The 60,948-nt window shown below is 43.5% G+C and overlaps 1 protein-coding gene across 1 annotated transcript; it reads right to left on the bottom strand.

Annotated features, from left to right (window-relative positions):
• Window positions 1-21,768: 21,768 nt before the first annotated feature.
• On the bottom strand, window positions 21,769-57,745 carry tacr3a (tachykinin receptor 3a; the record flags this gene model as incomplete). Its single annotated transcript, XM_080760470.1, has 5 exons — window positions 21,769-22,072; window positions 27,391-27,587; window positions 47,641-47,791; window positions 51,136-51,324; window positions 57,360-57,745. 5 exons carry the CDS (start codon window positions 57,743-57,745, stop codon window positions 21,769-21,771), a joined length of 1,227 nt encoding a protein of 408 aa, XP_080616596.1.
• Window positions 57,746-60,948: the final 3,203 nt, after the last annotated feature.

Here is a 60,948-nt window from a genome sequence, read left to right as displayed (position 1 = left end):
TTTGAGAATAACAACCACGGAGGTTTCATGCGGGTAGGAAAGGAAAGCCACTGTCTTGTTCTGTTCCGACTGTCAACTTGTCTTACCGTGAGCGTAGGTTTTTAACCCATATACCCGAGGACAAGATTCTACAAAATATCTTCTAAAACAGCTTTCTGAAAACTATATGTTTCTACGTCAGTAGTTCTTAAAGTTGTGCATGTCGAGGACCCCCAGAATGATATGTATATTTGGCCACAGACCCCCATCTGAAAATGTGTTGTTCCAGGGATCCCCCGAGAAGCAAATATTTCAGTTAAAAACATTTGCTATGAAAGAGTAAATATTCAAAGATTTGCGACACATTTTCACGACTTTTCAAAAATAGCAGATCTACAAGCTCATAGCGCTGCACTAGGTGGTGAGCTTGTAGATCTGCTATTTTTCAACAGATACAGTTTAAATGATGGTTATAAACGTGGTTCAAATCATCTCTGATAAATTAATATATTTTATTTTATTTTATTTTATTTATTTAGCAGTAAAATCCTAAAAATTATGGTAATAATGTAGCATACTATTTGCATACAGTATGTAGGCTATACTGTATAGCTCAAGGTGCTTCACGAGAAATGTAATATAAGATGAAAAGCGTTGATAGTATCTCAAAAGACAGAATTCCACTATTTCCGCTGCCTTTGAAGATTCCCCCTGCAATTCCCCTCCTCTCAATTTCTATGTTGTTATTCGCTTTTTTCCTCGCTCAGAGGTGCACGCAGCCTCTCAAATTCATACATGGCATATCGAGATACATTGGCCGTCCGTCGCTCATTTAGATATACTATATTCTCAACCCTCAATTCCTATAAGCGATCAACTTCAAAGCAGGGATGCATCTATACAGCTCCATCCCAATGAATTTGAATCTGCTGTTGGTCCACTGACAGTGAAAACTTAACAATGGTTTCAACACAGCCATCTTTTTAGAGTACACTGTGCTTCAGTATGTTGACAAGCTTCATGGAGATGCTAATTGTCCTTTCCAGCTCAATTTGGCACCTGCCCACAGTGCCAAAACTACTAGTAACTGGTGTACTGACCATGGTATTACTGTGCTTAACTGACCAGCCAACTGGCCTGACCTAGGTTGTTCAAGAGGAAGGTGTGAGACATGAGCTTACGGCTGTTATCAAAGCAAACCTGGGCTTCCATAACACCTCAACAGTGCCACAGGCTAATCACCTCCATGCCACAATTATATTACAGAAGAAAATGAACTTTTACAAAATATTCTAATTCATTGAGATGGAGCTGCAATATTCGGCCACCGAAACTTATTTGGCCGAATAGTGGCAAAGAAAAATGCATATTTGGTATTCGGTTCGGTTGAATTTAGAGCCGAAACAGATACAGGGTACCTTTCATAACCTACTGTTTTGTTGTGATGACGTGATCAAAATGTAATAAAGTCTTTTATGTAAATGTCTTTACAAAGGTAAGGCCATAACAGCAATGGCACAAAAACAGGAGAAAAACAAATATATATATATATATATTATATATATAATATGAATCCTATTCGGCTATTCGGTTTTTCGCACTTTTCGGCCAACTGTCTCCTATATTCAGTATTCGGTTTCGGCCAAGAATTTCCCAAAGCACCAGTGCAAAGCAGTACTGCGACTGTAGCACAAAAGCACACTGTTTTTGTTTATTTTTTGTACAGCATGCTCCTGCAGACTATACTGCAAGCCTGCTACTGTACGCACTATACTGTACGTGTGACAAAGGTCGAGAAATCATGAATTATAGACCAAAGAAACCTGTAATTACCATAATATTGTATTATGTATGACGTGCTCCAAGAGCATAAAACAGGATGGTGTGTGTGTGTGTGCGTGTGTGTGTGTGTGTGTGCATGCGTGTGCGTGCGTGTGTGTGTGTGTGCGGCGTGCGCGAGTGTCAGGCAGCAATAGGCCTACATAAAAACAGGGTCCTCATTTGCTACACGAAAGCCTCTTATATACCGGTATATATACAGTATATATATGCATTGTCTGGGGACGTCACGAAGAAGGGGAAACCACACCGGAGGACAATCGAAAAATAAGTATTTTATTTAATACTTGTGGAAAGATAAATAGTTCAAGCAATTCAATTAGAGTTTCCAACTTAACTTGGCAGGGAAACATACTGCCCAAAACAAACAAATGAACAAAGGAACTCTCCTGCGGCCGCCCCTGCAGCCTGTGGAGAATAGCAGATCTGAAGTGCTTTGAGAGCAGGTGTCTTAAATAGTGTTTGGGGAGGACACTGGCCAGGTGTCTCCCCTTCCACTCATCATCTCTGGCTCCGCCCTCCAACACTGCAATGGAACTGTTAAAGGCACAGCCACACATACACACACAGAAACCCCACATAGTAGACTAAAGGCCCAGGGGGCCGTCACATCCCCCCCCCCCTCGAAAACAGGGTCCCAAAGGGAACCCTGGCCCGACATTTGTGCTACAAAAAAAAAACAATCAGAAAATGTGTACATACTTTACTTTACTTTACTTTACAAGCAACCCCACTGAAACTAACCCCCCCAGCTCACATCTGCATCACGCTTTAGCCCCACCCACTCTCAGCAACTGGTACCTTGAAGCCTTTAAGAGGAAGGTTAAGACATAATGCAAAACAGATTATGAACACAGGATTAATCCATGAGGCTCCAAATAAAGCATCCACATTAAGTTACTTCCATTTGCCATTCACTTTTGCCATGTTTTTCCTTCCTGTGTGCATTACAAATGCAAACAGGGTGAAAACATAATGGCATCATTTGGGCTGAACATTTTTCTCACAGAGCATCCCTTAATAGATTTGGGCTGAGCTATCTCCAAATTAGGGACCCAATCAGCCACTTTGATGGACTGATTTTGTTTTTCAGTTTCATGACAAGTCCGACAGGTTTTGATGTACATTGCCACGCTTCTTTTAACACGGGGCCAAAATAACTTTTTGAACACAGCATCATACGTTTTGCACACCCCCATATGCCCTGACTCATAGTGAGCAATGCGCAAAACGGACTCCTGAAATTTGGAAGGAATGACAATTTGGAAAATTGAGTTTCCAATTAACCCATTGCCATGTGGCACACATTTGCGCAGCAGCACCCCATTTTCAATGAAGTACCCCTGTGTGCGATTTTTCACCTCCTGTTTGGAGAGAACCAAACTGAACAGCTCTTTCAGTGTGGGATCGGCTTTCTGCTCCCTCACCAACTCAGCATGGGAAATGGACCTAGGAAGGTTAGACAGATATGCAGTTTCGTCCTGGCACTCCACGTCAACTGTAGGTTCTAGCAGCTGAACAAACTGATCTGCAAAAACCCGCTCCCCTGCCACATAATTTCCCAGTACAACAGTCACCCCATTAATAGGAAGAGCAGGTCTCACTCCCATCCTGACTTCACCTTTAAACAGAGATGAATAAAGCATGAAGTTGTGTACAGGGACATGGAAAACTGACATCTCCATGCCCAACACAGGAATGAACGACCCAGTGTTGGTCGTCTGAGAAAACGGCAGAACTGAGGAAAGGATAAATGACTTAAATGAGCCTGTGTCCCGCAAAATGGTTACTGGCACTTTCTCTGTGTTACCAATCAGCGACACATATCCTTTTGAAACAAATGGAGAAAAGGTACTTGACACGTCAGGTTGATCTATGCCACTCGAAAGTGACACTGCAAAAGCAGACGGACTCGGCCCAGGTGAGGCATTCTCATTACGTGACTTAAGCACAGGGCACTGGTGTTTCCAATGTCCTGGCTGATGGCACAAATGACAAACATCCGAGTCATGTAGAGCACGACAGGCCGTTCCACGAAATGTGTTGACAGGGCTCGGGCAAACTCAAGATAGGACTTATTATTGCCTCTCTGCTCCGAAAACGCTGTCTGGGAACTAGTTCATAAGTACGCAGCACGTCCTGAGCACGTCCACGTCCAGTGAGCACGCACTGTAACAGGACCGTCCGGTCCAAATCACCCCAGCCCCGAGCGTCTGCCACCCGCTCGAACAGAGTGAAGAACACTTCCACCTCTTTCTCATTGAACTTTGGGACCAACCGTAGACTGTTCAAAACGTTGCCATTGTCACCACCCGACTCCTCCCTCTTTACCTCACTCATCTTACCATCTCTCACCAAGTTGAGCCGAGTGCCCTCAATATCCAACTTAGCCATCTCTGCTGTGTGTTTTAACCTTTCCACAGCCAAATCTTTATCCTTCAGTTCAATATCCCTCTCTTTCAGTTGTACTTCCTTCTCCTTCAGTTCTACTTGCCTATCCTTCAACTGCAACTGTAAGGTCAACAACTCCTTCTGCTGTTCGAAGGTTAGCCCCGTGGCCCCCGCGGGCACTGAGACTGCGGCTACATCCTCCTCCTCCTCCACACACGCAGACTGCTGCGGGCTCAAAACGTGCTGCTCATACAGCATCTCCTTGATCATGACCTTGACCTTGTCTTTCCCCGCCCTTTTGTCCGGAATGTCAATGCAGTAATGCTCTGCAATTGACAACAATTGGTCCTTGTTAAAGGAACCCAAGCCCTCCTCTGATGGATCAGAAACAAAATCAGAAACCTCCATGGCAAAACCAAACCAAACCAAAAAAAAAAAAAAAAAAATACAACTCCAAGCCAACAGAAACAAAAGAACGTAGCGCATTCAATTGACAGAATGCCAAACAAGCCAAATTAAGTTGAGCCTCCCCTCTAACTGCCTAGCCAAAACTTCTCTAAATCTCAACCCTAGTCTTCAGGGGATAGTTGGGACAGGTAATTATGCACGTGAAACGTTGGCGAGGGAAAAAAGTCTCCAGCATATGGGGAGAAAGCCAAATGCGGCCCGGGGAAGAATTGTATGCGGCTCGCGGCTTCATACCTGAATTGTGTTATGAGCGGCTCGCCCAACAGTATATGGGACAAGTTTTTTTTATTCACCTGGGCATTTTCCAGAGTATAATTTGTCAGGATTCCTTGTTTCTTGTTGTCTCATTCTGAAGGGGTCAAAGAAAGGCTATTTTATTTCATTTTTTTTTACCTCGTCTGGTTATATTGGGTGTTTTAATATTTCCTAATATGGCCCCCCTTTGAAAACAGTTTGGACACCGCTGATATAGAGGGAAGGAGAGACGGGGAGGAATACGTAGAAATCCCACACAGACATAGTTACATGGAACGTAACAGCCCCCGAACTGGGCTCATGTTCCAACTGTGAAGTGGATAGTGGGTGCTATATTATGTTATAACTTTTTGGGTGAGATTCTCACAGCATTGCAGGTCAGCCTATCTCATTCCACAGAGGCAGCAACCATACATGCATCCTGCCTTAATCCATCCTGAACGGGAACCTCTTTTAGTGTTTTAAAGCTTTATGTTATACTTCTATTGAAAAATAGCAGATCTACAAGCTCGTAGCGCGGAACTCGGTGCCGCACTACGAGCTTGTAGGTCTGCTATTTTTGAAAAATCGTGAAAATGTGGCACAAATCTTTGAGTATATATTCTTTCAGAGCGAACGTTTTTAACTAAAATCTTTGCTTTTGAGGGGGTTCGGCGGCCAATTACATACATTGTGGGGGTCCTTACATGAACATATATTTGAGTACCTACCACTGCCATAAAAACATGAGGTTTTTCAGATAACTGTCAGCATTTAGAAGACATTTGTAGAATCGATGTCAGGTCGAAATGGGTTAATCACTTACAGTTCATCCTTCAGCTCAGGCCTGGTGGGCTTCTGCTCTGTGGAGGAATGATTGGATTGTATAAAGAACATGATTGCCTTCTGTTGAATCTTCAACAAGGAGTCTATCAAGTGTGTACGTGTGCGAGAGAGAGAGAGAGAGAGAGAGAGAGAAGGAGAGAGAGCTAGTGTGTGTGTGTGTGTGTGTGTGTGTGTGTGTGTGTGTGTGTGTGTGTGTGTGTGTGTGTGTGTGTGTGTGTGTGTGTGTGTGTGCGTGCGTGCGTGCGTTCGTACGTGTGTGCGGGCACTGGCATTCTGGTGGGAACATTTGTTTGTACCTGAACTTTGAAGAAACACAGTGATTATTAATCAGGAACTGACCAACTGGCTTTACCTCGGTGTCAGTTACAACGCGTGTAGAGGGTATGTATATCATCATGCATACAGTGGCAAATCGAGTGGCAAGAAGAAGTAGGTCCGGAGTGGCTTTTTGTCGGTATCAGCCATAGAGTATTAAAAGGATAGAGACTGATCTGGCGCGAAGCTCCGCCCCCTCCGATATTCATGTCAGTGGAAGTTGCTCAGTGGTGTTTTGAAGCACCCGGAAGGACCGTCTATTTCCAAAATTTGGAGGTAAAATGCGGAAGTGCAACCGAGCACTCAATGTTAAAGCTCAGCTGCACGGGGTTTCCTCTTCATGAATCCACGGGTCCTTCCTCTTACCACTAGGGCCCAGCGCTTCAACATTGGAGTGCCTAGCTGGCCCCTTGGTATCAGCCGGTAACACGGGGGAGTCTGTCCCCGTTACAATGCCCTATAGACCCCTGGGAGATGGAGTCTGTCCCCGTTACAATGCCCTATTGAACCCTGGGAGATGGAGTCTGTCCCTGTTACAATGCCCTATAGACCCTTGGGAGATGGAGTCTGTCCCCGTTACAATGCCCTATTGAACCCTGGGAGATGGAGTCTGTCCCTGTTACAATGTGATATGCGCTATACGCTGAGTTGGCGGTGCCGGGATCGAACCCATGTCCTTGTGGTCCAAAGGCTGAGAGCTCTACCGACTGAGCTACCCGGCAAAGTGAGTTTAACGTCGTTTAATGCAATCAGAAAGTAGGTTTCTGTGTGGATGTATGGGGCTGTCGAGGCCAGACAGTAGTTTCTGTGTGGATGTATGGGGCTGTCGAGGCCAGACAGTAGTTTCTGTGTGGATGTACAGTATGGGGCTGTCGAGGCCAGACAGTAGTTTCTGTGTGGATGTACAGTATGGGGCTGTCGAGGCCAGACAGTAGTTTCTGTGTGGATGTATGGGGCTGTCGAGGCCAGACAGTAGTTTCTGTGTGGATGTACAGTATGGGGCTGTCGAGGCCAGACAGTAGTTTCTGTGTGGATGTACAGTATGGGGCTGTCGAGGCCAGACAGTAGTTTCTGTGTGGATGTATGGGGCTGTCGAGGCCAGACAGTAGTTTCTGTGTGGGTGTACAGTATGAGGCTGTCGAGGCCAGACAGTAGTTTCTGTGTGGATGTACAGTATGGGGCTGTCGAGGCCAGACAGTAGTTTCTGTGTGGATGTACAGTACGGGGCTGTCGAGGCCAGACAGTAGTTTCTGTGTGGATGTACAGTACGGGGCTGTCGAGGCCAGACAGTAGTTTCTGTGTGGATGTACAGTATGGGGCTGTCGAGGCCAGACAGTAGTTTCTGTGTGGATGTACAGTACGGGGCTGTCGAGGCCAGACAGTAGTTTCTGTGTGGATGTACAGTATGGGGCTGTCGAGGCCAGACAGTAGTTTCTTGCCACTCAGTACTCAGTATAGGCGTTCCCGCATTACTTCCGAGTATGATCGATGATGATGTCACATGCATCGCCTCTATGGTTTATGAGAGTCATGAGATCGGGTGTTTATATACTTATACTGCTAAAGTTCACTTTGTCATCTGAATAACACAATTACACCCAAAGGCATTGCAAAGTGTGTGCGTGTGTGTGTGTGTGTGTGCGTGTGTGCGTGCATGTGTGCGTGCGTGCGCGTTTGTGCGCGCTTGTGCGCGCTTGTGCGTGCGCGCATGCGTGCGTTCGTGCGAGTGTGAGAGATCATTAATTTTGATGAGTTGATCTGGCGGAGGTCAATGCACACCACATTCCACTGCAGCGTCTGTACACTGATTGAATTCAGAGATGTGAATGGCAGCATTCCCTCATGTCTGCCATGAGACATTCTGTACACCTGCTGATTATAATTATAGGGTATAATGCTTATTATATCAATCTGGGTTCAGTGTTGATGTGGACCCACCATTGCACACACATAGTCTTGTCCATCTAGAAAGATGTGTCGGGGTAGTAATTACACGACACACATGGACAACAGCATGTATTTGGGAAGTACACTAAAAACTAGATAAAGTGCCCCTCGGGGCACAGGTCTCCACCAGACCAGGTCAGGTTGTGGCCTCCTGGTGGCGCTATAACAGGCCAATGTGAAAAGGGTGATCGGTTTATTTTTCAAATGCAGTTCTTATATGAAGAGATCTAAAATCCCCCTATGGGGATTATAATGCAAATAAAAAATACATTAACCATGGGGACTGACGCCCTCTACCGACAGTGACGTCAGGACTTCGGTGCTCTATAATCTAAATGTCATCCCCATGTGCACACAATTTCCACACGCAAACCACACGCGTACATACATTTGCACGTGTGTGGCACACACACATACACACGCGCACGCACGCAATTATGCTGCCCACTGCATTTTACAACGGCTCAACCATGTGACATAGCATTCTGTCACTATATTTGACGGCTCAATAACACAGCATTCTTCCAAGCCTTCAAATGTAATGGTGTGTTTGAGAAACGAGACAAACTTTTTGGTTGAAAGGTAATTAATCCATGTAAATGCCTCCATCGTGTGTGTGTGTGTGTGTGTGTGTGTGTGTGTGTGTGTGTGTGTGTGTGTGTGTGTGCGCGCGTGTGTGTGTGTGTGTGTGTGTGTGTGTGTGTGTGTGTGTGTGTGTGTGTGTGTGTGTGTGTGTGTGTGTGTGTGTGCGTGCGTGCGTGCGTGCGTGCATGCGTGCAAGATAATAGAGACTTCAGAAGAGGGTGCCATATTATAAAGAGCACAAACAATATATCAACAACTGATTTTATCTCATTTTCTTAATATAGATAAAAAGAAGTACACTAACTCAACAAGTAGTAAGCCATTTTCCAATGAAAGGAGTACAGTTTACTCCCAAAATTACCTTTTTATGAATCACTTAGCCTATACTCACCCAGTGATGGCTTAAACATAACTTTACAGTGAATGGCAAATCCCAAAACTGAGAAAATACTTCATTTTGGTACTTTAAGTATATATATATATATATATATATATATATAGTAATACTTTTGTACTTTTACTTAAGTACATTTTGTTTTTTACTAAATGGACTGAGCTGAGGAGTCCAAGTCACTTCTTTTCACCTGACAGGGCGAGTTTCCCCGGTAAGGCGTGGAAGGAACACGTTATTCCAACCATGGTTCCTTTCCCCTCCATCAGGTGCCCCGGCTGGCCAGGGGGAGGCAGTATAGAGACCAGGATTACTGCATGTTTTTTGTGAGGGTACCTACCCTAGGGGACACGGGGAGAACATGTGAGGGTATACCTACACTAGGGGACACGGGGAGAGCATGTGAGGGTAGTATACCCTAGGCATAGGGGACACAGAGAGAACATGTGAGGGTACCTACCCTAGGGGACACAGGGAGAACATTTGAGGGTACCTATAGGGACACTGGGAGAACATGTGAGGGTACCTACACTAGGGGACACGGGGAGAACATGTGAGGGTACCTACACTAGGGGACACTGGGAGAACATGTGAGGGTACCTACACTAGGGGACACGGGGAGAACATGTGAGGGTACCTACACTAGGGGACACGGGGAGAACATGTGAGGGTACCTACACTAGGGGACACGGGGAGAACATGTGAGGGTACCTACACTATAGGACACGGGGAGAACATGTGAGGGTACCTACACTAGGGGACACGGGGAGAACATGTGAGGGTACCTACACTATAGGACACGGGGAGAACATGTGAGGGTACCTACACTAGGGGACACGGGGAGAACATGTGAGGGTACCTACACTAGGGGACACGGGGAGAACATGTGAGGGTAACTATACTAGGGGACACGGGGAGAACATGTGAGGGTACCTACACTAGGGGACACGGGGAGAACATGTGAGGGTACCTACACTAGGGGACACGGGGAGAACATGTGAGGGTACCTACACTAGGGGACACGGGGAGAACATGTGAGGGTACCTACACTAGGGGACACGGGGAGAACATGTGAGGGTACCTACACTAGGGGACACGGGGAGAACATGTGAGGGTACCTACACTAGGGGACACGGGGAGAACATGTGAGGGTACCTACACTAGGGGACACGGGAAGAACATGTGAGGGTACCTACACTATAGGACACTGGGAGAACATGTGAGGGTACCTACACTAGGGGACACGGGGAGAACATGTGAGGGTACCTACACTAGGGGACACGGGGAGAACATGTGAGGGTACCTACACTATAGGACACTGGGAGAACATTTGAGGGTACCTACACTAGGGGACACGGGGAGAACATGTGAGGGTACCTACACTAGGGGACACGGGGAGAACATGTGAGGGTACCTAGAGCCAGACCTTATATTAAGCACTCTGCCTCCCTTCAGTGTGTCCGTGGCCTCCACCATGACCTGCTACTCAAAACCCTCTCAGCGTCCAACAGGGTGTAGTCAACAAGAGATCCCAGTGGGGGGGCTCTTATCTGGTGTACACACACACACACACACACACACACACACACACACACACACACACACACACACACACACACACACACACACACACACACACACACACACACACACACACAGCTGTAATACACAAACTGTATCTAAATGCAGTTAAAAGGCTCTCCTGTACTACCTGTAGCCACTTTTGCTGCCATGAAATCGTGTGCGTGCGTGCACTCGACACTAATTATACATTTTATATATAAGGAACTGAAAAGATATGGGATTACTTTAGATTGCAACAACACCATGGTTCAGAGCAACTTTGTTTTACTTCACCACAATGCATACATTGCAAGATATGCTGCAGAGAGCCATTTTTAAGATATACAAGTCACAGCAAACACAGAATAGATGCTCTTTTGCTGATGATCAAGGATGATCATTTGCAGCTTGAAATCAATTAAAACTAATCAATGTGTTGCTTGGTGACCAATGAGACATTATTAGTGCTCACGTTCTTATGATGCCTTCATATTGGCAGCTATTACAGAGATACAGGCTGATAGATATTTTCTTTTATAATGTTATTCTTCTTATTACTTTTCATTTTGGGATCACGTCTTAGAACGAATGTTAAAAATACTTTATGTCATCTGTATGCGCATACCCTCTATTCCACCCTATTGACATTAACTGTGGACTGACATTGTGATCTTTTCTTTGGTATAAATGCTTGTGCAATAATGATGTGATGTTATTCAGAGATTCATCTTGAACCATTGTACCCTTCGTTCTTCCATCTCAGTGCACCTGTAACTCTTTCTCTGAATCTGAACTTGAGATGAAGTTAACTTGAACGATATACTATGCCTCGTCGTGTCCAAATTATTTCAGGTTCGTTCAGCCTCTATTTCACCTCTTTTCATGGGGTTGAATCTTTTTTATCTCTTGGTTAAAAGGTTTTTTAATGGTTTTACAACTTTAAAGGTGAATTGACTATAAGGTTGGGTTACATTGGCTAACATTTCAAAGCCATCGTTTAATAGCCGTCACAGGCTGCCTTTCATTTTCAATGGGAATTAAGCCACTGCGACGTGAAGATGAAAAGATACATCTGACGTCTGTAGCTGCTACAAAGGCTACGACAGCAACAAAAAACTACAAAGAAGTTGAGCTGGTTTCAACTTCAGTAACAAAGGCAATACAAGGCTACAAATGTGCTTTGTTGCTGCCCGGTGTGAACGCAGCAGGAGGAATTATTTGAAAGACGCTATCATCTTTGTTATAGAAGTCATTGTGAAACCTTTTCATGTTCAGGTTACTTGACAGAAAAGGGATGCTTTCCAAAGGCATTTGACTGCTTCCATGAAAAATAAATGATGTGCACTGCAGCATTCAAGAGGCATTACAGAGGCAGCCACACATTAATCACATCCATCTGCACTCTGCACCTCGCAGTCAGTGCTTTCAAAGAAGAAACTCATTCTTAGTTATAGGCCTATTTGGCTGCGGACCCTGAGGAAGAATTTAGGCCTGATAGCTGTTGACCTTTATATGCACACCGTAACTAGGTGTAACTTCCCCATTGGCAGCCCAAACAGAATCCAAACAGAAAAGTCCTATCTGACTGAATTAAATATGTCAAACTCACTAACATTGCAGCTGTATGAAAAGCTTGAATTATCCTCTTTCAATCTGTAAAGTTTTTTGTTTCATAAGAATCCACCGTAGACATGCAAGGAAGGAATTCCTTGCAGGTGATTTTCTTCTGAAGTGTTAATTTGGAAGTGCTCGTTGAATATCACTCAACGGTCCGTGCGTACCACTTGAATTTGCGCAAAACGCAGGAGGACAGCAGGAGGTTGCTTTTCTGATAACGAGCGAGATAATGGGACCCCCTCAGAACCCCTTTATATTAACCCATTTAGGCCTCATTCACACCTAAGACACACTTGTGTATACGTGTCTTCTGTGTGTCATCAAACCATGTGACTCCCATTGGAAATGCATTGAAATGCATCCATGACAAGTGTGTCTTGCATGTGTCTTCTTAGGTGTGACTTGTGTGAGTGAGGCCTTAGACCAGGGTTCCCCAATAGGCGTCCCACGGAGCACCCCCTTGTGGCCCCTGGAAGAATTTCAAAGAAGACCATCCCTGCATTCCGGGACTCATTACATTGAAAATCACTGCATTGTTATGAATTTGTCCCACAATGATGATGAGTGTTTTTGTTTCTCAATAGCACGCATCAACCTCCTTCTCAATCCTTCCTGGGAGTGTAGGTAGCACTAGCAGATTAGGAGTGTCAGTAACACCTCAGTATTTGGACCCGTATGCAGAATAACCCAGGCAACAACGACTTGCACTCAAGCGCTATTATTTAAACTCAGAAAACCCTCCCAGGGCAATATATAACATAAACTCCCACTCTTGGGAAAACAGGGTTATAATCGAGCCACTTAACCAAAAACACAGAGTCCCTAATTATATACCTCCATGCTCATTAACCAAAGTCTCTTCAGCTTAGAAGCGCAGGTGGACACAGTCTCACAATCAGCCAGGGGAAGGGAGGCAACAGAGGGGCAAAGGTAGGGACGGCGGTCCAGGCGTGGTACGTCCTAGGACAGGACGTGACAAGGAGGGAAGTGTAGGAGACCAGGGGGGAAGGAAGGAGACCACTTGAGTAAGCAGTCCCCATGATTAAACTCTGACATAGCGCCATATAGTGCGACTGAATAGTGTTCACATAAAACATAATTACCAATGAATATGACATTCCTTCGAGGAGGGCAGGAGTAATAATGTTGTTTAACTACCTGACATGCTGTGTGTATTGTGCTGGCAACAGTGTCAGGGAAACGTAAACAGAACCACCACTGTGGTGCACGCGGGTAAGCGGCTAGCTCCAAAGTCCAAACATGAATAAACTGACAAGTGTTCTGACACAGACCAGCAGACCGCACTCCAAAAAACCATGCGTATAAGTACACATACCAATTGCCTTATTTAGTGGTGCGGGGCTTCCAATGCCTTCCACGCTTGACTGAAGAGTGAAAGAATATACTTCATTCTTAGCACGTAGCGCCTGTAGAGACTTACTGTTAAACCTTGTGCAGGGGGACGTAAGAGGGCCCTTTTAGATGAAAATAGCAGATCTAGATCTGCTATTTTCAGGCGGCGCAAAACACAGCAGTCTTTATGAGATGCTATATACGATATATTTGCATTTCTTTCACCACAGTAAATGCTGCATTCGTGGTCTGGAGCTAGGGCAGTTGTTTTACAGCCGGGGTAAAAGGGCAGGGCTGAAGCCCCACTTTGATGTCTATGTGTTCACTGCATGTGCACATGCCTGACCTTGTGTATATTCAGTATTATAGATATTCTAAGTTTAGGGATAAGGGGTTTAGCGGTTAAGAAAATGGAGCCCCTGGTCTTTTGCTCTGTGGCAGTGAGTCTTCTTTCTGCCACACCAACTGAGATGTGGGATGATGCCTTTAGTGGGATGGTCTCTCCATGAGAGGTTCTGGAGTCTGAGGAGTCTTGTGTACAGTATATGTTCCGTCAAGACGATCCTGAAACTCCTCATTCATTGTCCATGTTTCGGCACCATAAAGAAGGATATCCATCAAGAGGAACAATACCTCTCACATTTCCAGATGTTCTGAGTATATGGACACATGACTGACTGTGAATGAACTTGGTGTGGTGATGAGACAACAGAGACCAGTGGAAGCAGCTTGTGTCGCAGATCTCGAGGGCACTCGAAGGATGATATGATCCCTAAACTAAAATAGAGCCCCTAATCTCCGCTGGCCTGGTTCAATGCCAAACTGTGCACACTGCACAGTGCACACACACCGATGCCAACAACGAACCGGACCACCCCAATTTTTTCACAGCGGCCTGTTATAGCGCCACCATGAGGTGGCCGGGGGTCCATGTAAGGTCTGGGGGGTGATTTATGCTTAACTTTCAAAATTTGAAACCAACCTCAATGGTTTGAATGAATATTTGGAATTGAATTCCATTTTTGTATAGCTTTTTTTGTATAGAGGTGTTGATTTAGTGTTGTGTGCAGATATATCTTATAATCTAGTTTCAGGCGACTAAATATACGATTTTAGTCGACTAAATCTACAGTTGATTTAGTCGACTAAAATGCATTTTAGCGGGCCTTGATGCCATCGTAATGATTGTTTTTTACACTACAAGCTCACAACTTGTGAGCTTGTAGATCTGCTATTTTCAGCATGCAACTAAGTGTAAAATGACTTATACTGGTCCACAAGTTTTTATTTGTTGACGAAATTGTCAGTATATTTAGTCTTATAGTTTTAGTCATTAGCTTAGTTTTCATTTAGTTTCCATGTAGTTTTCGTCAGTGAAAAAAGATAGTCGACAAACATTTTTCGTCTTAGTTTTAGTCGACAAAATTAACACTGGTGTGTTTGTATAATACTCTCTCCTTCGCATGTTGAGAACTGTTCATCCGAAACACTTCATTTTGAGAACTGTTCATCCGAACCACTTCATTTTGAGAACTGTTCATCCGAACCACTTCATTTTGAGAACTGTTCATCCGAACCACTTCATTTTGAGAACTGTTCATCCGAACCACTTCATTTTGAGAACTGTTCATCCGAACCACTTCACACTTGGACCCACGAGAGTGTAAAGTCAATCAGAGATGAAGTGGTTCTTGAGAATGCTGCAAGCAGCATTTCGGGGCCAGACAGACAATTGGCTCACTTCGACAGGCCACAACCCCCCCACCCCGATTCGAATGAGCATTACACTTAGTATAATTTACAATGACTCATTTCAAACTTGGCAGGATAAAGATAGATCTCTTGACTGTGTCCTCTTGTGGTTTTGTATTCCTGTCATTTTAGGTAGACAATGAGTTTCCGATCATTAGCGTTATCATGAATGTGTATGTGGACTGATATAGCACTCGGTTTGGACAACCTCAGCTTTAAACACCATAATGTCATGCATTGTCCATTGTTGAAACGGTTACTGCTTTATTTCACATTTAGTTTAACCTTTTTGATGAAAAATGGACTGCACAATCCACATGGGAAATAATGGTTTCGCAGTCGTCATAATCCCTCATAAACCCAGATCCTATAGTGGCAGGCCGGGTGCTATCAAGTCAAAAAAGTGTGGACTTTTTTTACTTGAGAGCTACTTTCAAAATGACCAGCTCAACAAGATCTACCCACCGACAAAAATATTATGTCATCGCTGAAAATAGTTGGGGCTTTGGAATTGCGGCGCTGGCGTTACATACAGTATAAGACAAATGCACTTGGAATGGGAAATAGAGCAGGAGAATTGGAATAGGTAGGGGTTTTTGTATTTAATTTTTAATGCTACCGAAGTTTTTGTGCAAAGCAACACTCTTGAAAACAAAAATATTGCATTGTGGGTTTGAGCTGACAGGCCCTTTTGATGTCAATCAATCAAGTCACCTTAATTCAAGTGTCAAATGAAATATTCTTTAGGGCATGTCATGTTGGTCTACCTGCACAGACTTTGTGAAACGAAGCAAGTACGCGTCGCAAAGTACAAGCAATTCACCTTTAGCTAAGCCCCGCCCTCTCCCACTTAGACACTCCCACTTAGACACTTTCCAGCCAGGCTCATTCATTCCAATGTAAATATCATGGATTTGACACAATACTAAATACTGGTTCATTTTTGGAACCAGACCTTCAAAATCTCTTCCAAATCCGTCAACAAGGCCTGCCATATGCACTGGAAAAATATGTGCGTGACATTTCTTTTTTAAAACAATGTTTTTCATCTTATAGGAAAAATATTGGTGGAGAGGTTTGTCTAACGACCCATGTTATGCTTACTGTAGCTGTGATTGGACCATAGCAGTTTGGGGAGGGGGCTTTGCTATACTGTAGTGTATAGGTCAAATGGCCACCCCCGAATGAGCACTGCACTTAGTATGATTTATTTAATCTTTTGACTGCCCTGACATGTAAATAGTCAATAGTGTCATAGTGTTGTAGTCAAGTCCACCTAAAGAGTCAGCGGACTGACCTCATGCTTCCTTCTATGCATGAGGAGTCCAAGCGGCTTCTTTTCACCTGACAGGGGGGGAGTTTCCCCGGCCGGACATAGCGCGTGGAAAGGAACACGTTATTCCGACCAGTTCCTTTCCCCTCCATCAGGCGCCCCGGCTGGCCAGGGGGAGGTAGCTTAGAGACCAGGATTACTGCATGTTTTTTGCGAGGGTACCTACCCTATGGGACAGGGGGAGAACATGCAAACGTCACACAGAAAGGTGACGCGGAGGAGGGAACACAGCCCACAGTGTCCCCAGCAGGAATCGAACCCAGGGCAGACTGAAGTTTTTTGATTAGGTTTTTGATTAAATCTGTACCAATCTACTGCACACATCTCCTCATTTCAAACTCACCATGATAAGGAATATCTCCTCATTTCAAACTCACCATGATAAGGATTATCTCCATCTTTAGTTTTGCATTCCTTTCCTGTAGCACATGTGCATGGACTGATATACCAGCTCTCGGTTGGGATAACCGATGTCATACTGTACATTGCTTTTTGCTTTTGTTTTTACGTCCGGAGATACTCCCGTCCAGGCCAGGCTTCAGACGGGCCTCCTCAGGAGACTTGGCTCAGATCTGAACCCATTTTGATTCGGGCGTTAGGAACCCGTTGCGACCGCATGCCCTTCATGCTGACGTCGACCCCAGACAGGATTCGAAACCACAACCTTCCGCACAGTCTATGCTTCCGCATGAAAGGCTTATGCTCTAACGTCTAACCACTACACACCAATGACAACCATACCATACCACACATGCATGCACACACGCATGCACGCACACACGCATACCATACCATACCATACCATACACGCACGCACACACGCATGCACGCACGCACACACGCATACCATACCATACCATACACGCACGCACGCACACACGCACGCACGCACGCACACACGCATTCACTTCTAGTCATTTTTTTTTTATTTTTATCAACTAGTCAACTACCCTCCTAAGGTGCAATAGTGGATTTACTAGTCGACTGCTTAATGCCCTAAAATACATACATACATACATCAATGTCATACATTGTACTTGAAATATGATTTATTATACTTTATTGGTCATGTCAAAACACAATACAACAAAAGACAGACTCTTACATTAACATTAACAGTAAGCAACAGACACATGTACAGTGCAACAATATTGACTCACACCTATACTCATTACGCTTTAGGATGTATTTCCAACATAAATATGACGTTGAATTATCAAGACACATACTGTACTATTAAAACACATAAACAAGCAACAAAAAAATAAAGCATATACCAGTTCACAAATAGTGAGGCACTGCATGTCCTTTATATACTGTGCATTCATAGAATACACTGACATACTTTTAAACACAAAAATACACCCCTAACACATATACATTATTTAAGATTATTACAAAGCTAGCATCAGAATCAGTTAGACCAATTAATTACATTTTAAAATATAAAGCTTGACATGACAACACTGAAAAGTACAATGTGTGGTTTTATTTTTTATGATATTGTTTTTACATTCTTGAATGTATACTTTCATGAAGTCTTGGAACATTCTGGTGGTTTAAAATGACAGCGATTGTTAAGTGGTGCATTTCAGAATCAGTGTGTCAGAACAGTTTGAATGGTTCATCATTTCACATTTTGTTTAACCGTCTTGGTGAAAAACGGACTCAGAATTAGGGGTGGGACGATATATCGATATCGCAATATATCGTGAAATATCTCGCAGCAAGTATTGTAATATTGTGATATTGATAAATTAGTAGTACATAGTAGGCTACCACAAGTTGTGGACAAGTTGCAAAGTTCCATTCAGTGTTTTACTGTTTGGAGGAGGCAAGATTAATTTACTTATTGGCCATTTTATGACACAAAAGATCTTGCAAGATTTTGGAATAAATACATAATTCCAGATTTTTGCCCATCGTGATATATTGATGAAATCTCTTGCAATATATTCAATGTCGCAATATATCGAATATCGTGATCTTATCATTATGGAGGGCCTAATGTCGCCACAGATGTCGTATTGTGAGGTCACCCATATGATCGCCACACCCCTACTCAGAATCCACATCGGAAATAATGGCGTTGCAGTTATCGGAATCCCTCATGAACCCAGTTACCATCCACTAACGACAAGCAAGTACATTTAACAAAATGCTATTTTTTGTGCTGTCTTTAAAAGCAAGATACTGTAAGCGTCCAACTGGTGAAAAAAAAACATCAATTGCACTTGAACCCCAGCCAGCAAATGACCAAACACAACAACACTTAAGACGTCCCACGGGTGCGGCCGGACAGGACTAGACCACCTTTTTATTAGATGCCTAGAAGCTCGGAGTTTTCTCGGCAGCTCGTGGAACTCACAGTGGACCCTCGACGCTGACGATACCAAACAACACTCGAGCAGCTCCAGCTCACGTCTGTCAGGTCTGTCTGTCTGGCTGCGTGGTGAGCTAAGAGGGCCATGGGTGGCTGTTTGTGGCTCATGTAAACATACTCAGCAGAGTACGCTGCCTCTCGTCATGTGTAAACCGAACATGGCACAGGCTGGCTCCTATATATATAGTTGGAACTGCTCCGGGTACAAGCAGGCCGCAGGCAGGCCACGTTGGTTACTGCGAGCTGCTCACTGTGGCATTAGGCCAATGCCTTTTGATTACAGAGACCCTGGTTCGGACATTCTTAAAGGGCATCTATATTAAGATAAAGAAGGCAATAAAGGCAAATGCCTGCTGTACTGTACGCTATTGTAATATGACACATCTTTTTAGCTTTTACCCACCGCTCATTATAGTCATTATTTAAAAAATAATATTGGCTGAATATTAAGCCTCTCTGACTTTACTTAACATATACAATAGAAAAGACATACTGCCGGGCCAAGCAGTTCATTCACATAAAATATATTTATCGGCGAAACGGCCTGTTATTGACATTCTGTAAATATATACTGTATGTATAAACTGTTGCCTCTGGCTCATTTCCAGCTAAGGGGGGGGGGGGGGAGACGACGACAACGTGTCACGTAAGTAACAGTTATGTAAGCAAAAATACAAACAACTAATGCTTTCCGAGCACAAATCCATGTCTCATCACCAAGCTTTAGTTCAGTCAAACGTTATTCCGTCTCAGTGGTAGGCCTACTGTATACTATATAGTGGACGACACACAGCCTCCAGGATATGAAGACTGCAGTGCATTGTGGTTATATTAGTAATAACATATTACATAAGATTCACAGATAATACCAGTGTTGTTTTTGGCAGCAAATTTTGATTTTAGTTTTAGTCATAGTCTCTTGAATCATGGCTTTCATTTAGTTTTAGTCACATTTTAGTCACCCGGAATGTTTTAGTGTTATGTTCAGTCGAATAAATATCAAAAGATTTTAGTTGACTAAATCTACAGTTGAATTAGTCGACTAAAATGTATTTTGGCGGGCCTTGATGCAATCGTAATAAATATATTTGTACAAGTGTAAAATGACTTATACTGGATATCTTGTCCACTAGTGCCTTCCTAACATTTTAGTCTAGTTTTTATAATGTTGACAAAATTGTCAGTATATTAGTCATAGTTTTAGTCATCACGGCTTAATTTTTATTTCGTTTTTTGTCAGTGAAAAAAGTTAAGTCGACGGACATTTTTCGTCATAGTAGTCGACGAAAACGAAAACTGGATAACACTGGATAATACGCACAGACTGAGTGGGACTACAAAAAGAAACCGTCTTGATTCCATCCTATAATAATCGCCATTCATTGTACATGTGAGTTCAAGTTTAAAGCCATCTGCATCGTGTTATAAACAGAATGTCATGTCAACGTGCCTTGGTGCTTCTTTATACAGTGTCTCTCTGAACAGCAGAGCAGGCCGTATTAACCCATTTAGACCTGACTGACTAGATTCTACAAATGTCTTCTAAATTCTTAAAGTTTTCAGAAAAACCTGTTTCTATGTCAGTGGTTCTCAACCTTTTTCATGTTAATGATCTGTATTTGGCCGCGGACTCCCATCTGAAAATATGTTCCAGGGACCCCCCAGAAGCAAAGATTTGAGTTAAAAACGTTTGCTCTGAAGGAATATATTTTCAAAGATTTGCGCCACATTTTCACGATCTTTCAAAAATAGCAGACCTACAAGCTCATAGCGCGGCACTCGGTAGATCTGCTTGTAGATCTTCTATTTTTCAATAGCTAAAGTATAAAATAATGCTTAAACACCAAAAGGGGTTCCCGTCCAAAATGGGTGCAATCTCTTTTAGCTCTGTGTTGCGTAGACGAGGCCCCTAAATGTGTGATTCAGCAGACGGTTCCATGATTTGTGTCAAATTTGAAAGCCCAATTTTAGGCAATCAGAATATAATTGGACAGAAGTATAACAGAAACATCTTGATCATATGACTACAGAGATAAGTGTGTGTACAGATTTGCGTGAGGTTTGGACTAGGAGTGGTAGCATATACCACTCCTAATATGTGGCTGAGTGTGTGTGTGTGTGTGTGTGTGTGTGTGTGTGTGTGTGTGTGCGTGCGCAAAGTTTCACGCCAATCAGTCCTTCAGTGCCCGAGATTACGGACGGACGGATGGATGGAAGGACAGAACTACAACAAAATCCCTCGCCTTTGGGAATAATAAACCCAAGCAAAGAAATAAATGCACTCCCCCGCTCCAAATACCCGTACACACACAAATAACAGAATATATGTATCAAGGCTGTTAATTGTCTTGATATTATGTAAAGACCTTCAATATAATCAATATAACTCTAGATAACATACTATCACACCATCAATTTTGTTGTTGCTCGTTCAAATAACCACGTTTGTGTTTGCATACATTGCATCCGTCTCCAATATATATCACAGTAAAAAGGTTGATTCAACAACGACTGTAATAAATTCACCGAAATGGCCCTGGCTGATAGTACAGTAAGTGTTAATTTATAGCTCTCGCAGGATTCAATTAAAACCTATGATTTTGTCGATAAATAAGCAGTAAAAATGGGCACGTGTGTACAGCACGTACGTACCATAGTGTTTGTATGCACTCTCCATGCTTTACGGTGCATGTCAATAAAATTCTGTATACAGTACATGCATGCCTGTGGGGGGGAAAACTCCCTTCGCCTGAGGGGTTTTCAGTGTTTACGCTATCCGCTCTGTGTTTTAACACTGCCACCATTGCAGTCGCTGATCTGCTCCGAATGGCGAAACGGCATGTAGCTTTTCTTCCGAGCGGATCCTGGCTTTGTGCCACCCCCCCTGCCGCCGCCGCCGCCGTCACCCTCAGCTGGGTCGTAGGCCACCACCACGCTGCTCTCCATTCGGGACAGCGTGTACATGCTGCTCTGGCGCGCCGGATGCAGCCGTGTGGTGCGCAGTTCTAGCTCGTCGCAGTTGGACACCTTGATGAAGGGACACCAGCGGAACACTCGCTTGAAGCCTGCCCGGAACCTGGCAGGGTCAACGGGACATGAGGAGGGAGGGAGATTAGAGGACAGTTAGTCAGTATAGAAATAGACGGAGGAGGGGAACAGAAAACTAAAAGATGGAGAGGTTTGAACGTTGTGGAAGGAAGGGAATTAAGCAATATTACACGAGAGGGGGTGGTTTAATGTCATTAATGCACGCCTGCAATGCTGCATTAATGACATTAAACCACACCCTTGAGTGTAATATTGCTGAAAAAAACATATTTTTTGAATGACAGATGTAGTCACTATGACCACAAATGTCCCAAAAAAGTGTGGTGCTCGTTTGAACCACGGCTAGAAGGCTGTTTCAACCAATCAGATTGCTTCCTCGAAACGACCTTAAGAATTGTATTGTTTGTCGATCACTGGTATTATATTCTTTTTTTCATCAGCTTGCAGAACTGATCAGTAAAGGGACGCTGCAATAGCCTAGTTGTCACTTTCACTTAATGGGGGGTCTAGTAGTGTATTATGGTGTGCGCGATATGAAATGTGAGCTTACCACAGTAATCCCTCATCATATTCCATCATATTCAAGAGCTTTTGGAGAGAAATGACACAGACTCCATGCAGTCACTTTCAGTAGAGCACTGCAGAGGGGATGTGTGTCTGTGACTGTCTCCAGCTGAGGGCCGGACTGATGACTCAGAATAAATCTTTTTTATGTGGCACGAAGGCCAACTGTTAAGACACAATAGCTCAGGAAGTCGAGGATAAGCTGGTAGAGAGGTGCAGAAAAATGAATAATTAACTGTGAACCACACAATAAAACATTACAAAAGATTTGCTAATTGTTCATTTTTCTGCACCAGCTGTACCACCTTATACCCTCGACTTATTGTGCATGTCTTAACAGTTGGCTTTAGTGCCACATAAAAATATCTATTCTAAGGCGCGATTCATACTCCTATTTTAGAGCCGAATAAAAGTCGGTTCGCCTCTGTAGTGTTATGGCTGGCTCTGGGGCCATAACGAAAAAGGGGAAACGACACCGGAGGAGAATCCAAAAATATGTATTTTATTTCATACTTGATAAAATAGTAATTAAAGAACTGAAGGTTCCAACTGGAACTGGCAGGGAAACATTTTTCCCAAAACGTATAACCAAACAAACAAAAGAACAAGGGTGCTCTCCTGCGGCCGCCCCTGCAGCCTGTGGAGAAATGCAGATCTGTAGTGCTGTGAGAGCAGGTGTCTTAAATAGTGTTTGGGGAGGACACTGGCCAGGTGTCTCCCCTTCCACTCATCATCTCTTGCTCCGCCCGCTCCAATCCAGCACTGCAATGGACTTAAAGGCACAGCCACACACACACACATAACCCCATAGTAGACTAAAGGCTCAGGGGGCCGTCACTTGAGGTTCGGGAGGCGGGTACCCTCCTAAAGTCGGCTCTTCAGTGCTACTGAAAATTTCGGACAAGTATGAATCGCCCTAAGTCCTTTGCTTTACATGAACCAATGTAGCTTTGTCCTGTATAGATGTGGTGTGTCAGTCTAATTGTCCTCATTGCAAAACGGCTTCTTTGTCAACTCACGCTGCTGTATAACACGCATACTTTTGACAGTACTATTCAAGGGGTTTCGCTTGCTGCTGTCACAGTCTGTGACTGGTGTGATGTTATTTGTGTACCCTGTTTCATGGTTTTAGTTAGTTAGTGTTTTACCTTGTTACTGTGATGTTGATGTTTTGTATTTTCCTTGTTTCTTAGTTGCAGTTTTGCCTTGCACTGTGAACCGTTATTTTTGTAGTCATGTTTTGTGCCTTCCTGTCTGCCCCTGTAGTTCTGTTCCTGTCTTGTCTCACTAGGCCTGTGATTGCCCATGTTTCCACCTGTGTCCCCTTAGTTCCCCAGCCTATCCCAGTGTTGATTGTCAGTGATGTTCACCTGTGTCTAGTTATCCCATGTCTATAAGTTTGCCCTTGTGTGTTCAGTTCCTTGTTCGTTCGTAAAATGTTGTCAGTGGTTTTTTGTTCCTCGTGATTTTCCATGTTCCTAGTATTTTGCCTTGCTCCTAGTTTTTCCTCGTGTTCCAGTGTTTTGTTTGTTCCTGATTTTGGTTAATAAAACCCCCTTGTATTCGACCTGCCTGTCCTCTGCCTTTGTCTGCGCCTGGGTCCAACACCTACCTGTCCTGAACCGTGACAGCTGCAAGCTGATAATAACCGTGTCATTTCTTATTTATTATACTGTGGCGGCTGTAGTATAGTCCTTCAAACTGATATGAGGAAGAATAATCAAATTATGTCTGGTCTGGGTTCAGAATGAGAGCACCTTACTTAAGACTAGAGATAAATGCTTCAGATGGACTTCTCACTGCACCGATAAAGAATCAATTATATTGAGATTTGTTCTACTGAGGAATGATGCCATGGATCATTTTCACCTGCACGGGTGAAAAGTCCCCTTATATGAACTCTAGAAATAAGAATAAAGGAACAACCATCCAGTATATATATGTTTTGGTTCTGAACAACGGAATACATGTCCATATAGCATATTATACAGTATGGACATTTCGGTCTGATGTACAACTGCATATCCGAAGGACTCAACAGTGGGCAGTGCACTCCCTCGAGTCCTTGCCAATAAGGCAAGACTCGAGGGAGCTCCATATGGGACCTCAGTCTCTAACTCTGTAACTCCAAGATGAGGTCCCAACAACGTAGCCAAATCCTATCCAAAAAGTAAAGGTCCGATAATGAGCTAAACAAATTTTTATTTTATTCCTGGAAAAGAAAATCCAAGTTAGGGGGTGAAAGCTCGGTTAAAAAAATCGCTAAATGTTTAGTCAGTCGCTTCTATGTTTGTCAAGGAAGTTGTGTGCATTCGCACCTCACCGCCTCCCCTGGTCGAATGTCGACTGAACCAGTGTTGTTTTTGTCAGCAAATTTCAATTTTAGTTTAGTCATAGTCTTTGGACTGAAACTTAATTTAGTTTTAGTTACATTTTGTCACCTGGAATGTCTTAGTATTAGTTTTAGTTGACAAAATTTCATAAGATTTTAGTCGACTAAAATGTATTTTGCCTTGATGCCGTCCTTTTTACACTTGCTGAAAATAGCAGATCTACAAGCTCACAACGCATCGTGAGCTTGTAGATCAGCTATGCATGCAACCAAGTGTAAAATGACTTATATTGGATCCACTAGTCCCTTCCTAACATTTTAGTCTAGTTTTTATTTGTCAACCAAATTGCCAGGTATATTTAGTCTTAGTTTTAGTCATCGTAGCTTACTGTAGTTTTCATTTACCGGTAGTTTCCATTTAGTTTTCGCCAGTGAAAAAAGGTAGACGTCGAGCATTTTCCGTCTTAGTTTTAGTCGACGAAAACAACGCTGGACTGAACTGAAGTCTGAAACTGAAATCTAATTCCACATATATTATATTATATACCTCACTTCCTGTTATGTTGTCACAACGCTGATCGAGGAAGTCCCATCTGGACGAAACACGTCTGCTACATAGGTCATTCATCAGAGGTAATAAACCATGTGAAAAGGACATTTATTGTGTGCTGGTGTTCCCCTGTTTCCATCGGTCGTTCCAGTAGCCAATATATAATATAGCATATAGGATGTGCTCAGGTGGTACATTTGGTAATCTGCATAATTCTTCCCAGTGGTGTAAAGTAACTACCGGTAAGTACATTTACTTAGGCACTGTACTGCCTGATCCATCCTAGTACAGTCTAGTACCCCCCTCCCCTAGTCTGTTCTCCCACCAGGCTGGACTAGGGCTAGACTTGGGCGTACTAGGCTGTACTGGACTAGACTCTACTGGGCTCTAATAGGCTGTTTTTGGCTCTAGTAGGCTGTGCTGGTCTGTACTAGCCTAGGCTCTATTAGGCTGTACAAGGCATTACTTTGGCCTGGAAATGTTCACGTAAAACTATTGGTCGTGCACACAAACCATTGCCTGTGTACACAGTGGTTAGTTAGTCCCTATGGTGTGAGGATCTACAGGGTTGACAAGAGCCTAGTACAGCCTAATAGATCCTATTTGAGTCCCATGTAGGACTGAGGCCGATTCAAACAAAAAAAAGTCTAAATCCTAAAAGTTTTCTATGTCAGTGGTGTTCAACCTTTTTCAGAATTATCTGTATTTGGTTTTTAGTTTATTAATACAAGTGGTGAATCACTTCAAACCAGATTTCGGCCACTTGAAAATCGCAGATCTACAAGCTCACAATGCATCGCGATGTGACACATTGTGAGCTTGTAGATCTGCACTTTTCACACTTCAAAACTCGCAATGTCACATTCTGCATAGTGAGTACTTTCTACTTTTAGTACATTCTGATGCTAATACCTTTGTCCTTTTATACTCAAGTACATTTTTTATTTCAGACTTACTACAACGGAATAGTTCTACATTAGATTGATGCTTGACTTTAATCCAAACACGCATTCTTCAATTATACTGTAACTCTTTGGTTCCTGAGCAGTGGTTTTCAACCAGTTGAGGGGGTTCCAGGTGGTCTCCAGCTAAATGACGAAAGACTTGGTATCCAAATGGACCCTTATTAGAGTTAAATTATTGTTAAACAACTGCATTACTTCATTTACAAGAAGTCAACACAATTAGAGAATGAAAGAGTTGATCAACGTTTGCCAAAAGCATGGAATTGTAGACAGAATCTTATCCAACGACAAAAACATATATTCTTTAGTTTTGGGTTACTGTAAATGTCATCAAATTGTGGTCTGTTGCTCAAATGATATGAAAAGGGTTGAAAACCACTTTATTGATAATAACACATGATGGGGTTGTACATACTATTCCAAAATCTCAGAATGCTATATAGAGTGTGGAATTACACCTTCCGAAATCCGAGTAAGGAAGGTGCCATTTCCGTTCACGAAAATATATATTTTTTAAATAGTTTTACATTTTATTTAATCTATTCTATTTAATAGTAACTTAGTGGTTCACAAACCTTTTTCATGTCAAGGACCCCCAAATTGACACTCATTAGCCTGCAGACCCCCATTAGAAAATATATGCCAAGGACATCCGTAAGAGAAGATTATTTTTTATGGCTCTAGCAGTGATCTTCGACGATTTTCATTTCATGGACCCCCATGTTTGACCTGAATTAGGCGATACAATCCCCCATTTATATCTCCGGGACCTCAAGGTATATTGTAAAATCAAAGTTAATTTAACTCTGAGAGTGTACACTCTCTGAGTTACAGACCCAAGGGTCCATTTGGTTCCTAACTATCATTTAGCTGGGGGGACGCCCTTGGAACTCCCTCGAGGAGGGAGTCCCCGGGGGTCCCCGGACCTCACTCACCTGCTGTTGAGGCAGCAGTAGATGATAGGGTTGTACATGGTGGAGCTCATGGCCAGCCACATCATGGACAGGTACACCTGCTGGATGTACTTCCACTTGGTGAGCTGCTTGTTGAGGCCCGTCACCAGGAAGTAGATGTGGTACGGCAGCCAGCACAGAGCGAACGTCGCCACCACGATGATCATCATCTTCACCACCTGACAAGAGAGATGATGGGAGATAATAAACTAATCACTATCTTGACGCAATTGACGTATAGCTAAGCCCCTACCCAAACTGCTATGGTCCAATCTCAGCTAAGCAACATGGGTTAGACAAGCCTCTCCACCAATAGTTTTCCTACTGTATATGACAGAACATTGTTTTAAAAGAGAAATGTCACGCACATATTTTTCCAGTGCATACAGCAGGCCTTGTTGATGGATTTGGAAGAGATTTTGAAGGTCTGGTTCCAAAAATGAACCAGTATTTAATGTGCAAAATTCATGATATTTACATTGGAATGAATGAGCCCGGCTGAAAAGTGTCCAAGTGGGAGTGTAGAGGGTGGGGCTTTGTTAAAGATGAATTCCATTCTCTCAAAACAAACTTTGTCAATTAACCCCATATAGACTTCTAAATCCTGACAGTTTTCATGTGAAGGACCCCCAGAAGTATCTGTATTTTTCCCTGACACATTCCCTCCCAGATAAATGCACATTGATGTAAATAGGTTTTCAAAGTAATGGGTGGTCCTTTTAGATGGGTCCCAGAGACATTTTATGAGTCCTATATACTTCAACGACGTTAAAAGTAAAGTACTGAGTAGAGTATTGCATCCCCCCCCCCCCCCCCCCCCGGAGGGTGACACAATTGCATCTTTTCTCAATTTAGTGAGTTTAAGGCCCAAACCAGTGCACACTAGCTGCAACTCCTTGCGACAAAACAAACCACGCCAATGCAACTCCTTGCAACAGCCATCTAACTATAAATGCATCAAGTCTCTGTACGTGTGTATGTCTGTAATCCACATAACTCGAGAACCGTTCGCCCCACCAACTTCAAATTTGACACACGCGTTCCACTCTCCCACAGGGAGGGCAGTGCCAGGTGTGGAGTCGGTCGGACCCACGCTTGTCCAGAACCGCAACAAAAGGCCTCAGCACTGTTCTGACATCATTCTGACGTCTGCAGTGACTCCATATTTGGGCATGCATGACAAAGAACTGCATAATATGGGCATAAAAGGGACATGGACATAATATCTGGGTGGGGCATGCATTTCCAACTTGCATCGTTCCAAGTAGGCCAGTGTCCAACGGGCACCACTGTAGAGGCTCCAACGCATAATATCTGGGTAGGCCAGTGCCCGACGAGCACCGCTGTAGTGGCCCACCCACGGGCACTGCTCTAGTTACTTGCGCAAGCAGAGCGCGCAAGTAAGGTGGTTTATACGGCGCTCTGATGCGCATGCCGTGGTACATATACTGATTTTGAGAGTGACGTACTGAACCTTGATATGAAAAGGGTTGAAAACCACTATTGAAAACTATATTGTGTCCAAGATAAAGTCACCTCAGGAGCCTGTCAGTCAAATACATTGTTCAAATGAATTGAGAAACCTGTGAACATTCCCACCTCACAAGATCACACATGGTGTTTCTTTCTTTCTGTCGACGTCATCTCGGCAATTGAACAATTTCCAATTGAGATGACTCAATGACTTACACCTTCAGTAAGACAGAGGGAACTAGCAGGGTTCAGGAGATGACTCATGAAAGTAAAGTGGGCATCACACTGTGATGGTGTGGAGCAGACTCCATGTTTCATCACAGCAGGAAGAAAGACTACATTTGCAGGCAATCAAAAAGTGTGATCCTATATGTTCTCATTTTTTTACTGTGACTGTAACAGACTGGGTTTCCGATGCTAGTCGGCAGGAGACTCCCGACGAGAAGCTCCCGTCGCTTGCCGTCCGTATCACCTTACCGATGCGTCGGAACCCGTCGATGAAGAACCGAACATGTCCGGTTGGTTGCCGATGGACTTCTAGTCTGCTCGTCATGTTTCAGGGCTGACTACTGGTGTAGTGTGAACTAGATACCATATTCTCAATATCAACTCTAATAAATAAGTCCCATTTTTCTCCCGTTCACGTTGCAGCCCTCTACTCCAAAGCAAGGCTAGTGAAAAATATAATATAATTGTTTGTTTTTGGTGAGAAGAATGTTTCGTCGCCGTGGTCGGGGGGGTAGGACCAAGGGATTTGGGATTTGTTTATAAACATTTTGGTATTTGTTTATAAACATTTGTGATTTGTTTATAAACATTTGTGATTTGTTTATAAACATTTGGGATTTGTTTACAAACATTTGGGATTTGTTTATAAACATTTGGGATTTGTAAGTCTCATGGGGGGGGTAGGACGACTACCAGTTGACCTGTAGTAAGTCTCATGGTCGGGGGGGGTAGGACCAAGGGATTTGGGATTTGTTTATAAACATTTTGGTATTTGTTTATAAACATTTGTGATTTGTTTATAAACATTTGTGGTTTGTTTATAAACATTTTGGGATTTGTTTATAAACATTTGGGATTTGTTTACAAACATTTGGGATTTGTTTATAAACATTTGGGATTTGTAAGTCTCATGGGGGGGGGGGTAGGACCACAGTCGGCAGACATTTTTTTGTGCTGATAAAAAAATGCCAGTCTGTTGCAATCTGACAGTTTTAAACAGTCTTTGACTATAGTCTGGACAAGTCTTCTTGGTGTGGAGTTATCTTTAGAAGGACAATATCAGTGAACAGAAAAAAGGACAGTGTTTTCGATTAATCTATCATGGATACAATGGAGTTTGAAGTTACAATTGGTTTGTAACTAGGTCAGCTATTTGAATACTGAATCAAGCAACTTAAAAACTGTCTGGGGTGATCACATAAGCCTGAGTAGACGATAAAATGACCAAAAGTTTTTTCGAAAGTGAAATATCCCTTTAAGGCATTCAGACAGGCACTAGCCTATAGACATTTAGACATTTTGGACTCGGGTGGGTAAAGAAAGGTTCCATAAAACAGAACAATTCATCGTCACCCATTAACCTTCAATACGTGTTGTGGTGACATCACCACTGGCACAACAAAGCAAGGGTCACTGTTTGCCAATTGTTAACATTTAAACAATTTCAATAGAATTTCTGCTTGGCCGTTTCAGAGCATGGGGGGAGAGAATGGAGAGGACATATATGTCAAAGGTTGTCGAGCTGCTTCCAAACTCAAATGTCATGTCGAGAATAACTCGAACTGTTTGTTTGCAGTGGAATCTTTCTGAATATCCATGCAGGGTGTTTTCTTGGCATATAAACACATTTTCTCATATCAGAATTTGTTTAATGTCTAGACATTTCATTCGGCACCTGAACAAAGTGTGGCATATCGCTAGGCATTGGCAACAGGCCGCCAGGTAGGCTTGGGTCCCGAGAGAGCCAGTGGGAGAGAGGCAGAGTGCAGCTGAGAAGGCCACGCCTACCACTCGGCCAGCTGGTAGACAGCCGCTACAGTACGTGCCCGCCTGTTGTCTCAACTTCATGAATACCAATCAAGGCCACCTGTGGAGCCAGACAGACAGACAGAATGTAGGCGAGGCTGCCTCTGCCCTCACTTCTCCCATGACGCTCTGAGAGACAGGTCGGGCCATGCACTGGCGGTAAGCGACTCCACTCACACACACACACACACACAACTCACAGCGTTCTTATGTATGTGAAGAGGCAAGCACTAATTCAACCCTCTCTAATCCCACATACAGGTAACACGCTCCCGATACTAAATCCAGTCATTCGTAACTCCTCTGGTGAGATTGAGGCGGGGAAGGGCAAAGCCCCCGTCATTGTGTCTCCGCCAGGAGGATCTAATTCTGACACAGATTCCCCGTGAGGACCTGGTATAGGGACAGAGCCGGCCAGCGCCACCCATAGGGAAAACCAGTGACATTTGTTGCGATTTGCACATTATGATTTAACCGCATTTTCAAGCCCATGCCCACGGGTCTGTCTATAATAAAACCGCCTATAGGCGATATTCTGTACCAGTGAGTGTCTTGGTGTCGTTCAGTCCCCACAAAAGATAGAATGACTACTCTTCCGGGGGAAAATGCAGTTGTCATTATAACGCTACAGGCATGGAACACAGATACAGGCTGTTGAAACGCTTTATAGGCCAGAGAAACGGCCCCTCAATGTCATTTCTGAGATACAAGGCTTTCAATGCAGGGCTTAGAATGGAAGTGGATTCACGCGCATTTTCAAAATGGCCACGGCCACTGTCCTACTTGATGTTGTTGTGTTAGCGATCGGTGGCTAACGATCAGTGTTGTTCAAGTTACTTTTAAAAAGTAAAGAGTTATATAGTTACTTATCTAAAAAAGTAACTAGTTACTTTAGAAACTAACTATTTTCAAGTTACTTTACTTTACTTTAAAAAATAATAATATGACATGCTACTGTGGCGATTTAAAATCGACCTTTGTCTGTTTTGGTGGTGTTGGTCCATGAGGCAGCCTCATGGACTGATTTAAGATGCTTTCTTAGATTTGCATTGCTCTTCTTGGCTGTGGACAATGCTTTCTGTCAGCCACATCATTTGCATTTTCACCTCATGTTTTTGTCGTCCTTTACCCGCAAGTACTCAAAATAATGCTTGTATTTCCAACCCACAAAGCATCCGATCTCGCTGTTATTGCCATTGTAGCGTGTGGTAATAATGTTCGTTCAACCGGCGTTTTCTGTATGCGTTACAAGGGTTTGTGTGTCTGTGTTTACCACAGCCACGAAGAGTAAGACCCGCCATACTCTGTCAGACTGTCTCTGATTGGCTTACCCTGAAATCTGGCCCTACGTTAGCCAATCAATGACCTCTTCTGTGACGTGCTTTGTTCAAGTTAGAGTGAAAAGCCATGTGGGCTCAGAGGCTAGTATGAGAGCACAACCTGTCAACAGAGTACAACACAGAGAGCGCTCTCTCAGCAGTCAGGGAGACTTTTCACTTGGATCACATAAGTTGACATAATAACATAATAACGCCATAACGTGGGTAACGCACGCACAATAACTATAACGCCGTTATGGAATGGGGAAATGTAAAGCGTTAGGTTACAAGTTACTGCAAAAAGTAGTTTCGTTAGGTAACGTAACGTGATGTAAAGGCGTTAGTTACAACACTGCTAACGATACAATCAGATCAAAACATGGATTAAATAATGTAAACCCTGGAACACGAGAGTCTCATGTTTGGCGGGCTAGGTTACTAATTCAACCCTCCGTGTTCCTAGTTTCTGGCGTGCTCCGTGTTAATCAAGGCCCGACAAAATACATTTTAGTCAACTAAATCAACTGTAGATTTAGTCGACTAAAATCTTATATTTAGTATTTATGATATAAAACTAGACACTAAAACATTCCAGGTGACAAAAATGTCTACAAAACTAAATGAAAGCTATTCAAGAGACTATGACAAAAATTAAAATCAAAATGTGCCGCCAGAAACAACACTGGTGTGAGCTATACATGCCTGCAAAGAGTTCCATGGATAGAATGTTTGAATGGACTGAAGAGAGCCAAGTTGAGTAGTATCAATCAGTGCTGGGAGAGAGAGGGCCTCTCTGCACGGCAACCATTAACAGGCCATCAGAGGGGAAGGGGCGTTGGACATGGAGGCTGAAATGGTTTTTATCCATGTGAAAAGGAGGGATTGAAGGGTATACTGTACACAGTGTGCACTCTATCACTGGGAGAAGGATGCTGAAGATGGAAGTGCCTGGTATAATAGAGGAGAAGAAAGAGGAGCTTAATGGATGCAGTGATATAAAGACCACATTCAGGTGGTGGCGTGTGTTTATGCAGGTCGTGGTGACTGTCCATGTTGTACTATTATTCATTTATATAGTTGGTATTATTAATGTATTTAATTTTTCCAAAATAATATCAGCTCTACAAGCTCACAATGCATTGTGAGCTTGTAGATTCGTTTAAAAAAAAATGGGGCATAAGTGGTTATGTCTAAAGAAAACGAACACACAAAAGAACCCCTCTATTTTGATTGAAAATAACACCTTTAGTCAGGGAATTTGTCTCTGGTGCAGGGTAACGTGACGTGACACCAAGTACAGTAGCTATAAGTACTGTACATACCTGTACAGTCCTTGCTGGCTAGATAACTGCTTTATATAATGACTAATGTGGGCGTTGAATAATCACACAGGCTGACATGAGGCAGTGCCAGTTCATCATGGTGGCCAAGCAGATATTAGAAATACAAGTCAATTAAATATACTGTGTTGTTGTAAAGGAAGAATGTATACGTTCGCTTGGTGTTCTTGTGTGTTGGTTGCAACCAAGCGTCCATATTTGGTCTGCCATACAACAGTATGCAAGCTATACATTTCACATTGTGTATATACAACATATATTTTACATGAGCCTGGTTTATGAAACATTTACTGTAGGAGTCTGTTTTTAACACCCACCACCAGAGAGACATACTGTAGCCTCGCGTAGCCATGCTTTCATCTGCCTTTGCAATGCATATTGCCCCAGACAGGCAGATTAAGTCTGGCCCCTCTCAATGCATTTTGCCCCAGGCAGGCAGATTAAGTCTGGCCCCTCTCAATGCATATTGCCCCAGACAGGCAGATTAAGTCTGGCCCCTCTCAATGCATATTGCCCCAGACAGGCAGATTACGTCTGGCCCCTCTCAATGCATATTGCCCCAGACAGGCAGATTAAGTCTGGCCCCTCTCAATGCATTTTGCCCCAGGCAGGCAGATTAAGTCTGGCCCCTCTCAATGCATTTTGCCCCAGGCAGGCAGATTAAGTCTGGCCCCTCTCAATGCATTTTGCCCCAGGCAGGCAGATTAAGTCTGGCCCCTCTCAATGCATATTGCCCCAGGCAGGCAGATTAAGTCTGGCCCCTCTCAATGCATATTGCCCCAGGCAGGCAGATTAAGTCTGGCCCCTCTCAATGCATTTTGCCCCAGGCAGGCAGATTAAGTCTGGCCCCTCTCAATGCATATTGCCCCAGGCAGGCAGATTAAGTCTGGCCCCTCTCAATGCATATTGCCCCAGGCAGGCAGATTAAGTCTGGCCCCTCTCAATGCATATTGCCCCAGGCAGGCAGATTAAGTCTGGCCCCTCTCAATGCATATTGCCCCAGGCAGGCAGATTAAGTCTGGCCCCTCTCAATGCATATTGCCCCAGGCAGGCAGATTAAGTCTGGCCCCTCTCAATGCATATTGCCCCAGGCAGGCAGATTAAGTCTGGCCCCTCTCAATGCATATTGCCCCAGGCAGGCAGGGACGAGGGTTGCGTTTGGGTAGCGTGTACTGTTATATCTGTGTATCACTGACAGACCAGCATTGTATTTACAATGCTCATTCATGGTTAGTTTGGAAACAACAAGAGGCGGAGTCCCAGCCTGAATATGCATTCATTATAAAACAGCGGCTCATGCCGTCAGCCACGGTGCGCTCCCAGATCACAACAAAGGGTGCAGATGTGCATTGAGGCGAGCCCATGGCATGCACTGTCTGTGAGAGTGAGGAAAATGCCAAAATTCAATTTCACAGATAAAATGTGTGAAAAAGTACCTGTGTTTTTATCCTTGTCGTGACAATGGGAAGCAGAGTGCAAAGTGTCTGAAAAGCCGAACGAATGTCTCTGTGGCAAATAAAGGATGAGCCGTGAGCCCATATCGACTCTACAGAGCACAAGGCAGCTGTGCGGGGTGATACTGTACCTCTTCTGAAAAATTGACCGAGTACTTTGTAACCAGCATTTATAAAGCCACTTTGAGTAGCCCATCTTTGGCAATGTTTCACCCGCGGAGCAAACCCCATCTCACCCATACGCCTAGAAAACCCCAAAATCTGTAGCGTTACCCAAAAAGTAGCTGAGCTATTATTGACGAGGTATACACAAATATGAACGTATTTCAGCTACGTACTGCGCAAGTTACTTTGCCCAACATGATTTAAAGTGTTGTTTGTAATTTCACCTGCAGTGTCATTAAGCCAATTAAAGCAACCAAACGGAACATTTCCTGCAGAGCTAACGATTCGTTTGTTCTCACTGCTTCACCGCAAAGAAAATCTGAGTATTGATTTAACTCGAGGGTGTAACAAATGTAACCAAATGGACCCATTGTATGGGTCCATTGGGTTCCATTAGTTGGTGTACTCTCCGAGTTAATTATTTGACTGCATGTGTACTAGCTCCTGCTATCAGAGGTGGCCAGATGTGTCTCCCACACACAGTACTAATTATTTAGACTTTGTTTGCGTACGTATCTGCCCGTGATATTCTGGCTCACAGTGCTATACTGTATAGGAGGTGCAGCTGTCATCCAAAGAGAAAAGGAAGAAAGGAATTAGAAGGAAGCTGTGCTGCTGAGATGGACAGGTTTAAGGCATTTAGACCTGATGTGGACGCATCTATGTCACCTCATTATAATATATAATAGCTTTTAAACCACTTTAACCATTATTTTATACTTTAGCTGTTGAACAATAGCAGATCTACAAGCTCGAGTGTGTAGATCTTTTATCGTGAAAATGTGGCGAAAATCTTTCAATGTTATATTCTTTCATGCCAAACGTTTTGAACTCATATCTTTGCTTCTGGGTGGGGTCCCTGGAACAATTTCAGATGGGGTCCTTGATTTGAAATAGTTTTGAGAACCACTGACACAGAAACATGAGTTTTTTAACTGTCAGGATTTAGAAGATTTTCTTTTTAGAATCAGGTCCTCTCAGGTCAAAATGGATTAAGGTGTGCCATTGCTTATGCATTGTGTACTCCTGCAATGTGGTCTGGTCTACCAATGAATATTTATGTGAGTGATATGGTCTGAAGGAATGAACAAAGGATTTACCGAACAAAGAGAAAATTATTTAGCAAAGCTTGGTGGTTTATGTGAGCCTTTCTTTGAGAACATTCTTGAGAGGGAAATGTGGTGAGTGAGTGCGTGCGTGCCGGTTTTTTACCGTGTGTGCAGTGTTTGTGCATCAGCTCGTGTTTAAGTACAACTAAACTAGAAAAGCTCCTCGGAACACAGGTCTCCGCCAGGTCAGGTAGGTTATTATTTAGTCCATGGGCCAGACCAGAAGTGAGGGACATTTTTGGTGGCAAAATCTCTTTGCTACCATTTTGTTTGTTGGGTCCATATAAGTACTTTGAGACATGATAGCATTTTCAAAAGAGTAGCTTTAATACTTTTTTGGTACAATCATTGTTTTCCCATTAACTCCCTTTATATGCAGATTGCAGAGTAGGAGTTTGTGCAGTTTACTCTAGATGGTATATGTTACAATTAAGTTTGATTCACACTTGTAATTACACGCACACACACACACACACACACACACACACACACACACACACACACACACACACACACAAATGCTATGACATATAAAAATGTGTTATGTGTATATAAACATGTAAGTCTATAATAGAAATACATTATAACTTGACTTTACTTAACTTAGAAATGTGATCTAAGAGTCTATGTCTATGTTTGTGATGTTTAGAAATGCACCTGTTACCATGGTGCAATCATGCCACCATTTTAATTTGTATAATTTGCATAAATTGTGAAAGAAACAAACGAAATAAGGACTCAACACCATATATAGAAGATAGTTGGCTTGATGGAGCCTGGAAATAGGCACATACAGTATGGCCCTACCACAACAAGGCTACTAGAAGCAAAGCACAAGAATAGGGCTGTAGAAGCACTGAAGCACACATGAAAGTGTCAGAGTCAGAGTCAGCAGCAGAGTCAGGTATTAGTGCAGCCACGCCCCCCAGCAGCCGGCAAAAACTAGAGTTCTCAACAGGCCCGAAAATGAAGGCACGGCCCCAGGGCTCCAGACTAAAGTGTTTCACCAACATCCCGGAACCGTCCCAAAAGACAATTTGAACCGTCCCAAAAGACAATTTGAACCGTCCCAAAAGACAATTTGAACCGTCCCAAAAGACAATTTGAACCGTGAACACGTGCAATGATAGTCTACGGCTGGTGTGTTCATGTGTTTGGCCCAATCAATCCCAGAATGCACTCTGTTCCTACCCGGAAGGAGGAGTGAAATCGCCTCATGCGCTTTTGAGCAACTTAATGCAAGTGGATGGGAGGAGAAATCTGGTGCCGTCTCTATTAATATATACTCTAAGGTTTATGTCATACGGGAGTTTCCACCGGAACAGAACGGGATAGGTGACGCAGACAGACAGAACAGAATATTCTGTAGGCTACACTGCAGTGTTTTTATGTGTTTCCTTAAGCAATTGATTAATGTACTCGTCCTCATTTCGGCCATGGGCTTCGGTCTTCTCATTCGACCACGTCTATCTATCCACGGTAACGGGACATCTTTGCACTGCGTAAAATATGCCTTCTCCGTCTCCAACTGTGTTTAGCTCCTCACCCGCCACATTGTTTGCTTCATTTCCTTTATTTGCTGCGGATTGCATTCACACCTGCACCAAATCGTAATCAAGTGCGATTGGAAGCGAAGCGAAACCCCCGTAGAATGCGGTTCTTTGATGCGCATTAGGATTCGAATAATGATTCACACCTGCCAAACGAAACGCACTTCCCGACAATGTGCAGCATGCAGGATTCGTTTTAATCACAGTAAAGCTTTCTGGTGTGAAGGTCACCTTAGAAGACATTTGTAGAATATGGTCTCAGGTCTTGAGCCCCACTCTGAACAGCACTCAATAAATCAATATAGAGACCTAATCAATATGCAACTTCAATGTTGATTCTGCAGATTTCCCCCCTGGTTAATCACAGCAGGGAAACTGTTCAAATAAACTATATACGTTCGGGATACCAGTAATTCTACTGTATAATGCAACTCGGTGAATTGTATCATGAATTTATATGGGTTTCGTGATTCGTGTTTTATTTCTGCAATATACTTTGACAATCAATCAATGATGTCTGAGGAGGTCTGGTCTGGCAATTATTATAGCGGGGAGAGATATAGCACACACTTTGTCTGTACTGCGTCTGTCTCCGGAAACAACGGAATCTCAGAGACACATTATGTCAAAGCACGTCAGAGGTTGATGATACCGTATCCCTTCTGAAAGTGTCATCTCACCACCAGGAGTGGTGGAATAATTGGTTGGTGGTCACAGCTGTTAATGTACATCTTCACATGTCGGGCACAAGAACACCGTCAAAGAAATGTAAGCTTTAGAAACGGGTAGATTAATTGGTACTCCTGAGGAGGACAGAGTGCGTTTAGTATGAGATTTGAAAGAAATTGAAAATGAAATATATTTTTTTGTTTTACTGCCCATTATGATGAATTAAGACATGTAGGGGAGAACGGGGTAAGATTAACCACTTTTTGCTTAAGTTGTCCTGGAAGCGAGGCAAAATGAGATGGCAGTAAAATCTAATGATCTACCCATATTTCAGGATGTCTTCTATCAATTCAAATGACATCTATGACAGGGCCATGAAAATATCACCTTTTTAAAAAAAGTGGTCCTGGGGCTCAACTTGCCCCAGGTAAGGGGTAAATCCAAGGGGTTGATCCAAGCCGGGTCATTAACGGATATTGATTGATTTTTTTAATAGGCTACCCCAAATGTAATATGCATCTATAGGCTACATAATTAAAGTTGGTACACGAATGGTATACATTTATTTATGACAAACAAAAAAGCAACATTTAACAATATAAATAAATTGTTGTAGGCTTAATCATCAATAAACAACGCATCGCATCTGCATGCATGCATCTGCGCATCTACAGTACAGAGGTCCGCCGGTTCTAGTCCAAAACATAAATAAGTCCAGTCCAGATCTGAGCAACCTATACCTATAAAGCCACTGGACGCATGGGCTAAGCCTTTTTTTATTATTAAGGAAGATCAGCATGCATGTCACCGTGTTCTGTTTGTTGACTTTTCGCTGACGAGAAAACCCTCAAACATCGATAGCACATGGCTAACTTGATAGCCGTAAGCCGTGCCACGGTGGCAGTGTGGGGAGACCATAGAGCAGGGGTCCTCAACTAGAAATGTTGAAGGTCCACAAATATGGTCCAGTCTCATGCGCACGCAAATGCCACGTGGGCCCCACAGGGTGGGGCTGCCCCCCTCGCCCCCCACCCCTAGAAACAACTATGCCTGTTTAGTACAGTCAAACCAAGCTATACAAACCGGGTCCCATCCCAACCAACACTGGGGTGGCAGAGTATGAAAATATATTTTTTCACTTATTCATTATTCACAAATCCAATTTTGTTCATTCAACTGAATGTGTGAATGTGTCACTGCTAGTGAGCCAGTCAGCGCAACATTGTCATCATGACATGCCGGCCCATGATACACACATTCAGAATTGCGTTTCTCGGCATTGATCGAATACAACGGAGAATTCAACTCGCGGTTGCGGTGACTTTTCTTCTTCTTTTTTTAAAAAATGTTTACAACGGAGAATTCAACTCGCGGGTTTTTTTGTGGCTTTCGCCTTTAGAGAGGTGTGCCGCGGTCCGGTCGTGGACCTGCCATAGAGTATTGGGAGACGGATTGGAGGAGGAGGAAGCCGCGGCTGTAAACGTTCTCCCTCCAGGCCAAATGGCCAATAATGGATTTAATAATGCCAAGTAGGTCTCTGCATTGATACGGTCGACATGTGTTAATCTCGTCTCGCTGTCACTCGCTTAAGTTTTGGCTACCGCAAAGCTACCGTTGTAGCCAACTAGCCTTTGAAGTACAACAGATAACTTTGGGACATTGAGGGGGCAGAAAACAGCGCCCGAGCACTGTTCATGCAGCCAGGAGTGTAACAAGCTGGGCGGCCCAAATAAGAGCAATTTTAGGCATGTGTAAGCAAAGCAAAGCAAAATTCTTTGTTTACCCAGGGAAGCGGACTAAGCTCGAGATGCTTGTTTACAGCCACACCCTGCTCATAGAACATTTCATGGTAGGGGTTCAATGCCTTGTTCAAGGGCACTTCAGCGGTGGTCATTTTAACATGCCGGTCCGGGGATTCGAACTGGCGACCTTCCGGTATCAAGACCGCTCCGCAAACCGTTCGGCCACCGCTGCCCCTGTGTGCAACATGACAACTGTTTTAAAGTATTGTACAGTGACAACTACAGTCTGTAATGTTTATGTTGTACTATTACTAAAAACGATCTAAAATAAAAGGGATTTAAGATCAGAACACGCATTTATTATTATGCAAATTGATCGTTAAATTAACCTGATAAGCATACTCGGATGTTTCTTAACCCCCGGCATCCCTACTGGAAACACACTTGATGGAAGGTTTGAAAAGATATCAACTACAAAGTATAAAACAAAACAAAACAAAACTTATCAGAGAGCTCTCTGGCGCTTATAGACAGCTTCGGAGAGCACTGGGGTCGAGAAATTGACCCTCACAGTGAAGTCAGTACTGCTGTATGGGGCCGAGACATGGACCCTCACCAGTGGAGTCAGTACTGCTGTATGGGGCCGAGACATGGACCCTCACAGTGGAGTCAGTACTGCTGAATGGGGCCGAGACATGGACCCTCACAAGTGGAGTCTGTACTGCTGTATGGGGCCGAGACATGGACCCTCACAGTGGAGTCAGTACTGCTGTATGGGGCTGAGACATGGACCCTCACAGTGGAGTCAGTACTGATGTATGGGGCCGAGACATGGACCCTCACAGTGGAGTCAGTACTGCTGTACGGGGCCGAGACATGGACCCTCACAGTGGAGTCAGTACTGCTGTATGGGGCTGAGACATGGGCCCTCACAGTGGAGTCAGTACTGCTGTATGGGGCCGAGACATGGACCCTCACAGTGGAGTCAGTACTGCTGTATGGGGCCGAGACATGGACCCTCACAGTGGAGTCAGTACTGCTGTATGGGGCCGAGACATGGACCCTCACAGTGGAGTCAGTACTGCTGTATGGGGCCGAGACATGGACCCTCACAGAGGAGTCAGTACTGCTGTATGGGGCCGAGACATGGACCGTCACAGCACAACAGGAAAGAGCCCTGGATGGAGTCTACACAAGAATATACGAATGGCACTATAGGTGTCACATGGACGGACCGCATCAGAAATGTGAACCTCTATAGGGACCTACCACGGGTCACGGACAAAGTCAGAGAGAGAAGGATTAGGCTGGCAGGGCACAGCGTCAGGCGCCCAGAACTAGAGGCATGTCAATTGACTCTATGGGAGCTAACCCAGGGCAAAGCCAGGAGGGGAAAGAGTGTACCACCTATGTAGACGTACTGAGGCGCGACAGCTTGGTTGACAACACTGCAGAGCTCTGGAACCTGATGTTATAGATAGGAGAGTGTGGAGGGCAGCGATCCAGGAATTCCGAGTTGGTGTTGGCTATAGACCTCACTCTCGCAGTAACTAATAGATAGCTATCTTGTTAAGAAACGGGAGTGTAGCTAACGCACATGCCTGCTCTCTCGACTCTCTCGACTCGGACTGCGTGCATAACATGCATGCTTTGGTGTGTGTCATGTGTGTCTGTCTCCCCATGGGTGCGTTCGGAAATGCGCACCGGGAGCGCACTCGCCTATTAGTTTGCATTGCACAGTGTCCATGTCAGCCACTCCCACATTCCAGTCCAAGGTTTGTCTTTGGACTGTATTTGTTATTGGAACAGTTTAGCACTTTGCCTTTGAAGTGTTTAGCTTTTTGGACTTCCTGAGTTTTTGCTTTTAGAGTTTAGCATGCTTTTTGACTTTTTCTGTTTTGGAGTTACTACTTTTGCTTGTTTGTTTAACTGCCCTAATAAATACGTTTATTGAACTTCTCTGCTTTTGGCTCTGTACTTGGGTTCTGCAAATCGTGACAGTGTGTATTCCCAGCAGTAAAGATTTGTTAACACAATTTCAGTATCTCAAGGCAAGATTATTTTGATTTGTTCAAAAGGTACAATATAGTCCATAAAACTAAATAACAAATCTGAAACTAATGAACTGCAATTCCATTAATTCTAAGCCTATATAATCCTTTGCATGTAATAAACAGTCGGAAGTTAGATGATAGGCAATGGGTGGAAACATTTGTTCAGTGCATCTGGAGCTGAAAATGGAAGTTTAATGAATATCAAATGATAATGAGCATTCTAATGCGTGTGATGGATATTGCGTTAGTTTGTAAACAGACAGAGTAGTCCTGTGGCATGCATGCATAATCCATAAAATGGCTGTTCATCATCAGTATGATGTGAATATATTACATTATTATTAATATATCATAAAAATATAATATAATGCGAACATCAGCGCATCGTGAGGCTTTGATTTAACCCATTTTGGACGGGAACTGGTGTTTTAAAGCATTATGTTATACTTAAGCTATTGAAAAATAGCAGATCTACAGTCTCATAGCGCGGCACCGAGTGCCGGGCTATGAGCTTGTAGATCTGCTATTTTTTTTTTAATCGTGAAAAAATCTTTGAATATATATTCTTCTATATTCTATAATCTATATTCTCAACTCAAATCCTTGCTTCTGGGGGGTCCCTCCCTGGAACAACATATTTTCAGATGGGGTTCGGCAGCCAAATATAGATAATTCTGGGGCACCTTGACAATGGAAAAGGTTGAGCACCACTGACAAAATTTAGGATTTACGTAGGAGACTTAAAAAAAAAAAAACGTTCTAATGGTCTAAATGGGTTAATAAAGGGAGACAGTAAACAATTTGAGTTTGCAGGCGAATACAAACACAGAGCATATTTCTATTGGGATGAGAATAAAAATGTTTGAGTTGCTATACTATACTGTTTATAATATTCAGGGACAGTTTGGTCACTATCGCAGGAGAGCAGCTCTGCAAGATCTGTGGGGACATTTATTGGCCCTCACAAGTATAGAGAAACACTCACGCACACACTTTCTCACTGTCTAGAGCTCGACTAATCACTCACTAGACGGACTCTGATTGCCGACAATTTGGACGAATCAATGTGACTGATTACACTTCTGTATGCCAGGTTTGTGTCACACATTGTGTCTAGATCTACAAGTGTCTTTGAATGGATGAATGGTTCTCGAAGTCGTGTCCTTTTTTTAGATGTTGGCTGCCAGTGTAAATGAGGCCCAAGTGGCTCCTTCCCATCTGTCAATTCTAGTGGTTCCCAAACGTTGTTTTTTTTTCAACCCATTTAGACATTATTCTACAAAATGTCATCTAAATTCTGACAGTTTTCTGAAAATCCTATGTTTCTAGATCAGTGGTTCTCAAACTATTTCATGTCAAGGACCCCCAGAAAGATATGTATATATTTGGCCGCAGACCCCCCCATCTCAAAATATGTTGTTACAGAGACTCCTCCAGAAGCAAAGATATGAGTTAAAAACGATTTTTCTTAGAATAATAATAATAATAATTCTTAACATGTAAAAGGGTTCCTGTCCTGAATGTGTTTTAAGCATTATGTTATGCTTTGGACTTGCTATTGAAAAACCGCGCTATGAGCTTGTAGATCTGCTATTTTTGAAAAATCGTGAAAATGTGGCACAAACCGTTGAACATATCCAATATTTGCTTCTGGGGGGGGGGGGGGGGGTCCCTGAAACAACATATTTTCAGATGGGGGTCGGCGGCCAATTACATATATTTTGGGGGTCCTTGACTCCAACTGCGCCTTGGTCTGCCCCGGGGACACCTCCCAGTGGGATGTGCCTCGAGGACCTCCCTAGGGAGACGCCCGAGAGGCATAAGAAGATGCCCGAAACACCTAAGCTGGCTCCTTTCCAGAACATTGCAGCAGCGTGAAAAGATCTTTGTCTTGCTGAATAATATTTCTTCATGAATGGTAATGTGTTGCTGTCTCAAACACACCTGCATCTGAGCTGAGTGGATGTGGCAATTAATTCAAATGCCAGGACGACGCAACTAAAATGTTTTTGGTCATCTGACTGAAACCCCCATCTGATCTACAAGCTCGATTCTATGAGCTTGTAGATCTCCTTTTTTTTTTTTTTTTTTTTAATCCCACGATTTTGTAACCCATTTTTCACCCCTGTGTCAATTATCTAATGTGATCCTGGGCTCTACACACCTGCCAACATAGTCCCCATATGAGGGACATGGGGAGAGCAATGGACAGATCTGCTATTTTTCAATGGCTAAAGTATAACAATGCTTAAAACAAAATGGGTTAATACAGATTGGTGCTTTTATGGGCTGTGAAAAATCAACTTGCGTTTTGAAACAACTAAACAAAGATGTTTTTGCACTTTATCGCAATGTAATATTTGCGTTCTATGTTGGTGTGTACTGTGTACACGTGATTAAACAACCATACCCGGTTCCCGTTGGGTTGATATTGTAATTGTATACTGTATCTATCTCCCTGCTTTTAATGGTGGTTGTATGTTGTGCCGAGCAGAGAGAAAAATGTAAGAGAGCCGAACACCAAGACAAAAAAATTGTATGCACACTCATTGTGTAATATTTGGTCAATCTATCCGTGAGTTATCTGACTGAACATAGGCTAACCACGTCAGCCCTTTATACATTTCGGCCGTTTGAAAATAACACAATGTGTTGCATGCACTGAGCTTTTTTGAGAGTCCACAGCCGAGTTGGAATTTACAGCATAGGCTCTCATTTAACCCATTTAAACCTGAGGACGATTCTACAAATGTCTTCTAAACTTCTAGACAGTTTTCTGAAAAAACCTATATTTCTATGTCAGTGGTTCTCAAACGTTTTCATGTCAAGGACCCTCAAAATGATATGTACCCCCCCCCCCAGAAGCAAATAATTGAGTTAAAAACGTTTGCTCTGAAAGAATATATTATATTCAAAGCTATGCGCCACATTTTCACGATTTTTCTAAAATAGCTAAAGTATAACATAATGCTTAAAACACCAAAAAGGGGTTAATGCCATTGGGGCTGCATTGTAGAATGTTTCACAGTGGTGCCAGTTCTGCCAAACACTGGTCTTTCTTTTCGTCCACCTAACACTTTCTGGCGTCCCGGACAACGTGTGACATTTGTACAGAAGACAAACATTGTTCCAGGCAAGACGACGGGCATGTAGGGGACAGGAAGAGTGATGGTCACGTTTACACGTACGTACATTTATACTCTGAAGGAGCCTGAAGAAACAAAAATAATAATAATGACCATTTGGTGTTTTACTGCTTGAGTATATCCCCACTGGTACCAGAAGAATATACTGTACTCTATACAAGGGAATTCACTTCTAGTCATTTTTTGAGTGCACCCGCCTATGTGGCCTTGAGCACAAGTATATGACTATAGGGTACTAGTAGGGGGCGCCAGAAACATAGAGAGGGATAGTGCTGCAATGGTGCCTGCTAATGAGAGAGAGAGAGAGAGAGAGAGAGAGAGAGGTGGTCAACTAACTCCAAAAATCAAATTTTGTTCATTCAACTGAATGTGTGAATGTGTCACATTAACAGCAATTAACAGCTAGCCAGTCAGTGCAACATTGTCATCATGACATGGGTCTGACTTTTCAGAAAACTGGTAGGATTTTGAAGACATTTTTTTTAGAATCGGCCTCAGGTCTAAATGGGTTAATGTCAATATAATTTGTCTTCCTGAATGAATGAATGAATATGCATCTAATGCAACGCCCCTTTAATTCAAATTATTTGCCTGACCAAATACGAGGGAATTTGCACAAATGATTTGGCTTTCGATTACGTTGCTTTCAAAATAATGTGTAAACATAATAAGAACTACTTGCTAGAAATACAATTTGAATTCCTTCCTTAATCGACATCGCTCCGATTAATCAATCGGACCGATAAATCTTGTCTTTACAGATAAACAAGCCTAAAGTAACAGCTTGAAAGTGAAACAATATTATATAAGGTATTAAAGTTAAATCTGGCTTGCTTAAGCCTGCAGTCCTGTAATTCACATAACTCCAGAACCGTTGGGCTTCGGCCTTGAGTCCGTCGGATACACGGTTGTCCGTTGTAGAAGTGCCAGAAAAGGCTCTGGTCGGGCCCCCCGCACAGTCTGTCCAATTTCCAGGCTCTACCCTGAGCCAATTGATTGCCATGGCAACCAACACACCTGCCATTTGATTACTTTAGTCAGTCCACTTTTCACAGTCCGTTTGCACTCTTCAGACACTCTCCACGGACGTTTACCACTGCACAAGGACTGTCCACAATCGCCGATCTAGAATATTAACACCCCGAGCGGCAAGGACGGAGTTCTCCGTTAAATCAATTAGTAACGCCCATGCAGCGCTCACGACGGAGATTGATAAAAAATGGACGGATATTATTGACATCAAAACCGATCGCATCGGTCCACAGGCTGGGAGCGCCTGTTGCGCACCATCCGGTGGGACGTCATAAAAAAAAACCCTCCACTCCCCCCCGCCCCCGTCGTGGGAATGCAAACTTTCTCACAGTACTGTGATTCATGCATGTGAACACACGTACGGCACACACACACACACACACACACACACACACACACACCTGCAGAAGATGAAGTCTATATTTGTATTGCATGCGTGGTCTGTCCTGTCCTGTCCTGTCCTGTCCTGTCCTGTCCTGTCCTGTCCTGTCCTGTCCTGTCCTGTCCTGTCCTGTCCTGTCCTGTCGGCGCGCCGAACATAAAAGATCTGAAAGCCCAGAATAGCTTTGGGTTTATAGATCTGCCCGTTCTTTTCTGCTGAGGATGGATGGATGCTATAGGTCTACTAAAAACCCTATAAGCTCCAATATATCAACACATCTATACACAATCACAAAAATGCATGGCAGTATAGGCCGTCTTTGACGCCTGTGGCCTCCCGCAGGGGCGGAGCTACCAGGGGGGTTGGGGGGGGTGGTCACACCCCGGCCCGGACCTCCTGGGACAATTTTTTACACAGTCACTCACGACTGATAAAATCCCGCATCCTCCCGCAATTAACCAGATACAGAGCTTATATAGCCTATAATAGCCTACACTTTAACAAAATATCATGTCTGATGAGAATGTATTGCGCTGGACTGTACAAACACCGTGGAGTCTGTCTCACATCCTCAGCCACGCTCCACAAGTGGCAGCACCTGTCACTCATTAGTAGGCTAATCACTCTGTGGGGACTTAAGAGTGCATATGTGTGGAGTTCCTTTTCTCCACAACGGACCGATCAGGTTCGGCGAGGCCCGGTCGTGCTGTCTCCCCCCCGGCCCGGCCCAATGTAGTTCCGCCAGTGGCCTCCCGCCTCCTACCTTTCTCTTGGCTTGAAGCTGTCCATGGTAATTATCAGACGAGTCCCCCGGGATCTCTCCGCCCCACAGCGTCACGCCCACGATGGTGTAGGTGACGGCCATCACCGCCAATGGCAGCACGTAGACCAGCATCGTCACGATGATGTGGTACCTGTATGAGGGCGATAAGCAGGAGTTCACTATGATGTGGTACCTGTATGAGGGCGATAAGCAGGAGTTCACTATGTGGTACCTGTATGAGGGCGATAAGCAGGAGTTCACTATGATGTGGTACCTGTATGAGGGCGATAAGCAGGAGTTCACTATGTGGTACCTGTATGAGGGCGATAAGCAGGAGTTCACTATGTGGTACCTGTATGAGGGCGATAAGCAGGAGTTCACTATGTGGTACCTGTATGAGGGCGATAAGCAGGAGGGGTTCATTATGTACATAAGGGAGGCTCAGGGATAGAGTGGCCGGATGGTAACCGCAAGGGTGCCAGTTCGAGCCCGGGCTCCCCCAGAGTTAGTGTCGAAGTGTCCTTGAGCAAGACTCTGAACCCCTAATTGCTCCTGATGTGCAGGTTGGAGCTTGCATGATTTCCACCGCCATCGGTGTATGAATGTGCGTGTGAATGGGTGAATGTAATGCACAATCTATGTAAAGTGCCTTGGATAAAGGCGCTATATAAATGCACCATTTACCATTTAAGGGATAATATCTCGCTATAGGTGGTCATTGTCGGGAGACAGGGAGTTTAACCACCGAGGTTAAGCACAGGTGGTTAATCACCCTGAAAACAAGGAATTGAGTTGATCAAATAGAAATACCCATTTTCGGGTACTGCTAGTCTATTTCTAGCTCAAATGTTTTCAAAAACATTTTTGAGAGCAATATTTTGCTGTAAATGACATTGTGTGTCACAGTGTGTGTGTGTGTGTGTGTGTGTGTGTGTGTGTGTTTACTGTTTACATGGCTGTCATGTTGGAAACAGCAGTAAATCAAGCGGGCGCAGCCACGCAGCTGGTGCTCAAAGGGTTTGATTAGGCAGCGGTCTGTTATAGAGCGGAGTGGTCTGTAGTGTTATCAAGAAATAAATAACATTCAGCGATGTTATGAGGGCAATAAGCTGGATGTAGTGTACATTTTTGTCGTCATTACATTTTTTGCCACGGACATACAAAATGAGTGGACAATAATATTACCGGAAACACAAAGAGCTAGCCCGTAATGACCATAACAGGACTGTAACTCTGAGAGTGTACAAATGGACCCAAATGGACCCATAAAGCGGTTCCATTTGGTTCCATTTGTACATAAATAAGTGTAAATAAGTATTCTTTAGAAAAGCTGTTGACTTGGCATTGAGTAATTGGGTCTTGTGTGATCAAAATACTTGAATTTACAACTGTACTCTGACCACATCTCTGGCCTGCACCAAAATCTTTGCCAAAATGTACAAGATCAGAGCTACATTTGGCGAATGTTCCCATCAGAATACAGTATAGGCATGATTTGGTTCAGGTCGTCGTTGTGATTTAGCTACATAAGCACATTGATAACCATGACATGATTGTCTACTACTGTAGAGGGACTGACTGTACATATGATATGATATGAGATGCAAGCGTGGTCCTGCTCATTCTGTTCTTATCATACTTTCCATAATCTACTAGGTACGTCATAGATCTACTGTCCTACTGTATATATTACTCTGTGTGTGTAATAAACTTCAGAATGCATGGTAACCTATCACTGATGTCTTAGCATGCATTTTTCGCGCCTGCGACTCGCAATGGATCCACCACCCAAAGGGATTATATGAGACTTGATGATAGAAATGGTCGCCCTTTAAATCGCCCAGACAGTCGTTAAGATGGGGATATTCACATTTGTTCTACATTCTACACAACCAACATGGGCAGTTCTATTTGAAGGAGCTTTGCTCGAGAAATCTTAAAAATGTTCGTCGACTACCTTTTTTTACTGACAAAAACTAAATGGAAACCAAATGAAAACGAAGCTATGGTGACTAAAACTATGACTAAATATACTGTCGATATTGTCAACAAATTAAAAACTAGACTAAAATGTTAGGAAGGGACTAGTGGACAAGAGATCCATAAGTCATGTTACACTTGGTTGCATGCTGAAAAAAGCATATACAAAAGCTCACAACGCGTCACAGGCTATTTCCAGCAAGTGTAAAAACAGCCATTACGACGGCACCAAAGGCCCGCCAAAATACATTTTAGTCGACTAAATCAACTGCAGATTTAACTAAAATCTTATGATATTTAGTCAACTAAAAGTAGACTAACACTAAGGTCACATTCTCACCAGAGAGCTTTGCTGCGATTAAAATGAATCCTGCTGCGCATTTTCAGAAAGTGCGCTTCGTTTGGCAGGTGTGAAGGCTCTTTCGAATCCTAATGCGCAGCAAAGAACCGCATTTTACTCCGAGCAAAAACGGGGGTTTCGCTTCGCTTCCAATCGCACTTGATTACGATTCGGTGCAGGTGTGAATGCAATCCGCAGTAAATAAAGCAAACAATGTGGCGGGTGAGGAGCTGAACACAGTTGGAGACGGAGAAGGCATATTTTACGCAGCGCAAAGATGTCCCGTTACCGTGGATAGACGTGGTCGAATGAGGAGAGTGGAGACTGAAGCCCTGATCGAAATGAGGACGAGTACATTAATCAATTTCTTAAGAAAACACAAACACTGCAGTGCAGTGTAATAGTATTATAGCCTACAGAATATTCTGTCTGTCTGTGCGTGCCGTAAACATGGAATGCTGTCACTGTGTGGGGACTAGTGGGGAGTAGGAACTTTCATCTCGATAAACTTGTAAACATTTTGCGCTGCTGTCTGTTATATCAGTGCGGCTCAGCGCTGTGCCTCCATGCCTTTTAATACTATATGCTCCATGCCCAAAAGAACAGTGCGTGGCTGCGTGCGTATAGTGAGAGAGCGAGAGGGGGGGCAGTCCCACGGCACTACACATGCACGTTATGAGTATAATTTTATCACCATAGATTTATCATTTCACTGTGTAGGCTAGTTTATGAATGGAACACATTGATAAAGGTCCCCCCTGGTGCGTTTCCAATTGCTGCGGATGATTGACGCTGACGGTGTGAAGGCAAACCGCAGCAAATTAAATATGCAAGAATCCCATTTGGGCCATTTCTCCGCCCATACGAATTCGAGTCTACCGAAGTATTAGGTGAGAATGTGACCTTAATCATTCCACTAAAACTGAATGAAAAGTTATTCTAGAGACTACCAAACTACAACATGACGTCACAAGCCGCGGTGAAGAGCAAACCACCGCCACCGCCCCAGCCCTTCTCTCTGTTTTTACTCACCACCTGCTCAACGTTATTTCAGCTCCGGTGGTCACCTCACCACCGGAGCGGTGGTCACCTCATACCACCGAAAATCCTGAATATGATTGAGCCTTAATGACTAAAACAGAAATTTGCTGCCAAAAAATTAAAAAACTGCTCACATGAAGGGATTGTCCTGGGGCTGAGGCCAGGCCACGAAGCAGACCGTCCTTCGGGGCAGGACACGCACGGTGGAGAAGTAGCAGAGGGGGAAGGCCAGCACCACGGCCAGGCTCCAGATGCACGCGATGACCACCTTGGTGGCGGTGGCCGACAGTCGTGGCTTCAGGGGGTAGATGATGGCCATGTACCTAAAGAAAATACAAAACATTTAGAGCATACAGAGCATTCATTTTAAACAATAATACAGGCCTAAACATCTTCAAGTACTCTGTCTAGACTAGAGTCTAGATCTAGAGCAGTGGTTCTCAAACGTTTTTTTGGCTCAGGCCACCCCTGTAAATATAACCTTTTCATTGACGGCTCGCATGAATTACGTTACTATATAGCAGGGGGTTTTCAACCGATTTTGGCCCTGGGCCACCATCATCCTGACTTACGAGGAACCGCATCTCGCAGGACAGTCCCAAAATTGGACCGTACTGTCCCTCGTCGATCCCCAAATCAAAGATGTGAGCTTATCCTAATCTTTAAATCATATTCAAGGGAGAAATGAGACAGACTCCAGACTCTCAGAGGGCAGGGGGGTGTGTGTGTGTGTGTGTGTGTGTGTGTGTGTGTGTGTGTGTGTGTGTGTGTGTGTGTGTGTGCGTGTGTGTGTGTGTATTCAGCTGACGTTCGTTATGCATCAAGGCAATTATGTTTCTGCACTGGCTTTTGTTCAATCTGTTGTTCCCGCTCCCAGTCCCCAAACACAACTCATGAAGACCAGTTTATAAGTCTAAAAGGCAGTGATTTATTTTAAAAACGTTTTAAAACGTGGATAATTTACCTCAGGGTGGGCACCTGTACAAAAGAAAACAAAACCATATATGCTTATACCTGCCCCAAACAGAAATGCATAGATTTTATAGCTATATAAGAACAAAACCAAAAGGGTCACAAAATAAATATAAAGGCCACCCAAGCCTACCAATACCAAGGATGTAAAATATCTTATGTTAAAACTAGCATCTCTGAACAAACACTGACACGTCTAAAAACACTGGCCAACAGAATTGGTGTGGTTTGAAGCTGGCAAGGAAAAACATATAAAGGCTAGATGGCTCAAGGCGGAGTCTCTGACGTAGTTCACCGGCGGCCATCTTGCTTCGGGGCTACAGTACAGTACATGACTACATGTAGCCCCGAAGCATGTTCTATGGCAGTTCAAACAAAAACAGTCATAACTCGCTCAAATCTTGACGGATTTACAAACGGGTTGGTTTATTACAAACGTTGTCAACGTGGCTATGATTCAGGATGCCTATCTGCTTAATTTAATTTTTTAATTAAGCAGATATAATTTATATTCCTATACATTTTTTATATGAACGTCGTATAAAAGCATATAAGTATGGGGACGTCTGACGTTTATAACCAAACCGTTTGAAAATTGAGCAAGTTATGGTTATTTAAAAGTACATGCCCCATAGACACAATTTTATGCTGCCCCGAAGTAAGATGGCCGCCACGTAGCAACGAACGTCGCTCTCCATTGGCCAGAGCGCTGGTGAGCCATCTAGCTTTATCTATGAGCAGTATGAGGTCAAAGATATGTGAACCTTCTTCTTCTTCTTTGGATGTAATGGCAGGTTGCAACCAATTGCTTTCAGGTGTATACCGCCACCTACTGTACCGGAGTATGTAGTCCGACTCCATGCACTACCTTATTCCTTACATGCTATGTTATACTATTGAAAAAATAAATAACAAAAAAAAGAAAAGATCCTATGAAAGATCCCCATCTCCTTCAGATAGTCAATCACTACTTTTTGTTTGATCTGGACTCCGTCTCCTGTTGTTCCCAGGATACCTAATAGGTTCCACTGCCTTCCTGCCTCAGCCACCTTCTGTTTCAGTCTTGTGCATACAGTGGATCATGACATGTTCCACGTTTTCTGTGTCGTTACAATCTGGGAATTTATCAGTGGGACTTTTCCCTATCATTGAATAGGGTTTTGCTTAGACCAGTGTGGTCGATCCTTAGTCTGGTCAGGACTGTTTCCTCTCTTCTGTTCCATCTCATCACACCCTGTGCGTTGATACCTTTCTGTATATTAAAGTATGTTCTTCGTCTGCTGTCACTGTCCCATCTATTCTGCCATTTCTTATTTAGCTCTTTTTTCAGCATAGCCTTAGCTTCCCCTTTGCCAAAAGGCACCTCAATAATTTCTGACATCTCTACTGCTCTTTTGGCAATTGTATCCACCTCCTCGTTCCACTCTATGCCCACATGAGCAGGTATCCTAGCCTGGATCCAGCCCAAAAACCCGCCCACTCTCTTAGTGGATGCTTCAAGACAGCTACAGTCTGATAGTGATAATCAGGCTACAGGTATCCAGCAATAAAGACATTATGTGAGCCTCTTCAACCAGGCAGCTTTATAGTGACGCCCATGAAGAGAGGAGCCAATCACCTGCGAGAATCCACCTACTAGTTAGCCACTCATGTTCATACACCACTCAGTCTACCCACACACTCCGACACAAGCTGGTAACCACTCACTCAATCACAAATAATCACTAGTTCAATCACACATTCACACCTCCTGTCGGTCACTTCTCCTTCATTCACACGCACGCACGCTCGCGCACGCACGCACACACACACACACACACACACACACACACACACACACACACACACACACACACACACACACACACACACACACCTAGTTCATCTTGGCTATGAAAGCAGTAGGTTGTGTTTCCATGTACTTCATTGTGCAATATATTGATACTGCAGTATACCCAAAGTTGTTAAGACACACGCTGTGTTTTCATTACTAACTGCATCTGCTCTATTTCCAGCAAAATGTCAATGTTGTTGAACACATCCAAGACCGGAGCAGAGGTTGTCTGTTTTGTCAGAATTACTCAGCTCACTGCAGGGAATCCTGGGCTGTACTTCATAACAGCAGTTCCCAAAGTTCATGTCAAATTGGCACCAATTTGCCCCCACTTGAAGAGATATGCCAGAGGGAGGACCCCCATAAGAGAATATTTTTACGGCTCTAGCCGTGATTCTCAAACTGTTTGTTTTCAAGTACACCCAGTTTGACCTGCATTACTCTACGGACCTCCATTAAGTCCATTTAATGGCATTGCTATCTCTGAGACCCCAATTTATATTGTCAAATCAATGTTAATTTATCTCAGAGGTACAGAACGATAGAAGGGTCCATTTGGTTCCAAACTATAATTTTAGCTGCAGGGGACCCCCTGGAACTCCCTCAAGGACCCCTGGGCGTCCCCAGACCCCACTTTGAGAACCACTGCTTCATAACTCAACGCAAGATCACGGTCTGTTACACAGAACTTCAATCACAGATACCAGCGTCTTTTAGCCTGCTATATCAGGTATGTAGCTGCCAGGGCCCCTTGAATCATTCAGGGACCCTGTTTAAGATCGAGTAATGTTTTCTAAACACGTACATTCTCTTCCACAATGCCTCATACATAATCACAGCATAGCATACTAAGGATTCTACTGCATGTCTGTGTCCATCCATCAACATAGAGGTTTGGGTTTGCGCTCCGCAGGGAAAAACACAGCCGCAGTCAGAGGATGCATTGTAATTAGCAGCGTAGTCTTTCTTCTTGGGAATCCTTCAGGCCGTTACAGGTGAGACTCTTAGTAAAAAAACAAACAAGCACACTCAGTCTCACTGAGGTGCACGGCACGTCTCAAGAACACTTCAGCATGCCCAAGTCCCTTTTAATTAAAAGGACCACTTCAGATATGTCCAACGTATCTTTATATAGCCTAATAGAGCACAGAGGTCTAGGTAGAAGGCGCAAATCCACGGGTTCATGCACCTTTTATTTGCATTGTAATCCCCACAGGAGGGATTTTAGATCGCCTCATATAAGAACTGAGTTTGAAAAATAAACATGTCATCCAGGCCGTTTCACTCATAATGGACTGCGAGAAAACTCTGACTGGTTCCACACTCACTCCATAGGGCCACTATAGTTCCACACTCACTCCAGAGGGCCACTAATGGTTCCACACTCACTCCAGAGGGCCACTATTCCACACTCACTCCAGAGGGCCACTATAGTTCCACACTCACTCCAGAGGGCCACTATAGTTCCACACTCACTCCAGAGGGCCACTAATGGTTCCACACTCACTCCAGAGGGCCCACTGGGGTTATGTGTTTGCGCATTCTGGTTCCTGTCAAAAGTCTTGCAGCTGAGTTTTGGACCATGTAGTATTATGAGTGTGGATTGAGGGCCACTAATGGTTCCACACTCACTCCAGGGGGCCACTAATGGTTCCACACTCACTCCAGAGGGCCACTATAGTTCCACTCTCACTCCAGAGGGTCACTATACTTCCACACTCACTCCAGAGGGCCACTATAGTTCCACACTCACTCCAGAGGACCACATTGCATTATACTGATTACTGACGTTGGCTATCAAAAATAGCAGATCTACGAGCTCAAAATGCGTCACATTTGTACACTCTCAGAGTTAAATTCACATTGATTTTACTATTTAAATTGGGGTCCCTGAGATAGAAATGCCATTAAACGGGGGTCCGTAGACTAATGCATGTCAAACTTTGGGTCCTTGGAATTAAACAGGTTGAGAATCACTGCTAGAGCTGTAAAAGTCTTCTCTCACGGGGGTCCCTGCAGGCATACCTCTTCAAATGGGGATCCGCAGGCTAATTAGTGTCAATTTGGGGGTCCTTGACATGAAAAGGTTTGGGAACCACTGGCTACTATTGGTGAACAGTGGGTATATCAACACTAGCTCACTACACTGTGCCAACCAGCGGTCCGGGGACCACCAGTGGTCCTTGAGGGACCAGGTGGTGCCCAGGCTAAATGATGGAAGAGTTGGCAACCAAATAGACCCTTATTAGATCATTAACTCTTGAGAGCATTTTCTTTTTTTTTTCATTTTTCAATTGGGTCTCAGAGGCTAAATGTCATCAAATGGTGGTTCCGTGGCTCAAATGGGTCTGAGAGGCTAAATGTCATCAAATGGTGGTTCCGTGGCTCAAATGGGTCTGAGAGGCTAAATGTCATCAAAATTTGGTTCCGTGGCTCAAATGGGTCTGAGAGGCTAAATGTCATCAAATGGTGGTTCCGTGGCTCAAATGGGTCTGAGAGGCTAAATGTCATCAAATGGTGGTCCGTGGCTCAAATGGGTCTGAGAGGCTAAATGTCATCAAATGGTGGTTCCGTGGCTCAAATGGGTCTGAGAGGCTAAATGTCATCAAATGGTGGTCCGTGGCTCAAATGCCCAATAAATAATGGGCCTTGAAATTAAAAGGGTTGGATACATGAACAGCGGGAATATCAACACTCATTACACTGTGCCATTATTCTATGGTGGAATATTGTGAATTTAGTTGCACAATAACATGTTGGTCATAATGGCACACCATGGCTTCCATCAAGAGAATGATCTACACTTCTATTCCTTGTTGATACCCCACGGGGGAGCTATAGCCTATAAATTAATGATTACTGCCTTAATGTGAGCCAGCAGTGTTAGGACATTTTTGTCAAATGACTTTAATTGCCCCTTTGTTTGGTATAACTTTGTATACAGTAGGCCCCTATCCTTTCTCAAACCAAAATGAAATATTATTTATCCATTATCCATTATGAATACATTATTTTCTATCCATCATATAGCCGGCATAATATTTACATCTTATTTATTGTAGAGATACAGTCTGTATCTCTATGGAAATGTTATTAATATATTGAATTTTTTTCTGGTTGATCTTCAGAATACATTAGGCTATATAGCCATGATATAGACAGAAGCTAGAGAGGGAAAAATTTATTATAATTATATATTAGACGTTTATTTTATGGCATTCCAACATATCGAGAGCTTGATTGATTGATTGATTGATTGATCGATTGATTGATTGATTGATTGATTGATTGATTGATTGATTGACTGACTGATCTTTTATGTCACAGTATGCAGAATGGAATGGGTAGGCCTATATACAGTACATTTCAAACGAAAGCATGCACATACCGGTAAGTCAATACAAAAACTACTTTGTGGACGATACCATGTGATCAAGTAGCTCTGATTCATATGGACCAGAGCTATAGTTAACAGGGTCCACCATTTTCAATTCATCAGAACATTTTATATAGAGAAGTACAAATATACACTTCTATATTATAAAAGCTCACCTGTCAACAGCAATCGCTGTCATGGAATAGATGCTCGCGAACACGGATGTCACGGGGAAGAAATTATGGAATTTGCAGTAGGCTTTGCCGAAGTACCACTCCCCGTGCGCCGCGTAGATAAAGTTGATCAGCGTGTTGAACGCGGCCATGGACGCGTCGGAGAACGCCAAGTTCAGGAGGAAGTAGTTGGTGACGGTCCGCATGCGTTTGTGCGCCAGGATAATCCACATCACGATCAGGTTCCCGAAGACGGCCACTGCGAGCACGAAGCTGTAGGCGACGGACCACAGGGCGATGCGCCATGGAGGCTGCACGAACTGGTTGGTGAAATTCACCACCGCGGTCAAATTGCTGCTCGATGATCCGTTTTGCGCCGGGGCCGGCATTAGTATTAAGCTGGTGTTGTCATCCATTGTGAGTTATTAATAAAATAAACAATGTGTGTGTCGTTTTGAAGACAGGAGAACTACCCAGATATTGTTAACGTAGAAGAGTGGTCTCCAATATGAGGCACCATTGCGCGCAATAACACCAACAACATCACCAGTCCTGTCCTACAGTGCTGTACAAAACAGGCTATGTTCCCATCAGATCACAAGGAGATTATTTCCCATCATATGAGATGAAACGGCGAAAGAAAAAAGGAGTTCTCCAGAGCCTGTTGAATGCTGTTGAAGCGCAGTTTATCCTAATACTCCAGCATCAATTCAGCAACAGGCGTGCAGAGAGAGAGACTGAGAGAGCTGAGCGGAACGCGCGCGCCGCTACTATGACGCACAGTGCGTGATGGCACCAAGGTGGTGTGAGTGATGATTGATTTCTTCCGACCGTTGCTTCTGTTCTAAACTCGATGAAAAAAAAACAAATGGGCGGAATTGGTATATAGCCTATATTATTATGATAAATCATTAGTTTTTTTAATTTGAGGACACTGAGTGAGGACATTCACAGTCCAGTTACTCTGTGACTGTAACATTACATAACCCTTTCTTAACCCGACAGGCCGACACCGATGTGAATAACGCATGGTAGCTGTCAAGTTGTCATAACGCCGCAGGAGATCACGTTTTCGCGTGCGTACGTGCGTGTGCGTGCGCGTACGTACGTGTGTGTGTGTGTGTGCGCGCGTGTGTGTGCGTGTGCGTGTGCGTGTGTGTGTGTGTGTGTGTGTGTGTGTGTGTGTGTGTGTGTGTGTGTCTCCCAATCATTTGGGAGGGGTTAAGATGTTGATGTTGTATATTTTCTAGAATTGAGTCATACCATCCATGCCCACATATGCAGCGCCAGAGAGCAGTAGCGTGCTGCTGAGTTCCCCTTTCAGGTAGCCTATAATGACAACTGGAGTAGATGGAAGTAAAGTAGCCTATAGTTTAACCAAATGGACCCATATGCATCGTCCTTATTCTGGCCATGTCATGTTATAAAGCGTGTCTACTGGAGCGTTCAGTGCTCCTCTGATTAAACGTCATGTCTCTGTCAGTGCATATGACATTCAGAACGGGTGTAACGTTCAGCAATCTACCACCTGTTGTGACGCTGCGGCTATAGGATAGATCTGCAGAGGGGAAAATATAGATCATTAGGCGACACCGTCAGTGAATATGTCTACTACTCAAACATTTTCATGTCAAGGAAGTGGAACCCCAAAAATTATATGTAATTGGCCACCGACCCCCATCTGAAAATATGTTGTTCCAGGGACCCCCGGCCCAGAAGCATAGATTTGAGTTAAAAACGTAATAAGGCAGACGCTCACTCTATTCTGTGATGCAGGTTATTGGCAGACATTCCCTAAGCAGGCTTCACGCGGGGCTTTGGTTTCCCCGCCCCCCCCCCCCCCCCACACACACACACACACACGCACACACGCCTGCTCTAAACTGACGAGTGTTTGTCTGACTCAAACTCCTTCGTGTTTGTTAGTAAAACAGTGAATTAATTTAAATAAACAAGTTAAAACGTACCAACTTCCACCTCATGGAAGATGAGGAGAGTTGTCAGTGTTGTCAGGGAGTGGAAACTGCCCAGAGACATGACGGTGACAGCAGGAGGAGAAGTTTAATTATCGTCCTTGGAAAAAAAAAGTCCATTCCCCAAGAGACCAGGTGCGTTAGCTTACCTAGCTACTACCTACAGTTAATTAGCTGCTTTAGCATTCATGGTTAATAGAGGTGAATTGTTTGTTTGTGTGTAATGTCATGTCACTAATTATATTTACAAAAAGTAAAATGAAATAACTAGTCCGGATATAAAGCATTGTTTGTGTGCTGTGCCTGTGAAGTGAATAATATTGTGTTTGTTTGCTGTTAGGCAGAAATATCATATCCCCCATTTAGGCCTGAAAAACCTCATGTTTCTATATCAGTGGTTCTCAATATTTCATGTCAAGGACCCCAAAAATGATATGTAATATGCCACGACCCCCATTGAAAATATGTTGTTCCAGGGACCCCCCAGAAGCAAAGATTTGAACTGAAACTCTGAAAGAATATATTTTCAATGATTTGAGGCAAATTTTCACTATTTTTTTCAAAAATAGCAGACCTACAAGTTTATAGCGCGCTATGAGCTTGTAGATCTGCTATTTTTCAATAGCAAAAGTATAACATAATGTTTAAAACACAAAGGGGTTCCCGCCCCAAAATGGCTTAATGCCCTATACTTCTTCATACAAGACTGTCACACTAAAGTATGAGAATAGGCATTTCTACAAGCTATGTGCAAATGTTTTTTTTTAAATACTAAAATAATAATAACTGAGAAGTAGATTCAACTATAATTATTATTATAAGTCAATGTCAAACAATTTACAGTAATAAAACCATACAATGTAAAAAAAAAAATACTCTACTATAGCATATTCATGAACAAAATAGCATGATTTTGTTGATGTAAAGTGTCCTTGTTTTTTTAAGGTGCTATATAAATTCAAGTTATTATTATTTATGATTTATGAACCCCTAATGGCTCCTGATGTGCAGGTTGGTGCCTTGCATGGTTTCCGCCGCCATCTGTGTATGAATGTATGTGTGAATGGGTGAATGTAATGCACAATCTATGTAAGGCGCCTGGATAAAGGCGCTATATAAATGCACCATTTACCATTCATGATGTCCGCTCTCCTATATAGCTGTGAATGCTGGACCCTGAAGCCTGCTCTACCGTCCCTGGCCCCACTGTGCTACACCAGAATGCTACGTGCAGTGCTAAACATCAACCAGGATGAACACGTTACCAACATGCATCTGTATGGAGTGATACCGGGTGGGTGAGAGAAGATGGCCTCCAGGAGGAGGAGAATGAGGCTGGTCGGTGCCATTGACACTGGGATTAAATGGTAAACGGTGCCATTTATATAGCGCCTTTATCCAAGGCGCTTTACATATGCATTACATTCACACACACACACACACACACACACACACACACACACACACACACACACACACATTCATACACTGATTGCGGCGGAAGCCATGCAAGGTACCAACCTGCACATCGGGAGCAATTTTGCCCAAGGACCTGCTCTACCTCCTGAGCCACAGTCGCCACAGTCGGGATGTATGGAGAGGACTGGAGACCCCGCTGG

Source organism: Protomyctophum bolini (genome assembly GCF_963924005.1).
Source record: "Protomyctophum bolini genome assembly, chromosome: 3".
NCBI classification, from domain to species: domain Eukaryota; kingdom Metazoa; phylum Chordata; class Actinopteri; order Myctophiformes; family Myctophidae; genus Protomyctophum; species Protomyctophum bolini.
The sequence above is the reverse complement of the archived record's forward strand: the minus strand, read 5'-3'. Positions and strand labels throughout refer to the sequence as shown.